The 72089-nt window shown below is 31.2% G+C and overlaps 1 protein-coding gene and 3 long non-coding RNA genes across 14 annotated transcripts; 1 reads left to right on the top strand and 3 right to left on the bottom strand.

Moving 5' to 3' along the window:
* The first annotated feature begins 14639 nt into the window (after positions 1-14639).
* LOC148787801 (uncharacterized) lies at positions 14640-18376 on the top strand. Its single transcript, XR_016065805.1, has 4 exons — positions 14640-15261; positions 16412-16464; positions 17729-17961; positions 18117-18376. It is a non-coding gene; the product is annotated as an uncharacterized LOC148787801 (long non-coding RNA).
* A 707-nt stretch (positions 18377-19083) lies between these two features.
* LOC110011483 (uncharacterized) lies at positions 19084-37228 on the bottom strand. 9 transcript variants are annotated; one of them, XR_016065773.1, is made up of 14 exons: positions 37059-37228; positions 36796-36949; positions 36585-36699; positions 35413-35835; positions 34323-34496; positions 32395-32569; positions 31016-31091; positions 30792-30848; positions 26282-26455; positions 26019-26172; positions 25808-25922; positions 24634-25059; positions 23544-23717; positions 19087-21790 (listed from the first exon to the last, which is right to left on the bottom strand). It is a non-coding gene; the product is annotated as an uncharacterized LOC110011483 (long non-coding RNA). The 9 variants fall into 9 exon arrangements; XR_016065772.1 differs by having other exon boundaries at positions 31021-31091; XR_016065770.1 differs by having other exon boundaries at positions 19088-20070; positions 20243-20313; positions 21616-21790; positions 30792-32569.
* An 812-nt stretch (positions 37229-38040) lies between these two features.
* Positions 38041-53363, bottom strand: LOC148787800 (uncharacterized). Of its 3 annotated transcripts, none has more exons than XR_016066025.1 (10): positions 53044-53343; positions 52023-52115; positions 51101-51182; positions 50584-50944; positions 50285-50458; positions 49958-50172; positions 45824-49409; positions 45517-45708; positions 43496-43539; positions 38041-39447 (listed from the first exon to the last, which is right to left on the bottom strand). XR_016066025.1 is itself a non-coding variant. In XM_088881986.1 (10 exons), exons 1-4 carry the CDS (start codon positions 53050-53052, stop codon positions 50823-50825), a joined length of 306 nt encoding a protein of 101 aa, XP_088738112.1. In that variant the 5' UTR covers positions 53053-53306; the 3' UTR covers positions 38041-39479; positions 43496-43539; positions 45517-45708; positions 45824-49409; positions 49958-50172; positions 50285-50458; positions 50584-50822. The 3 variants fall into 3 exon arrangements, 1 of the variants encoding a protein (XP_088738112.1); XM_088881986.1 differs by having other exon boundaries at positions 38041-39479; positions 53044-53306; XR_016066024.1 differs by having other exon boundaries at positions 43496-45708; positions 53044-53363.
* A 26-nt stretch (positions 53364-53389) lies between these two features.
* LOC148787799 (uncharacterized) lies at positions 53390-58441 on the bottom strand. Its single transcript, XR_016066026.1, has 5 exons — positions 57683-58441; positions 56479-56531; positions 55263-55495; positions 54980-55107; positions 53390-54875 (listed from the first exon to the last, which is right to left on the bottom strand). It is a non-coding gene; the product is annotated as an uncharacterized LOC148787799 (long non-coding RNA).
* Positions 58442-72089: the final 13648 nt, after the last annotated feature.

The raw sequence follows: 72089 nt of genomic DNA, 5'->3' as shown, positions 1-72089 counted from the left end.
ACATTGGTGTAGGTCTTTCTTTCAAACCCACAATAAATGTAATACATTGATGAATAATTTGTGTGAAAGTTTCAATAACTATAAATTGGATGTAAGCGATGAGCAATTATCACAGCTAGCATGTGTGTCACATTCTTATGTGTGTGCATAATTTTTAATAGATATTTAAGATAAAATATTTTATAAATTATATTATTTACTTTTGATAGAGTTAAAAAATACCTAAAATATATATAAGATAATATATTTATATATATAAGATAAAAATGAATAAGGATAAAAAAGGACAAAGCATAAAACCCTCCTATATTTTAAAAAGTATGCAAAAAGTACCTCTCTGTTTTCAGAATAGGCTAAAACCCCCCTCATATTTTGTTTTAGTCAGCAAAAAACCCCCATTCTGTTAGCAACTAACGGGAACTGGAGAAGACACGCGTCTGCTGCGTTTGGTAGTCTTTGTCTGCAATTTAGGTTGATATTTAATGATTTTTTGGACCAAAATACCCCTCTATGGGTCTATATAATACACAAAGGGGTTTTTTGCTTGTTTTGTGTATTCTTTTTGTCATTTCTCACCTTAAAAAATAAATTAAATTTTGGCATATTAAATTTAAATTGAAATATTAAATTAAATTATATTTAAATTCAAATAATTTTGTAATTGTTAATTATTAAATCTAACTATTATTTTTAATTAATTAAAATATATATTTAATTACAATAATTATTATTATAATTATTATTAATTAGCCAAAATATTTAATTATTATAATTATCTAAAATATTCTTAATTTACTAAAATATATTTAACTAATATATTTAAAATTAATTAAAAAATTAAAAAAAAAAAGAAAGAAAATCTGGTATTTCGCCCACTTTCGCCGGAAACTTCGAAACAATTTTCCGACGCCGTCCGGACGAATTTCCGATGCCCAATGGTACCATTAGAATCCTCTCTTCAAGACGAACATCTCCATACCTTCAATTTGAGTTTTCGTCGATCATAGAGAGTGAGCTCAAGCAACAATCGCCGAACATATTTTTCATCGATTCGTCTCCGTCCGATCAAATCTCGGTCTCAAACTAGCACCATCAGACTCGTCTCTTTAAGACGATTCTAATGAGACCAGCCTCACTCAATTTGGTAAAGAATTTATGGAGATATAATGATTTAATCGAAATCTCGCCGCCGGCGACGAGATGTGGTGGGGGGAAGTCGGGGTAAAGGGGGTGGGGGTGGGGGGGGAAGGGGGTGGGTCGGGTAGTTAGTTATTTTTTTAATATATAATAATAATATATTTTTTAAAATTTTAAATTATTTATATATAATATAAATTAAATAATATGTTGAATCTAGACTTTTTATTTTTTTAAAATCTAACGGTGAGATTAATTGATTAGATCTAACGATCAATATTTGATCAAAAAAATCCAACGGTCATTAGAATAAGAAATAATATATGTTAAGTAAGGGTATAACGGTCATTTTCTAAAAAATTAACACCGTTAGTTGGATTTAACGGAGAGGGGGCGATTGAGTTCAGTTTACAAAACACATGGGAGCTTTTAGCCTATTCTGAAAACAGGGAGGTGCTTTTTGCAAACTTTTTAAAACACAGGGGGATTTTATGCATTTTGTCCGAAAAAAAAACTACCAAAAGGTAGTAATGAAAAATCATAATGAGTGGGAAAGTTAAAAATAATTATTTAATTTAAAAAAATAAAAAGTTGAACATATTAATAAATTGGAGACACCAAGAAGGTGCTCTTCAGTGATATATAGTATAGACACGATGCTACAGTGTATAAGGACCAAATTTGTTCGAATAGGTGACCTGAATGCCAATTAGATTGGCATACTTGTAATCTGTTCTGACAGTAACTCAATTTATGTAATATTATTCAGTGAATAAGATTAGTGTTCGCTATTGGCATTTCATTTGTTGTGCTCATTACACATTTATTTGCATTTCTGTCAAACATCATAACAAAGCCCACATACCACTTTAGCAACCATGCAACAGTTGGACTGCGAATTAGATGGCGGTCATAAAACCAACTGTCTAGGGTTGGGTCTGAAATGTTCCAATTTGAGAACCTCAAGAATGGGCATCGAGTGTCCCATGGAGACTTGCATTTATTTGGTCAGTGTCGTATTTCATCAGCGATAGACGTGGGATGTCTATACAATCTTAATAGGTCGATTGGCTAGGTGTTGAATTAACTGAACTAACTCGTAGGGATCTCATATGGAAGCCTTAGAAGCTTGATCGATATGACTCAAATCCCGGTTCCGGTAGCCTGGAAGTAATCCTCGTACTTGAGGAATCGCAGCAGCACATGCATGCGATAACTGTATCTTGAATTTGTGTGAGAGGTGATCGTGTCCCAAACATGATCATCATAAGCCCTATCCAGTGTAGTTAAAGCATATAGCGAGACAGTGAGTTCCAACAAGAGGATCCGTCCCCTGTCAAAACGTGACAGAGGTATCTCCTATGCACTTGGAGATGTGTTTACGCTCTATAAACCTGTGGCCACAGTCATTCATCGAATAGGACAAGAGTTTCCTATGTCGATCAATTTGGGGTAACGCTATCTCAAGTATAATGTATAGACGTCTAGTCTAGAATGGGAACCAACACCCAATTTCGTGCCCTAGACTAAGGCCGGCAGATGATAGACGGAAGGACCGTACCTGTATAGACTCGAGAGCCTAAAAGTTTACATGAATATTCACCTAGTCTTTAGTGCCATAGACCGTTGCTAAACAGCCACCCATGGTGACGGGCTTTCTTGAACAAGGGTTGATCGAGAATTATTAGTTAAATTAAATTTAACTAATAATAGTGTTAGATACTAGCCAAGTCTAGCTAAATAGTGAACCTAAAGAGTCACACACAAACACCAAGAAGGGACGAGGAATTAATTAGGAATTAATTTTATAAGTAATTGGATTACTTATAAATGAGAGCGATCCATTGGATGGTGGAGCCCAAGAATAAATTAATAGGATTAATTTATATTGGGCTTGCCCTTATTATTCAATAAGTTGCACTTATTAATTAATAAAATCTTACTGAGTTCATATATTTAATTGGAATAAATATATTATGGGCTTAATTAGGTGGGCTTTAATTAAATTAGATTTAATTTAATGTATTTGGGCCTTGTATTTTATTTCTAGATAAAATCGGCCAATACACCCCTTAATTAAGTTGTTGAAAATTCTAGAAAAGGAAATTATTGACTAATAATTTTACTTTTGGAAGTTGCCATGTTAGTCATTCTTTATTTGAAATAAAGGATTTTATTACCTTATGGATGATAGAATGAACCTAGACACATTCTAATACATCCATACAAGGTATATATATGTATATTAGTTATTTGGAACGACTAATGACTACATAACACACAACACAAAATAATTTTCTCTTCCTAACACCCATTCGAACGCCCCTCTCATATACACACTTGGTGTATTTTTCCTCCCCAATTCTTTTCTAGCAAATTGAGTTGAGGGATCCCAAATTTCGGTGTGGTGTGGACGCAACTTTAGAAGGCTTTTACGTTGAAGTCTTGCATGAACGGAGGTTCTAAGTAAATCAAAGAATGAGGTAATTCTTGATTTACGATGTCGCACCTCTTATTTTTTTAATTCAACCATTAGCCCGGTTTAATTTTACTAGTGCTATTATTAATTACATCGAGTGCCCGGGGAACTCCAAGGACACACTCCTTCAAATTATGGTTTTATTATGTTTTATTTTAATTTATGTATTTTTACATTATCGCTTTTGCTTGCACATTCCGGGGACGATCAACTAGCATTTTTCGGTGCTTTCAAAATTAACTTCTAGGATATAACTGTAAAAAAGGAATGCATTCTCAAGAAACATATGCTCCAATATTATGAAGAATATCAATAAACAACAGCAATTGTCCAAAATTATTTCACTAGATGGTGTGGGGATCTCAATTTGAGATAGATTAGCTTCTTGATAGATTTGTTGTTGATTTAGGTAAAACAATCCGTCCATGTAGCAAGTTTTGTCCTTGTGCACATGCATGTGTTGCAATCTCTTTTGGGAGACAAAATCTAGATGATATTATGGAGGACTCGTACAAGAAATTAACCCCCCCCCCCCCCCCGCCCAGTTAAAAAAGGCAAGGGATACCTAAAAAGAAGAAGATAAAGGGTCCTGATCCATCCCCCCACCCCCCAATTAAAAAAGGCTAGGAGCATACCTAAAATAAAGAAGATAAAGGCTAGGAGCATACCTAAAATAAGAGATGCACCCACTGAATTGTCTATCATAGGTTTAGGATGCAAGGAATAGGTTTGCATGTTTTTGTTAAAGGAAATTGGATGTGATTTTTGTTGGGGAATAATGTATCAAGTCCCGCTGAAATATTTCCTACTTATAATACAATCTTCTTTTTTTTTTTTTCTTTTGAATTTTTTCTTGTTGCACTTCATATGGGTGAAATTGTAGTTTATAATAGATACATGATGTGTACAAGTTAGTTGTTCCTCAGTTTTTCACTTTTGATTATAATCTTAAATATTTAATGGTTATTTAACTATTTTCTTTTTGTATTATGCTTAATTAATTTATTTTGCTTATTCATTATGTGGTTAGTTTTCTTTACTAATAATTAATCCAACTTATATGGATTGTTTAAAACTCTTGATAGTTTATAATATTATTTTAATTTAAAGTTACCAATTAATCTCTTGATTATGTGTAAAAATTCTACGGACATCACACTAGCCTACTTGTGTATGACTATTCTCATGAAGCATTTTTTTGTACTATCTTTAGACAATAATAAAGCAAGCAATAATGCAAGTGACTCTTTACTATATGTATGCTTATTAATTTATTTTATTCTCTTAGTTCTGCCTTTTTCTTCTATCGTATTACTTTATCGCCATCCCACTCTCTATTTTAGTTGGGGCAGAGGGATTCCTGAGAGTTAGTACATAGACCTAGTAGGTAGCGATGGTAAAACAAAAATGTTATAGCTGAATGCGTGTTGATTTAAAACTTCCACAAGTGGAAGATTATTGCTAAGCTTGTTGGACTCTGCAATCCAACCAAACTAGCAGTTACAAAGTTCTCAATGTAAAGAAGTTTGACAAAAAGGTCACTTATTTTGTCTTTTCCATATGATGAAAACTTTGATATCTTTTTGTATTTTATGAATATAGGTTCCACAAGTAAAGAGGGCATTGCTCTTGTTGATGGATATGATCCAACATTGCTCTCTCTTGCTCGTGCATACTCTCTGCTTGTAGGTTTTCTGTCGCTATGATGACACAGCATTAAACGCAAAAATTTTAGAAATCTTGCTTTTTTAATTGTCTATTTCTAGATTAGTGATTGTTAGCCTAAGTTACCTTTTTCTTCGAAGTGTTGTTTATTCTTTCCCACTTCCACCCATCCCTAGATTTTAGCCAATACCATAAAACTCTCTCTTTTGAGATCCAGAGTGCAGCTAGTGTGAATAGCTCTTTAGAGTTGAAGTTATCTCTGCATAAATTAAACTTGACTACAGCCTCATGTTGACAAGAGAAACTGAGAAGAAAATTTCCAAGTTTCTTAGGAAGGTTGGCAATTAAGAACATATGTAGTTGAGATGTAAGTTTCTTCCAAGAGACAAATCACTTATATCCTTTCAAGAACCAACATTTTTTTTTTCAATTAGCAATAAAATTTAGACGAGGAGATCACCTAAATAGGGTGAAGATACTATATTTTCATCAGCGAATTATGTTTTAACTGTCAAACTAACTCCAATTTAGCAGTTCAATTTTAACCATTTTCTGCAATTCAACGGCAAGCTCCAAATTCTTCATCCACACACAAACCATCATAGTTTTTCATCATATATGTATGATCTTCTTTCCGAAAAGGCTCCAAGCTTATGTCAATAAGAGGCCCTTTGGTCCTATTAGATCCAACAGTTGTACTCATCAAATCTTGTTAAAAATTATATATAGTACAATTGTATGGTCAAATAAAATTACTTATCTGCAGTTAACAGTATTTCACAGGTCGAGAATGTAACTAAGCATGAAACATGATTTGCAACATGTAGATTGATTTTTTTGTATTTCCACATTATTTGGTGATGCATTGTTCAATATTTCAGTCCTTGTTTGTCTACATTATTATACCATTTCTCCTTGTAGTTGCATAAACACTCAATCCAATAATGCTCTCTAATTGAAATCTTGTTACTTTTGGTAAAGTAACGGAGAAAAACAGTTCTTGTACATAAAAAAAAAAAAAAAAAACTCATGTTGGTGATTAATCAATTGAATTTCCTAAATCTAACATGTAAATTGTCTGAGGGATCAAGTATGAGCTTAGTCATATATCTACAGCAACTATTGGTTCGGAAGGAAAAATGAATTAGAATTCACCAGTTTTGCAAAAGCACGAAAGCGCCTTTATTTATTGAATTTGTTATACTTCGTCTATGATGGTGATGTTTGTGCCAAAGAAGAAATGCTTAGGAAGTAGAGTAACAACTTGATCAATGGGTTTGCCAGCAAAAATATTTTCAACCTAGTTTTGGACAGTTGACACCATACAAATGTTTGTATGTTACTGGGTAGAAAAGATGGGACTTCAACTGTGAAGGTTGTCTGGAAAAGAAGAGGGAATGCAAATGTTGCTTTTATAACAATTTAAGTGCTCACTCATTATCGTTCCATTGACCCTATAAATAGTGTAATATAGGTGACCCTGTGTTGTTACTATTGTATATAGCGATATTAGGGAACATGAATCTTAAATCTATTGATTAGAAAGGGAATAATGTTTGCTAGAGCAGAGATGATTGTATGCTACTCAAAATGGTTGTTACACAAATTAAAAATTAAATAAATCATAAATAGTCCAAACTTTAAATATAAAAATGAGGATTTCACGGAGTTCCACCATTTCCATGATGGTTATTAGAATAAATACCTGGTAGTATTCTAAACGCTAGTGTGTATGCCACACTCAAATAAGTATGCATAATTAAATCAAAATTTTAAAAAGTAATTTTATTTTTTAAAATAAATTATAATTGAAGAAACTTAAAATATTTAAATTTAAAAAAAAAAAGTTATAAAGAGTTAGTGGAATTTGAAATGTGTGAGCACTATGGGGGTTCATAAGAATAGTTTGGGGTGCAAATGTGTGGGAGCGTGGGAAGTTAACAAATAAATTAATTAATTAAATTAAATAATAAAAATTATATAAATTAGCAGATCAAAAATGTGAGATACCAAAATGATACTCTCACTTAATAATAAGGTATAGATATTCATATATTAAAAATGTAGTAATTGGCGCAACAATAGTCTATACGTGTGTTGATTGGTAGTGTTTATTTATTATATTTATTTTCAAAATATTTCACTTTTGTACTTTTTAATTGTGAACAAAGATATAGACAAAAAGATATTGATTGTAGATAATACTGTTATAATTTGTTTAATAATACATATAAACTATATTTGACATATTTTGCTATTTTTGATTCTCGATAGTCTTAACTCACCACTTTATGAAATTTGTTTAGTTTTTTTGATATATTACATACGAAATTCTTTCAAAATATTCAAGAAAAAATAATAAATAGTCGACAAATATTATTACGCCTTGCTGAATTAGTGACCCAAAAAATTGCTACTCCAATTAATTATAACTCTAAATATCAAGCGGTGTGCGAAATTGTTGATTATAATATAATTATTTATGAGAGAATTAATTCTAAAACAATTGATTATAATATATGATTTGTTTATGATCATCGTTGTACATTCAAAAATTTGGACACAGAGTTTGGCTCCTCGTTTATATAATTAATTATAATATAATTGATTATGAGAGAATTAATTATAAAATAACTGATTTCAGAAAGATATAATGTTTGGATTCATAATTACTTATACAAAGACAAATTGTAGTTAATTTTCAAAACTAATATTTTGTAATGTCAATGAAGAAATTAAAAAAAATTACTTCATGGGTCAAACTAAAAGCCAAAAATTATTAGAAAATGGCCAAAAATTAAAAAAAAATTTAAAAAGTTAGATACAAAATAATTGCAGTGAAATTAAAAGCCAAAAATTATAAATTTTATTAAAATGTGATTTTGAGGGAATTGAATCTCAAAAGTCATTATTAGAAAATGGCCAAACTGAAAACACTTAAAACATAAAATTTTCAATAATTTATAATAGAAGTTGCAATATTTCTCTACACCTAAATGATAAAGAACGTTAGGCTGAAGGACCAAAAAATAAATTAAGAAAACTATAAGGATAGTTTTGGTAAGTATAAGAATACCCATTCCTTTAGGGTTTGTATTTTATAAAAACCCTTCAAATTATTGTTCAAGAAAAACCCTCAATCTTTGAAACCCCTCTCCACTGCTTCAAAAAATCCAAGAAAGAGAAGTATCACCAGAAAAATTCAAGAAAGAGAAAAACCAAACACCCTCAGATTCATTTCCCCTTTCCTCTGTTCTCTTCTCGCCCAAAAGACGCGGAAAAAAACACAAAGAGAAGCAAGGGTAAAGACGCGCTTCTTTGTTTACCAATCTGCACATGCAACCTCGATGGAGTTAGTGGTGGAGTGAGCCAAGTATGGCCGACTCAGGGCGGCGAAAGTGACGGGGCCTAAGAGGACCTTCGTTGGGGGCTACCCAGCTAGTCTTACGTTTGCTTTGTTCTCAAAATCCACTAACAGGAAGCTCGAAAGAAGGATCTAGCTACCCGACCTCGGGACCAGGATCAGCGATCCGATCTGAATTTCGTACGACCTACATTAGATGGAAATGATAACATGGTTCACATATCCATTGTTGTTGTACCTATTGACAACAAACATACATGGCAATGGTTTCTGGAGAAGTTGTTAGATGATATTGGCCGATTGAGCACTACGAAATTGAGTTCTATTTTAGATACACAAAAAAGGTTAGTAGAAGCATTAATAGAGTTTGTTTGTGAGAGTGAAAATAAGTAATATCTGAGACACAAGTACTGGAACCTTAAGATGAAGTTTAAGTATCAAGAACTTAAGATATACTTTTGGAAAGCTGCATGAACAAGCAACAAAAGGGATTTTGAAACAGAAATGCTAAAAATTGAATAATTGGATCCTAAAACTTTTGTTTCAATTGACACTGCATCTCAATGGTGGGGGAAAATCCCTTGTGAAGATTGGTGTAGGTCTTTCTTTTCAACCCACAATAAATGTGATACATTGATGAATAATTTGTGTGAAAGTTTCAATAACTATAAATTGGATGTACGCAATGAGCAATTATCACAGCTAGCATGTGTGTCACATTCTTATGTGTGTGCATAATTTTTAATAGATATTTAAGATAAAATATTTTATAAATTATATTATTTACTTTTGATAGAGTTAAGGAATACCTAAAATATATATAAGATAATATATTTATATATATAAGATGAACGACGATATCGACGTTGCTGATGAGGAGGGTTTAGATTAGGTTTTATTTTTTTATTTTTTAATTAGATAATATTTTATATTAATATAATATTTTCCTTAATTATTAATGTCTCATAATGTTTATTACATTCTAGTATTTAATATTTATTCAATTAATTAAATTCATAAATATAATTAATTAAAAGTTTCTTAAATTAATATAATTATAAATTAAAATGACCGAAGGTCATGGGGGATCGAAGAAATAAATAAAAATTTAAATCCGGCCATGAGGCGGTAGGAAGAACCGACCATGTAGGCGGAATGCACAACAGTAAAAAGATAAATCCGACCATGTAGGCGGAGTGTACAAAAATAAAAAGGTAAATCCGACCGTGTAGGCGGTAGGGAAAAACCGGCCATTCAGGCGGAATGCAAAAAAGAATATTTTTTATTACGATAAATATAAAGAGAAACGAATACCATAAGGAAAGACTAAGTTGGGAACCTTTTACGTTGGTTTAAACTAATAGGTATAAATTTTGGTCAGAAAATACCACACTAAAGCCCAAAATCAACGCCAAAAATTGGCAAAACCGGGCAGCAATGGCAAGGCCGACCTCATTCATACCCATAATTTAAACCGATGACCCAGAGAGCCTTATCATTAAGTTCCTTCAATTTCTCCTTATGTTTATCAGTAATGAAAAATACTCTTTTATATATATATATATATATATATATATATACATCTATATAGCCATGCTATCTCTGTTTTAGTTGGATAATTCAGCAGCAACAACTTAGCCTTGCATTAGGCTAACAAAAACAGAAACAAGAATGGAAATAACGAATGCAGAAATTTAAATAAGAGAACTCACAGGTGGTTTCTTCTTATGCCAAATGAAAGTTTTTATAACTAAGGGAAAAGAAAGAAATTACAAGTGGAAATGGTTCAGCTTCAACACATGAAGGCTTCCGAGGGCTTACAGAAAAGGGGGGAGCAGGTTATATTTATAACCAGTGGGTTCGGACTTGAAATCAATTCTTCACGTCCACATGGCCTCCATCTGCCAAGTGTCCTCTCATTCTTGACACGTGTCATTTGGTTAATTTTTGTTGACTTGCCCAGCTGTCACTTCATTTCTTCATGAGTCTGGAGAAGCTACTTCCTTCTGACTCTGATCCTGATTGTTTGTGATCCTCTTTGTCTTCAGATGATTTTGAAATGTCCATTTTTGATTTTCCTTTTAGTGTCTCCCGGATTCCTTTAAAAAGATTGTCAAGGAATTCTTCTTGAGAAGATTCTTCAAATGGATTTTGAGCTTCCCCAGCGAGACAAGAAAATTTATTTTCTCCATTTTTGCTTGAGGTCTCCATGGGAGAAGCAATTCCCGAAAGATTCTTTTTCAAATCATTTTTTATTTGCTTGAGGTATTCCTCGATCATCTGATTTTTAGTGATTACCCCCTTCTTATTCAGAATTCTCTGGGAGATATACTCAAAAGGATTGGGTGCCTGATTTTCTTCCTTTTCTGCAAGAACTTTATATTCTTGTAATTTTTCCTCCATCTCATTGATGATCTTGACCATAGTATTTTTTGGTCTCGGGATCAATTTGCATTAGCTTGTTCCAGAATTTCGAACAGAACCTCCTTTTTATGCAAGGGATTTTCTGTAGGGTAATTCCTACCTCTGGCAGCCATTTCCAGATCCATGGGATAGAGAATTCAGTGAAAAAATAGAGTGAAGCCATTCCTTCTATCCATTTCCTTGATTTTTCTGCTTGTATTATTTTTGGCGAATAATTTAGCCATTCTGTATAATATTCCTGGAAGATTTCAGGAAGAATAGTAATTGATGGGCCGAAGCTTATCCACCATTGGTATACCTAATTTGGTATCTCTTGTTGAAAAACTAGTGGACAAATTTTGCAAAACCATGTATGTTTTCTTTTATAATTTTCATAAAGAAAAGCCTTATTGAACGCCTCAACATAATCCCAGTAGTTAAATTTTATTGTATTTTTTTAACTTCTGAAAATTCACTTTCATATGGAAGGTTAACAATATATTTTTTTCTATGCCAAAATGCATTGGGATGTTCATCGCATATTTCTAGTTCAAATTTATTTTGAATCATTTTAATCTTCCCTTGTAATTTAGGATTTTTAAGTAGTTCATTTATTTGTATTGAATTTATTTCCTCCTTAATGAAGCATATTTGGTTGGTCTTAGATATTATTAAATCTTTTATTTCATTTATAACCTTGTCTATTGGTTGGGTGATGAATTCAAATTTTATTATTTCATTATCATAGGTTCCTATTATACCCTTTTCATTAATATTTTTTATTGGAAAAATCTTTTAAGGAAAGGTGTTCCAAGGATAATTTCGTTTGTTAAATCTTTTATTAGCAGGAAACTTGTTGGAATACATTTTTTATTATTACATATGTAAGCTTTTGGAATTTTAAAGCTTATATTTAGTTTTTGGCCATTGGCAGATGATAAAGAGTGGGTCGTTTTTTCAAAATACCTAGTAGGTATAAGGCCTTCTTTAATGCAGTTAATATCTGCTCCACTGTCAATAAGAGCCGTAAATGTTTTCCTAAAATTGTTATTTATTAGGAGATCAATTTTGACATTCCATTTTTGACTAGTGACTATTTCTAAAGTGGATAAAAATTCTTCCTCGTATTTTTCTTCTTCTATTTCCTTATTCTTACTAATTTCAATCCTTTCAAGTCTGTTTGTAAGAGACTGGTTGTATTTTTTAATATTCTTTATTTCTTCTTTTAACTTTTCGACTTCAATTTTGAGATCCTCCATAGGTAGAGGGGTTATCTCTAATGGTATGCTTTTCATTAAGTAATTTCTTGACTTCAGTTATAGTATATGGTTCAAAGGGTTTATTAATGGTCCTATCATGAAATGGGATAGGCTCAGATGTGGTGGAGGCATTATTACTATCAATCTTGCTTAGGATAATGTCCCTAACTTCAGGATCCTTTATTTCCCTAAGTAATTCAATAATATGTTTATCTCTGAGAACATTTATTTTTCCCATTTCTTTAAATTTTGCCATTAATTCATAAAATTCTTGATGTGAATTTTCTTCCTGCCTACATGAGCAAGATGGCTCTTCTTTTTCATATTCAGAAGTGGTTGATGAATATTCAAAATTCTCTTCGACATTTTTAAGTTCATTTTGCTCTTCCGATTCTTCTGATTCAGAGGATTCTTCTTTTTCCGAATATATTACATTGAGTATTTCTTGTTTTTCTTCTTCTTGTAAATTAAGATTATTTATTTTCTTTTTCAGCCTTCTAGCTTTTTTGTTTCTGCATCTATTAGCAAGATGATCTGTTTCTCCACAATATAGCATCTTCTTATTTTCTTTGTGGTATTATTCTTAGCCTTCCATTCATTTTTTCTAGCTAAGTCTTTTTCTTTATTTATTTCTTTTCTAAATTTTCTCTTTTTGTACCTCTTTTCCTTAAACCTCGAAGTTCTATTCCTAGAGATTTTTTATTTATCGGATGGTTTCATTTCCATTCCAAATTGGGCACAAAACTGTCCTAATTGGCTTTTCTCTGTCAAATTTTATCTTTTAATTTGCTTCTTTAATCTAATTTCGTTGCATAAATTTAATCCTTCCTGAATGTAGGTTCCAATTAACTTCCCATAAGTATATTGATTATAGTTGATGTTCATTTATTTATTTATTTAAATTTATTAAATATATGAATTAAATTATTTATTAAAATATATTACATAAAAATAATAAATTATAAGATCAAAAATTAGGAACATTTTGGTAATTATAAAGAAAATATTACAAATCTAAATTTAATTTATTAAATATATGAATTAATTTATTTATTTATTTAAATTTATTAAATATATGGATTATATTATTTATTAAAATATATTACATAAAAATAATAAATTATAAAATCAAAAATTAGGAACATTTTGGTAATTATAAAGAAAATATTACAAATCTAAATTTAATTTATTAAATATATGAATTAAATCATTTATTTATTTATTTAAATTTATTAAATATATGGATTATATTATTTATTAAAATATATTACATAAAAATAATAAATTATAAAATAAAAAATTAGGAACATTTTGGTAATTATAAAGAAAATATTACAAATCTAAATAAATCAGTGTTCCTAATACCATTACTAAAATAGTTCTAATCACGTGTTTTTAAATTACATTGACCGTTATGCTAAAATCATCTCAAATACGTGTTCATAAAAGTGGTTGACCGTTCCTAATACAATTGCTAAGTTTTAAGTACGTGCTCCAAAATAAGAATAACCATTCCTAATACCATTAATAAAACAATTTTACATGACTGACCGTTCATAAAAAAGCTACAGAAGACTGTTCCAAACAAAAATATAACCGTGCCTAATAGTATTGCAAACATTGACAAACAAACAATTACAAAGACTATTTCTATATTTATCACAAATACAAATAAATACAGTTCCAAAACTCAAGCATGAGTATTACAAAAACCTTTTCAAAAGTAAACCGATGTAAATAATATGGCCGTTCTAAATTTAGCCCAGTCCATTCCAATTAAAAAAATAATTTTTTTAGAAAAGTTTAATATTAAGAGCAGTTTCTAACAATGTGTTACGGTGCCCGTCCTAAATTGGAACGGTCAGGCATGACCTGTTTCTAAATATTTGTAATGCATTTATAAGAACATATAGCCAACTGTTCCAAAAATCGGTCCAGATTAATTTGGTCACTTTCAAACATTTCAAACGAAAAAAAAAAAAAAAAACCGTTCATAGATTTATTTCTATCCTCTCTCTCTCTTGTCAACTTCTACATTAATTTTTATTCTCTCTCTCTCTCTCTTCTTCTCATTATATTTGTTTTATATTTTTTATTTATCTAATTAATATATTTTTAAATAATAATTAGTTTTTTAAATTTAAATTAATAGTGCACACACATTTAAGTGTGCCATATATATATTAGTCGTTCTTTATTTTTGATCTTGAAGTTCTATTTATCATTAAATTAAAATATTATTCAAACTAGCAGATTGATTATGAACACAAACTATTTATAAAATAATAATAAATTTTGGGTAAATCCTAAATTTATAAATTGGTATCTTTTCAAAACATTTGATGGCATATGTGATTGAGATATATTTACATTAGAAATTAATATAAAAACTTTGTGTATTTTACAAAAAGAAATTAATAAAAGAAAGGGTGGGGGGGCTAATGGCAACTTTGGGAATTACAAGTGATACATGTCGTCATCATCATCTTCATACCCAAGAAACACAAAACATTTCTCTCTCTCATATTTCTCAAAGTCTGTCTCTCTTCACTTCGGTATGAAGATGACGAATGCGAATTCCTTTTCTTCTTCTTCTTCCTTTTATGGATGATTTCTTAGAATCTTGATGTCATAGTTTTGGGAAGAAATTGTACTAAAGATATCCCATAAAAGAAAAAATCCACGGGTAAAAACCCTAAAAATCACCATCCTCTTTCCGGCCATTTTACCCAAAACCACCGTCCATCCACAATCCCACATTTTAAGCCACACCCCTTCATTTTCCATTTCCTCTATTCATGTTACGATTCTCGCCCAAAAAAACAGAGGAAAGAATAAGGGGGGAAAGATCAGCAGAAAGGGAGGGAAGGGTTAGGGTTGAGTACCAGCGGCGGCGGAGGATCTGGGTTTATGACTCCGGAGGGTTATGGGGACCTCTTGTCTTCTGTTCCAATGTAATTCATTTTGACGCTCTCAGCCTTCCAGTTTTCTTGAAATATTGGGTGATGAAAACTTGTTAGTTTTTCACTTTTGAATGTATGGAAACTGCGCTTTTGGTTTTATCATTGGGTTGAGAGTAGTTCAATTCTAGTCTTCTTGGTTGGTTTTTCCTGGAATCATGTTTTAGAAGTGTTCTCTTGTTTTTCTTGGGTAAAAGATGTCTAGAGAACAGCACGTTTTTCCCCCCTCCAGTTTTTAATTTCTTTAGGGTTTTCCTTAAAGATGGTGGGTTGTTCGTTTCTTGGTTGATTTCTTTCAAGAATTTGGTTGGCCTGGCAGGGAGGGTTTAGTTGTTTATTAACTGCTGCACCACACAGGGATGTTCTTGATTGAATTCAAGTTTTTCAATTATCTTCTTTAAGGTTTTTATTGAACTTTAGGATGTAAGAATTGGAGTGAGAATGCAGATTTTTGTTTTAACAAAAAAAATGCACCCCAAGAAGATCATGCTGTTCTTAGATAAAATTTGGCTATTCTTCTTTCTCTTTGGGTTTTCATCCATTTTAAACTGGGACCTGCAGAGGAGGTTTACCTTTCTGGTTTTTTAAGTTACAGCCATCCGCATATATCTACGAATAAAGCCTGATTATGCATTAGTTATGGAATTTCTATGGCAAATAAAAGAAACAGAAAGGGCTTGTATGAAAAATAATAGGCATGCATTTCTAACTAGGTATTGTATCATTATCACAGATCTGTTTCTTTTGATCCCTTTATTTGTTGTTAGGTATGACTAACTCCATCTTGTTGTCAGCATAGTTCAAAGCTTTAATATTGGAACATATGTGGATATTGTTTTGTATGTTCTTTTGGTAGTGGTCATGACTCACAAGGAAAATATGTTATGGTCACCTGTACAATTAAATTAACAGTCGCGTATTGAATTGACAGTTGTTAATGTTTTCATTAAGTCCTAACCGAGGACATAACTTGTCTTAGCCTTACCATTGCTTTATCTGCCACTTTTATTGTATTCCCTCTCACTTCTTGTTTCTTTGCTATGGAACTGAGCTCTTATGACAATTTGCACATTCTTAATTTATAAAATATAGAGTTTTCTAAAACTAATTTACTAATATTTTGTGTTTTTCATGGTTGTTTCAGAGATTGGTCATTTTCCTGAAATGGCCAATAACTCCCAGTCCACAGGCATGCAGGTATCGAATTTAAAATGCTTTCTTAAATAATATAGTTTGATAGTGGTTTCTACTTAAGCACATATTCTTGATGTATTTGGTGCACATTAGTTGATTATGTATTATATTACATGTGAAGTAGTTTGCCACTACTATTACGTTAACGTGATTAAATGCTATTCCCATTCCTGTAAAAGATAGTGTAGTTATCTAACATGATTAAAGGTGAAGGCGATAAGCATTCTTTTTTACATTCAAGTCTCCATTACTGCTGTCGTTCTTGGTTCATACTTGAATTAGTTTCTTCATGTAATGCTTAATCTTGGTTGTCTTATACGATGATTCATTTAAAATAAATAAATAATCATAAGCTATGCCATGTTATCTCCATTGTTGAAGTGTGAAGAGCATTCTTTATAGTCAGTGCTTTTTGTCCTGCGGGGGGGCCCTTCTTCGCCTTCCACCTAAGCTGCGCAGGAAAGGCCCAAACCCAATCCCAGGGAACAGTCAAGCTTCATAGGGTCTTTCTGTCCAAGTGCAGGTAGTCCGCATCTTCACAGACATGTCTATTTCACCGAGCCTCTCTCCGAGACAGTGCCCAGATCGTTACGCCTTTCGTGCGGGTCGGAACTTACCCGACAAGGAATTTCGCTACCTTAGGACCGTTATAGTTACGGCCGCCGTTAACCTGTGAACTACTATAGGAGATTCATCAAAGGCTATTAACAAGATATTTCCTCCACTCCTTTCAAGTTCTAATAGTTAGCATCGATATATCGGGTTTTACGTAATGCTGGGATTGGTTTGACATTGCCATGGTTAACCTGTGAATAGCGCTCACCTTTGTCAATTATGTTGAAGCTTTTTTCCGGAACTCGGGGAAAGTTTGATGCTCTGGCAACTAATATGACTTAGGATAAATATTTCAACGTGGTTAACCACAGCTAAAAAGTTGATATTATATTAATCTTATGTTACGGGGACGAGGATTATACTTTGCTTTCGTAGAAGCTGCTAAACTTATGTTCTTCCGTATTTACTAAATATGCTTTTACACTATATTTGTCATGTACTTGTCTCTTCTCTTGTCCAGTGTATCGTGAGCATGCTGTAATTGGAAGTCCTGGATGTAATAACTCATCTATATGTTTTCATATGTATAATTTAATGGAAAAATTGGGCGCTTTCTTGAAAGAGGATGAGGAAAGTTTGACTTAGACTTGTAAGCCTACTCGTAATCCATCTAGAATCATGATGAATCATCTGATTTCTTTATGTTTTGCAGGGTGATGCTGAATTTGTACCCCCAGCATTGGTGATAAGTTGACAACTGCTGGGCTTTGCTGCAGTTTTCTTAATTTAAATAAAATAGAATACAGTAAAAAATGGGGGGAGCTTGTTCCAGGAAGCAAGACCAGCCGGTAAACGAGGATAACCTGAACCGAGGGGTTTCTGGTGGATATACTAAAAGTGGGAGCTCAAAATGGCTTGGAACCTCATTTTCTAGATCATCTATTGGTAAGGGAAACGAAGTTGCCCATCTCTTATGGATCTGTGTATATATAAAATTTGGCAAGTATGTGTGGCGTGGTTACTCTATTTATAGTTCACTGTATAAGAGGGAGAGCCAAACTGTTTTAAGTGAATTGACAAGCAATTTTCTTTTGTTGTAGGACATAAACAAATATAGCACCTTCTCCATGCTGCCAAAGGATATAAGTCACAGATTTTTGACGATTTAGTGTGCTCTTCAGGTTTGCAAGCTTTGCTAAGTGAGGAAATGGGTCACAAATTGCTTTGGCTGTCTAAAGGATAGACAGCAGCTGGTCTCATGAGCTCACTTTTCTGTTTGTTCCAGGATCTTAATTTGGTTGAATACCCAGGATTTAATGACAATTGGATGGACATCGTCTCTTCACAGGGTTCATCTCTACTCTCTGTGGATCTTTCGGGTTCGGATGTTACAAAGTATAGTTACATTTTAAATAAAGCCACCAAAAATTTATCCGCCTTCATAAGAGAAAATAATAGTAGAAAAATAAAATTATCTATTTTAATAAATTAATTTTAAATTACAAATATAGTATTTGTATTTAATAAATTTATACCTATTTATTATTTTCTCAATTTACATAATAACTTAGTATATTAATAAACTTTGACCATACATCATAATAAATCCAAATTTATTTTTTAAAACAAAAATTTGGAAAAATTACATAAAGAATAAATTAATTTTAAACTATACTTACTAATAAATAAAATAGAGAAACTAAATGATCCAACTTATCTTTAATGTTTAAAATTATCTATTTGATTTATTATATGCACATAAGAATGATGCGTCAATTAATAAATAAACTTTGACAACAAATTATAATAATAAATAAAGTTTATTTTTTTAATAGTGCAATTTAAATAATAAAATTAAAATTTTAAATTATAATGAATTTTAATAAACAGATTACTAGAAATTTGTTTTACAAAAATAAAAAATTAATTTTAGACTTATTATTTGATTGGAAAATATTTTGATAGATTTCACAAAATAGAGAGAACACATTTATCCATCTCAGATAAATTATACAATTTTCACCTATATTAATAATTAATAAATAATATAACAGGGTAAAATGAGGAAAAAAAATATAAATGGCAATAAAGAGAAATTTATTAACAAAATTGAGAAAACTATTATCTTTATTTCTGTTTAATAAATTTATTTAAAATATACTAATAAATATTTACCACATATTTTACACTTACATTTGATTTCTTCGTAGCAATATAAGATGGTGAATCCTTTCAAATAATTTGTTTGCAAATTAAAAAATAATAATAAAATAAAAATACTAATTTATCCTTCAAAAATTAACCACATAATATTATAAATTAACAATACCTTAGTAAATGAAATAGGGATAATGAAGCCACATTCACAGACCTAAGAATTGAGCAGAATAACAAGTATACTATAGAGTTACTGGACCCAATTTGCTACCACAACTCTATTTTACATACATAATAAATTAATTTTAAATTAGTTAAGCTCTCCTCACATTTGGTTTACAGTGAAAGAAAAAATATATAAGTATGAAATTCCCCTCCACTTTTCTTGCACCCTAAAGTTTGTTTTATTAAATAAAATTTCTACAAGGTCAATATTTTACAAAATATATGTAAATACTTGACCAAAATTATACCGTGTGAATGCAAACAATAAAACAATATGTAATTTATCCATTTCCATGATCTCCCTAATAGGTATAGAATTGGACTGTCCTTTCAATTTTCGATATTGTAATATGTAAAAAATAATTACTAGTTAATAAAATTGAAATAAGTACTTTTTCAAATCGAGAAATTTCTAGAAAACACTTTATTAGATTAATAGATATTTATTTACATAAATAATAAACTATTAGTTGAGCACTTCACATTATATTTTTTTTTAAATTTCCTTATGCAGTTCTTAAAAAAGGTATAAATGATAAGGGATAATTATTATTAAATAAAATTAACTAGTCACTAACCACACAATAATTATGAATAAACAGAATAAATCAATACCTTATAAGGCATTTGAAAAACCTTCATTTGATCACATCCCTGAACTATCCCAAATCACTAGTAGAAAACAAAAATCAGTTACTCATTTTGTCAAGAAATAATATAAATAAAATATAATACATTTTAATTAAAGCCGACAAAAATTTACCAACCTCCCCAAGAGAAAATGATAGCATGAATATGTAAATATATTTTAACTAAAGCCACTAAAAACATTTATTGACCTTACCAAGATAAAATGATCGCAGAACTTGTGTCTGGTGCTTTTGGAAGATTGCAAGTCCACGAACAGAAGATGTACTCCCAATCAAATACAAGTTTGCAACAATTAGTCATACAACAAAGTAAACAAAAGAACCTCTATCTGGGATAGTTTCCAAGTAGAGTTACTCGTTTGTCTGGAAGGAAAATGTAAACATTTTAAGTAAAGCCATAAAAAATTTACCAACCTTCCCAAGATAAAATGATAACATGAAAATGCAATATATTTTAAGTAAAGCCACAAAATGATCGCAGAACTTACTGCTTTTGAACAAATCGCAGAACTTACTGCTTTTGGACAAAGATTTCGAGTCCATCGAATGAAGAGTTACTCCCACTTAAATATGATAAATTAAAAATAGACAGATTATACATACAACAAAATACAAGAGAAGAACCTCTATTGATTCCTTGCAGCACCACAAATAGATTTAGAGCAATAAGATTCAATATCTCCTCTTTCTATAAGTTATTTCTCTTTATCAATAGCTTTTACGCGATGGAACCCTAAAACTAAAAAGTTGCAATATTCACATATGTAAACTCAGAGAACTCTACCTACAATAAGTGGGAAATATGAGATGTGAGTAGCAAGATCGATGCATCAGGTTTAACACGTAATCTACGTTAATTCTTACTTAAGCTAGAGGAGCACAATTACATTAATTTGTTATCTAAGTAACACTGAAAATGCATTCCCTCATCCTCTTTCTCCTGCCCAATTTTTCGGGAACCAAAAGAGCCTTAATGGATCCCCTATTCCTTTATCATTCGACATCAAAAGATAATAATAGACAGAATTCAGAATGTAACAACTAGAGATAAGAGCAAAAAAAAATCATTTTTAAGGGAAATCGAAAAACAGAGATAAGAGGAACATTCTAGTTAATTCACATATTTATACACCATATGTCTGAAAAGTGGTATTAAAATAGCATTCAGTGTAATTAAATGAATGAGAACAATGAATCAATCTACATTAATTCTTCTCTTGCTATTTTAGAAGAACCAAGTAGATTAAATAATGTGTGAGATAACCTTTCATAAATCATCCAATTTACAAGCTCAATATATGAAAATATATTTTACAAAGTAAATTACTTATATTACCAAATACTTTACATAAAGAATAAATTTAATTTTAGATCATACTTAAACTAAGTTGTTGAGCTCCTAACATAAAATTTGACTTATTATTTGATTTGAAAATATTTTAATAAATTTGGCGGGATATAAATAGTAAGGAATCAAGTAGATTAAATAATGTGTCAAATAAATGAAAAACATGCAAGCACATCCCATATAAACATATTCAAATGCAGTTTTTGAGTAATGACTTACTTCTTTCAGTTGTTTCTTTTCCTCCATTAGACGAACTATCTCCTCCTTTGATATTCTCTTTGGTTTCATTGTTTCATATGCCTTTCTTTTTCTCTTTTGTATAGCATCCATCTTTCTCTTGTTGACTCACGATTTAACCCACAGAATCCATTGTACAGGCTTTGTCTTCATATACCTAAGGAATCATCAATTCAGCAATTTAAATAGGATTATAAAATAAACAATGGATCAATTTACATTAATTCACATATTTTAGTATGGTAGGTGATAAGATGGCATCAAGCCCTATCAATGAAAATTCTCTCTTGGATAGCACTAAAAGAAACGTGTCACAGGCATGTCAAACGAATACAACAGGATCCAAAAATATCCTAGCTGCCATCAATATGTCACCACCACTCACATATTTCAGTATGGTCACCGAAAAGATGGCAACAATGTTTCCGTGACATAGCCAATCTCCTAGAAGGGTAGCTTCTCGGGCAAGCTCCAAAACAAAATACAACTACGAGGTAATGAATTCTCTCAATTATTGGAATAATGAGCATACGGAGAACACATATTCTCATAACTTTCATATACTATAAAATCCTTATCAAACAGAATTTCGAGAAGTCAGACATAGGCCTTAAGCACTGTAACAAGTATAAAGGGGACTGACAGGACATGAAAAACTGCTACAGTTAAGAACATTGGTTTCTGAAGTAGCCTAATTGACTCCAATATTAGTTACATTTACTTCATCTATAGACACAAATACTTCAGAACTTTGATGCATCCAGAGGACACATTATCCAAGCATTAGCAATTTAAGTAACAGCCACAAAGATGTGGTAGAGTTGAAACATATAGTAACTACACGTAGGGAACTTGTCCAATGAGGCTTCAACCATAATTTGCTGTTATAATTTGCGACTTCAAGTCTCTTTAAGCTATACAAATCTTATAGTGAAGTAAGTTAAAACACACCTAGGCCAGTTCATCGAGTAAATTGGACTTGTATTAGGTCATTATCCCCTTCACTTTACCACTTCAACCCACCATACTGATGGAATCAGAGTGAAAACTCCCACAACATTTCAACTTGACATCACTATAATGTAGGTTTCATCTATAATGTATGTCCTCACTTCCTCCTGTAAATATCTGAATTTTTAGAAAAATAAAGAATTACATAAACAATCTCGATTATCGACACAACTTTTCAGCTATCTCTCACATTTTTTAATCAGCTTTCTCTTTTGCTCATTATAAAAGTCTAATCCTTCTTTGCATTAGAGATCATTAATTAAGTTTCGCATATTACTTCTTGTATGTGTGATGCCCAAAGAATATTATGAGTAATTCCTTTTCCTTCTAATTCTCTGCAAGAAACTGTGCAGGAACTCTGTTGAGTATCAAGCTGTGTCTTCAATCAAGCGTTCAGATTCCATCCTGCTTAGAATAGCTCCCTATTCATCATTGACAACCACCTTCATATCAAGAAAAAGCCTCAACCATCAGTACATCACTTATACCTAAAAATGATGCTGCATCACTTGCCTCGGCACATATAATTGCGGCCTATTAAATAATAGCAACAAACCTTGTTGTCTAGATAGAGAATACATAATCATAGAGAACGAACCTAAACATTCACGGCCAAAGTCAAAGCCTAAGCCCGTTCAAACATGAAAGATTCTATTGTATGGAACTTTTTCTTAATAAATTGAAAGATGCCAGCGAGCACTACAGATATGTTTTTTCTTGAGTTGCCACTTGCCACAATAATGAAATTAACATTAAAATATTAATTTTTCATGACAAAGATCATAACACACAATTAGCAATCTTTTTTTACTAATCATGAAAACTTGCATTTGAGCTAAAACATGACAAGCCAAACAACTCATATAGCTAAAGTATGCAGTTTTTGAGTAATGACTTACTTCTTTTAGTTCTTTCTTTTCTTCCATTAGACGAAGTATCTCCTCCTTTGATGTTCTCTTTGGTTTCATTGTTTCATATGCTTTCTTTTTCTCTTTTGTATAGCATCCATCTTTATCTTGTCGACTCAGGATTTTACCCACACAATCCATCGTAGAGGCTTTGTCTTCACAAGCCTAAGGAATCATCAATACAGCAATTTAAATAGGATTATAAAATAAACAATGGATCAATCCACATTAATTCACATATTTAAGTAGGTAGGTGATAAGATGGAATCGAGCCCTATCAATGAAAATTCTCTCTCTTGAATAGCATTGAAAGAAACGGATCAGAGGCATGTCAAATAAATACAAAAGGATCCAAAAATATCCTAGCTGCCATCAATATGTCACCACCACTCACATATTTCAGTATGGTCACTGAAAAGATGGCAGCAATGTTTACGTGACGTAGCCAATCTGCTAGAAGGGAAGCTTCTCGGGCAAGCTCCAAAACAACAATACAGCTACGAGAGAATGAATCCACTCAATTATTGGAATAATGAGGATACGGAGAACACATATTCTCATAACTTTCATATACTATAAAATCCTTATCAAACAGAATTTCAAGAAATACTAGCACGAGACTCTTTAGATTTATATAATTTCCACGTGAGATAAAGTAAATAATAATGCTTCTACACCAGGCATTACACAAACTCGAAGCCTAGGAAGCAATACATATCTGTGGAGAACTACAGAACAATAAGTCAAGCTTTTCCATTCCATTTTGGCCTAAATGGCCTACTATACGCAATTCCAGCTGTGATGTGCTCAATTGCAACGCTGTTATTATAAGACTAGTTTCCATGAACAAGTGTTCGGGGTGTTCCAACCGCACAAACACACAAAGTGATTCTATTTTTGTTTGAAAAGCTAGTTTGATTCAAGCATTATGAGTTACAATGGGTAACTTTGTGGAGGTAATAAACGACTACCAACAACTATGCAAGCCACATCCTATATTATTAATGAAAACTACTTCTTACAACCAAAATAAATTAACTAAGAGCCATCTCACTTAAACAGCAAACTACAAACCAAGTACCTTGCATGCAGTAGCGGTTGTGTCTTCATCTTGCGAGCAGCAAAATTGTTTTCCAAGCACTCAATTGTATGTGCATCAAGAGCAACAACTCCAAGTTGGCGAGTGGATGTTGCTTTTTTTCCTTTTTCTTCTTTTTTGGATATTGCTTTTTTCATTTGTTTCTTCTACTTCTTTTTTTTTTTTTTTTGAATATATTGCTTTTTTTCGGTTTCTTTTTCTTTTTGTTTTTTGCGGATATTCCCTTTTTTTTGTTTCTTTTTCTTCTTCTTTCTTTTCTATATATTGTTTTTTTCTGTTTCTTTTTTTTGCTTTATCGCGGATATTCTTTTTTTTTTCTTCGTTTCTTTTTTCTTCTTTCGTCGATATTGCTTTTCCTCATTTGCTTCCTAGTTCTCTTGTGCTTGTCTCCAAGGCATCTTCAGAAATCTGTTGAAAAAATACGAGAAAAGTAGAGAGGTCAATGTAAGACAACCTATCACTTATAAAAAATCGTTGCTGTAGCAGAAATTGTATGGGGCAAACGAAACAGGAAAACTGCAGCATTTCACTTGATTCTGCTGCACATTTTTTGTGCACTAGTTCTGTAGAATGAATTTCAGCAGCAACAGAAATCAATTATGCAGAATAATCCATTTATACATATTGAAGTCTGCAATTCATTTATGCAAAAAAGTTGGAAATATGGAATCTGAGTTGCACAATCGATGCATGAGGTTCAACACGTAATCTACGTTAATTCTTACTTAAGCTAGAGCTGCACAATTACATTAATTTGTTATCTAATCCTAGTGACTTGCCTATTTCCTTGAAAACAGAACTATTTTCAAGTAACACTAAAAATGCACCCCCACATCCTCTTTCTCCTGCCCAATTTTTCGGGAACCAAAAGAGCCTTAAATGAGTTCTTCCCCTTTATCCTTTGTCATTCGACATCAAAAGATAATAGTAGACACAACAAGGATTCAGAATGTAAAAACTAGAAACAAGAGCCAAAAAACTATTATTTTTAAGAGAAATCGGAAAACAGAGATAAGAGGAACAATTCTAGTTAATTCACATATTTATACACCATATGTGTGCAAAGTGGTATTAAAATAGCATACATGATAATTGAATGAATGAGAACATAGAAAATCTTCATAAAAACGTTCACCAATAGGGGAAGATCAATTACCACATAAGTTTCTTTAGGAACTACCGTAGTCCATACAATAGTTCTTTCCATGGGGTTTGACGTCATGCAATATGTAACCCCTTTTTCTGCAAACCTTGTGACCATATGTCCTAAGCTACAAAAGCGAAAAAATAGCTTAGGCGCCTTGAACGCGGTGAGTGGATTCCAAAGGAGGAAGAAACAAAGAAACACAAATAACGAAAGATCCTACCTCCAATTGATCCTAATTCAACCACGTTTTTGTCAATTTCACCTACAATGGATTTTAGAGTATATTTCCCCGTTTCTCACTTCTGCATCTCCATCTTATATTTTTTCATCTCAGCACCTTCAGCTTTTGAAGCAGCTGTAAACAGCTTCTCTTGCTATTTTAGAAGAATCAAGTAGATTAAATAATGTGTTAGATAAATGAAAAACATGCAAGCACATCCACATATAAACATATTCATATGTAGTTTTTGAGTAATGACTTACTTTTTTCAGTTGTTTCTTTTCTTCCATTAGATGAAGTATCTCCTCGTCTCGTATTGTCTTTGGTTTCATTGTTTCATATGCCTTCTTTTTCTATTGTGTATACCATCCATCTTTATCTTGTCGACTCAGGATTTGACTCACAGAATCTATTGTACAGGCTTTGTCTTCACATGCCTAAGGAATCATCAATATAGCAATTTAAATAGGATTATATAATAAATTGACACATTGTCTTCACATGCCCCGATATATTTTTTTTTATTTATACTAATTTAAATTTAAGCTATTTATTAACTTTTTTCATTAAATCAATATATAAAATTACATCTCTTAATAATTAAATATTAAATTATTTAATTAATATATTAATAATTAGTTACTAGGCTATAAATTTAAATTAAAAATGTATAAACTAATTCAAATTTTTATTTTTATTTATAACTTAATATTAATTATCAAAAGATAGGAGAAGTTAAAGCAATACTTGAATGGATTATATGATACCGTATATTTTTTATTATTTATTAACTTATATTTAAATTGTTTGATTAATTTTTTATAGAATCTTTATATTAAATTACATATTTAATAGATATATTAATACGTAAATTTCTAAATTACCAGAAGCTAGAGGGGGTGTCAAAATATGTTTATGAGAATGAAAATATGACCTCATTAAATTTATTATTATTATTGAAATTGTATGTAATTTACTCAATTTAAAATTAAAACAATTAAATTATTTGATATTAATAATTTAAATTTAAATTAGTCTAAATAAAAAATTAATCTGTTATAATTATTTAACTTAAATTTATTGTTTAATATATTAATTAAATAATTTAGTACTTTCATTATAAAAAGAAGCGATTTTATACATAAAAAATAAGAATTTAAATTATTATCGGAATCAGACCGGTTAAATTATTGTGTCACTGGTCCAACAGTGGTTTGACTAGTTGAACCGGAAATATAATATCCACCCACCTCCTTTGCTTCTCCAATCCTAATTGGCAGACGAGTCGAGTCAGCTCGTGACGCTCAATTTTTCCTACCTCCTCTTTCCCTCTTCTTCCCCCCACCCCCTTTTCCTTCTTTTCATCCACCACTAACCTTTTTTCCTTCTTCTCCACCCGATTTGTTATTCAGCTTGTCATCTTTTCTTATAATTTGATTGGGTTGGTCAAGGTTTCACTGGTTATATTGTATGGTTTTAATATTAATTTTTTATTTTTGTTTATAATTAAAAATTTTATTAACAAAAGGTAGAGGGGTCGAAGCAATATTCATGAAGTATAATTTTATTATTTACGTTAGACCCGATGAAAGGTTCGCTAAGACTGGTATTCATTTTTCCTCCTGGTTGGCTCGATCGGGCAAGAGAACGGCCCGTAACCCCCGCTCCTTGGATGTTACAGGCGCGGGGACAGGACAGAAAAAAAAAGTCGGGTATTCTTCTTAAAATTCAAATGTTAAATTATTAGATTAAAAAAATAGTTATTAAAGTTAAAAATTTAAATTAAAAAATTATTTTAAAGTTATAAATTTATATTGGGCTTTGGGCCGCAACATTTCATTGAGCTGCTCCAGAAACTTGGGCCGCACCTACTGATAACGGGATCTGGATAATTTTCCTATTTAAAAAAAAATAAAATAATGTAACCCCAAATTTTTTTTATTATAATAATTTAAAAATTATTTGAAAATGGATGAAAATTATTGTTTTATTAATAATTTATGCAAATTATTATTTTTGTTACTAAAAGGTCCCACATAACACAATATGACCTCATTAATTTTATTATTATTATTGAATATATAATTTACTACCTAAAGATAGTTTTTTAGTTTTGTTAGAACACTATTGAAATCACAGACTTGGGCCCAAAGCTTAGCTGGGCCGCAACATTTCACTGGGTTGCACCAGAAACATGGGCCAATCATCCCTCTGCTGGGCCATTTGTGGCCGAACAATAATTAGGTGTACATATTTTTATTATAACGATTTAAATATTTTTATTATTTTATTAACTTTTTCTCTGTATAATTTGAAAATTATTGTTTTATTAATAATTTATGTAAATACAAAATAATTAATTTTGAATTTATTTATTCTGTGTCTTATAATGACTAAAATAGGCTTATACTAATAACAAAATAATTTATAATGTTAAGAACCAAAATTTACTCATCACAATAATATAAAAATAAAATTTAATAAATTATAAACACAAATGTAATACGATTCAGCTTCTATCATTTTATTTAATCATCAAAATTAAAATTCAATTTATGTCTACTAAATATTTATAAATTTATTCTATAACATAAACACTCAGCATAATAATATAAAATAATAAAATCTTAAATAGAATTTCCTTTTCTTAAATTAAGAATTGTATTACAGAGAAATTATTAGAAATTTATTTTACAAAGATAATAAATTAATTTTAAAATAAGTAGCTTAGCTCTTTTTATTTGGAGATTAAAACTGATGAGGTCCAAATATGTCAAATTAATTCAATAACTAAACTTTGCATTTCTTATCCACTAATTAAATAAAGTTTTGCAACTAAATTATTGTTTTATTAATAATTTATGCCAATACAAAATAATTAAATAATTTATTTTTACTTATGCTAATCAGATGTTTTCTGTGTCTTATAAAATAAGCTTATTAAAAATCTACTAAATAATTTAAGAACCAAATTTACTCTATAACATAAATACTCATATAATTTAGTATTAAAATTAAAATTCAATTTTCAACTTTTATTTTTAATTATTGGTAACTAACGTATATTATTCTTGTATTTGAGAGAAAAATGATGAAGCATTAAAAAACCCTCATATCATAACATCCCCTAGATACACTCAACTATTAAAAAGTAATAAATTCTTACTCATTTGTCAAGAAAAAATGCAAAAAAGTATAGTTACATTTTAAATAAAGCCACCAAAAATTTATCCGCCTTCATAAGAGAAAATAATAGTAGAAAAATAAAATTATCTATTTTAATAAATTAATTTTAAATTATAAATATAGTATTTGTATTTAATAAATTTATACCTATTTATTATTTTCTCAATTTAGATAATAACTTAGTATATTAATAAACTTTGACCATACATCATAATAAATCCAAATTTATTTTTTAAAACAAAAATTTGGAAAAATTACATAAAGAATAAATTAATTTTAAACTATACTTACTAATAAATAAAATAGAGAAACTAAATGATCCAACTTATCTTTAATGTTTAAAATTATCTATTTGATTTATTATATGCACATAAGAATAATGCGTCAATTAATAAATAAACTTTGACAACAAATTATAATAATAAATAAAGTTTATTTTTTTAATAGTGCAATTTAAATAATAAAATTAAAATTTTAAATTATAATGAATTTTAATAAACAGATTACTAGAAATTTGTTTTACAAAAATAATAAATTAATTTTAGACTTATTATTTGATTGGAAAATATTTTGATAGATTTCACAAAATAGAGAGAACACATTTATCCATCTCAGATAAATTATACAATTTTCACCTATAACAGGGTATAATGAGGAAAAAAAATATAAATGGCAATAAAGAGAAATTTATTAACAAAATTGAGAAAACTATTATCTTTATTTCTGTTTAATAAATTTATTTAAAATATACTAATAAACATTTACCACATATTTTACACTTACATTTGATTTCTTCGTAGCAATATAAGATGGTGAATCCTTTCAAATAATTTGTTTGCAAATTAAAAAATAATAATAAAATAAAAAAACTAATTTATCCTTAAAAAATTAACCACATAATATTATAAATTAACAATACCTTAGTAAATAAAATAGGGATAATGAAGCCACATTCACAGACCTAAGAATTGAGCAGAATAAAAGGTATACTATAGAGTTACTGGACCCAATTTGCTACCACAACTCTATTTTACATAAATAATAAATTAATTTTAAATTAGTTAAGCTCTCCTCACATTTGGTTTACAGTGAAAGAAAAAATATATAAGTATGAAATTTCCCTCCACTTTTCTTGCACCCTAAAGTTTGTTTTATTAAATAAAATTTCTACAAGGTCAATATTTTACAAAATATATGTAAATACTTGACCAAAATTATACCGTGTGAATGCAAACAATAAAACAATATGTAATTTATCCATTTCCATGATCTCCCTAATAGGTATAGAATTGGACTGTCCTTTCAATTTTCGATATTGTAATATGTAAAAAATAATTACTAGTTAATAAAATTGAAATAAGTACTTTTTCAAATCGAGAAATTTCTAGAAAACACTTTATTAGATTAATAGATATTTATTTACATAAATAATAAACTATTAGTTGAGCACTTCACATTATATTTTTTTTTAAATTTCCTTATGCAATTCTTAAAAAAGGTATAAATAATAAGGGATAATTATTATTAAATAAAATTAACTAGTCACTAACCACACAATAATTATGAATAAACAGAATAAATCAATACCTTATAAGGCATTTGAAAAACCTTCATTTGATCACATCCCTGAACTATCCCAAATCACTAGTAGAAAACAAAAATCAGTTACTCATTTTGTCAAGAAAAAATATAAATAAAATATAATACATTTTAATTAAAGCCGACAAAAATTTACCAACCTCCCCAAGAGAAAATGATAGCATGAATATGTAAATATATTTTAACTAAAGCCACTAAAAACATTTACTGACCTTACCAAGATAAAATGATCGCAGAACTTGTGTCTGGTGCTTTTGGAAGATTGCAAGTCCACGAACAGAAGATGTACTCCCAATCAAATACAAGTTTGCAACAATTAGTCATACAACAAAGTAAACAAAAGAACCTCTATCGGGGATAGTTTCCAAGTAGAGTTACTCGTTTGTCTGGAAGGAAAATGTAAACATTTTAAGTAAAGCCATAAAAAATTTACCAACCTTCCCAAGATAAAATGATAACATGAAAATGCAATATATTTTAAGTAAAGCCACAAAATGATCGCAGAACTTACTGCTTTTGAACAAATCGCAGAACTTACTGCTTTTGGACAAAGATTTCGAGTCCATCGAATGAAGAGTTACTCCCACTTAAATATGATAAATTAAAAATAGACAGATTATACATACAACAAAATACAAGAGAAGAACCTCTATTGATTCCTTGCAGCACCACAAATAGATTTAGAGCAATAAGATTCAATATCTCCTCTTTCTATAAGTTATTTCTCTTCATCAATAGCTTTTACGCGATGGAACCCTAAAACTAAAAAGTCGCAATATTCACATATGTAAACTCAGAGAACTCTACCTACAATAAGTGGGAAATATGAGATGTGAGTAGCAAGATCGATGCATCAGGTTTAACACGTAATCTACGTTAATTCTTACTTAAGCTAGAGGAGCACAATTACATTAATTTATTATCTAAGTAACACTGAAAATGGATTCCCTCATCCTCTTTCTCCTGCCCAATTTTTAGGGAACCAAAAGAGCCTTAATGGATCCCCTATTGCTTTGTCATTCGACATCAAAAGATAATAATAGACAGAATTCAGAATGTAACAACTAGAGATAAGAGCAAAAAAAAATCATTTTTAAGGGAAATCGAAAAACAGAGATAAGAGGAACATTCTAGTTAATTCACATATTTATACACCATATGTCTGAAAAGTGGTATTAAAATAGCATTCATGGTAATTAAATGAATGAGAACAATGAATCAATCTACATTAATTCTTCTCTTGCTATTTTAGAAGAACCAAGTAGATTAAATAATGTGTGAGATAACCTTTCATAAATCATCCAATTTACAAGCTCAATATATGAAAATATATTTTACAAAGTAAATTACTTATATTACCAAATACTTTACATAAAGAATAAATTTAATTTTAGATCATACTTAAACTAAGTTGTTGAGCTCCTAACATAAAATTTGACTTATTATTTGATTTGAAAATATTTTAATAAATTTGGCGGGATATAAATAGTAAGGAATCAAGTAGATTAAATAATGTGTCAAATAAATGAAAAACATGCAAGCACATCCACATATAAACATATTCAAATGCAGTTTTTGAGTAATGACTTACTTCTTTCAGTTGTTTCTTTTCCTCCATTAGACGAAGTATCTCCTCCTTTGATATTCTCTTTGGTTTCATTGTTTCATATGCCTTTCTTTTTCTCTTTTGTATAGCATCCATCTTTCTCTTGTTGACTCACGATTTAACCCACAGAATCCATTGTACAGGTTTTGTCTTCATATACCTAAGGAATCATCAATTCAGCAATTTAAATAGGATTATAAAATAAACAATGGATCAATTTACATTAATTCACATATTTTAGTATGGTAGGTGATAAGATGGCATCAAGCCCTATCAATGAAAATTCTCTCTTGGATAGCACTAAAAGAAACGTGTCACAGGCATGTCAAACGAATACAACAGGATCCAAAAATATCCTAGCTGCCATCAATATGTCACCACCACTCACATATTTCAGTATGGTCACCGAAAAGATGGCAACAATATTTCCGTGACGTAGCCAATCTCCTAGAAGGGTAGCTTCTCGGGCAAGCTCCAAAACAAAATACAACTACGAGGTAATGAATTCTCTCAATTATTGGAATAATGAGCATACGGAGAACACATATTCTCATAACTTTCATATACTATAAAATCCTTATCAAACAGAATTTCGAGAAGTCAGACATAGGCCTTAAGCACTGTAACAAGTATAAAGGGGACTGACAGGACATGAAAAACTGCTACAGTTAAGAACATTGGTTTCTGAAGTAGCCTAATTGACTCCAATATTAGTTACATTTACTTCATCTATAGACACAAATACTTCAGAACTTTGATGCATCCAGAGGACACATTATCCAAGCATTAGCAATTTAAGTAACAGCCACAAAGATGTGGTAGAGTTGAAACATATAGTAACTACACGTAGGGAACTTGTCCAATGAGGCTTCAACCATAATTTGCTGTTATAATTTGCGACATCAAGTCTCTTTAAGCTATACAAATCTTATAGTGAAGTAAGTTAAAACACACCTAGGCCAGTTCATCGAGTAAATTGGACTTGTATTAGGTCATTATCCCCTTCACTTTGCCACTTCAACCCACCATACTGATGGAATCAGAGTGAAAACTCCCACAACATTTCAACTTGACATCACTATAATGTAGGTTTCATCTATAATGTATGTCCTCACTTCCTCCTGTAAATATCTGAATTTTTAGAAAAATAAAGAATTACATAAACAATCTCGATTATCGACACAACTTTTCAACTATCTCTCACATTTTTTAATCAGCTTTCTCTTTTGCTCATTATAAAAGTCTAATCCTTCTTTGCATTAGAGATCATTAATTAAGTTTCGCATATTACTTCTTGTTAATGTGTGATGCCCAAAGAATATTATGTAATTCCTTTTCCTTCTAATTCTCTGCAAGAAACTGTGTAGGAACTATGTTGAGTATCAAGCTGTGTCTTCAATCAAGCGTTCAGATTCCATCCTGCTTAGAATAGCTCCCTATTCATCATTGACAACCACCTTCATATCAAGAAAAAGCCTCAACCATCAGTACATCACTTATACCTGAAAATGATGCTGCATCACTTGCCTAGGCACATATAATTGCGGCCTATTAAATAATAGCAACAAACCTTGTTGTCTAGATAGAGAATACATAATCATAGAGAACGAACCTAAACATTCACGGCCAAAGTCAAAGCCTAAGCCCGTTCAAACATGAAAGATTCTATTGTATGGAACTTTTTCTTAATAAATTGAAAGATGCCAGCGAGCACTACAGATATGTTTTTTCTTGAGTTGCCACTTGCCACAATAATGAAATTAACATTAAAATATTAATTTTTCATGACAAAGATCATAACACACAATTAGCAATCTTTTTTTACTAATCATGAAAACTTGCATTTGAGCTAAAACATGACAAGCCAAACAACTCATATAGCTAAAGTATGCAGTTTTTGAGTAATGACTTACTTCTTTTAGTTCTTTCTTTTCTTCCATTAGACGAAGTATCTCCTCCTTTGATGTTCTCTTTGGTTTCATTGTTTCATATGCTTTCTTTTTCTCTTTTGTATAGCATCCATCTTTATCTTGTCGACTCAGGATTTGACCCACACAATCCATCGTAGAGGCTTTGTCTTCACAAGCCTAAGGAATCATCAATACAGCAATTTAAATAGGATTATAAAACAAACAATGGATCAATCCACATTAATTCACATATTTAAGTAGGTAGGTGATAAGATGGAATCGAGTCCTATCAATGAAAATTCTCTCTCTTGAATAGCATTGAAAGAAACGGGTCAGAGGCATGTCAAATAAATACAAAAGGATCCAATAATATCCTAGCTGCCATCAATATGTCACCACCACTCACATATTTCAGTATGGTCACTGAAAAGATGGCAGCAATGTTTACGTGACGTAGCCAATCTGCTAGAAGGGAAGCTTCTCGGGCAAGCTCCAAAACAACAATACAGCTACGAGGGAATGAATCCACTCAATTATTGGAATAATGAGGATACGGAGAACACATATTCTCATAACTTTCATATACTATAAAATCCTTATCAAACAGAATTTCAAGAAATACTAGCACGAGACTCTTTAGATTTATATAATTTCCACGTGAGATAAAGTAAATAATAATGCTTCTACACCAGGCATTACACAAACTCGAAGCCTAGGAAGCAATACATATCTGTGGAGAACTACAGAACAATAAGTCAAGCTTTTCCATTCCATTTTGGCCTAAATGGCCTACTATACGCAATTCCAGCTGTGGTGTGCTCAATTGCAACGCTGTTATTATAAGACTAGTTTACATGAACAAGTGTTCGGGGTGTTCCAACCGCACAAACACACAGAGTGATTCTATTTTTGTTTGAAAAGCTAGTTTGATTCAAGCATTATGAGTTACAATGGGTAACTTTGTGGAGGTAATAAACGACTACCAACAACTATGCAAGCCACATCCTATATTATTAATGAAAACTACTTCTTACAACCAAAATAAATTAACTAAGAGCCATCTCACTTAAACAGTAAACTACAAACCAAGTACCTTGCATGCAGTAGCGGTTGTGTCTTCTTCTTGCGAGCAGCAAAATTGTTTTCCAAGCACTCAATTGTATGTGCATCAAGAGCAACAACTCCAAGTTAGCAAGTGGATGTTGCTTTTTTTCCTTTTTCTTCTCTTTTGGATATTGCTTTTTTCATTTGTTTCTTCTGCTTCTTTTTTTTTTTTTTTGAATATATTGCTTTTTTTCGGTTTCTTTTTCTTTTTGTTTTTTGCGGATATTCCCTTTTTTTTGTTTCTTTTTCTTCTTCTTTCTTTTCTATATATTGCTTTTTTCTGTTTCTTTTTTCTTCTTTTTCGCAGATATTCTTTTTTTTCTTCATTTCTTTTTTCTTCTTTCGTCGATATTGCTTTTCCTCATTTGCTTCCTAGTTCTCTTTTGCTTGTCTCCAAGGCATCTTCAGAAATCTGTTGAAAAAATACGAGAAAAGTAGAGAGGTCAGTCTAAGACAACCTATCACTTATAAAAAATCGTTGCTGTAGCAGAAATTGTATGGGGCAAACGAAACAGGAAAACTGCAACATTTCACTTGATTCTGCTGCACATTTTTTGTGCACTAATTCTGTAGAATGAATTTCAGCAGCAACAGAAATCAATTATGCAGAATAATCCTTTTAAACATATTGAAGTCTGCAATTCATTTACGCAAAAAAGTTGGAAATAATGGAATCTGAGTTACACAATCGATGCATGAGGTTCAACACGTAATCTACGTTAATTCTTACTTAAGCCAGAGCTGCACAATTACATTAATTTGTTATCTAATCCTAGTGACTTGCGTATTTCCTTGAAAACAGAACTATTTTCAAGTAACACTAAAAATGCACCCCCACATCCTCTTTCTCCTGCCCAATTTTTCGGGAACCAAAAGAGCCTTAAATGAGTTCTTCCCCTTTATCCTTTGTCATTCGACATCAAAAGATAATAGTAGACACAACTAGGATTCAGAATGTAAAAACTAGAAACAAGAGCCAAAAAACTATTATTTTTAAGAGAAATAAGAAAACAGAGATAAGGGGAACAATTCTAGTTAATTCACATATTTATACACCATATGTGTGCAAAGTGGTATTAAAATAGCATACATGGTAATTGAATGAATGAGAACATAGAAAATCTTCATAAAAACGTTCACCAATAGGGGAAGATCAATTACCACATAAGTTTCTTTAAGAACTACCGTAGTCCATACAATAGTTCTTTCCATGGGGTTTGACGTCGTGCAATATGTAACCCCTTTTTCTGCAAACCTTGTGACCAGATGTCCTAAGCTACAAAAGCGAAAAAATAGCTTAGGCGCCTTGAACGCGGTGAGTGGATTCCAAAGGAAGAAGAAACAAAGAAACACAAATAACGAAAGATCCTACCTCCAATTGATCCCAATTCAACCACGTTTTTGTCAATTTCACCTACAATGGATTTTAGAGTATATTTCCCCGTTTCCCACTTCTGCATCTCCATCTTATATTTTTTCATCTCAGCACCTTCAGCTTTTGAAGCAGCTGTAAACAGCTTCTCTTGCTATTTTAGAAGAATCAAGTAGATTAAATAATGTGTTAGATAAATGAAAAACATGCAAGCACATCCACATATAAACATATTCATATGCAGTTTTTGAGTAATGACTTACTTCTTTCAGTTGTATCTTTTCTTCCATTAGACGAAGTATCTCCTCCTCTCGTATTCTCTTTGGTTTCATTGTTTCATATGCCTTCTTTTTCTATTGTGTATACCATCCATCTTTATCTTGTCGACTCAGGATTTGACCCACAGAATCCATTGTACAGGCTTTGTCTTCACATGCCTAAGGAATCATCAATATAGCAATTTAAATTTTTTTATTTATAGCAATTCTTCACATTGTACAGGCTATGTCGAAATAATATTATGGGATTGCATACTATAACAACATATATATTTTTTTGTGTTATTTTATTAATTTTTTATTGAATTTGTATATAATTTGCACATCTTATAAAATTAATTACTAGGTTATAAATTTAAATTAAATAATTATCACACTTTTATAAATTGTTTTAAATTTTTATAATTAGAAGATTAATTTTTAATTTTTATTAGCAAAAGGTAGAGTTGTTATATTTATGGGATTGAATAATAGTTATATTTATTTAATATTTTTTTATTACACCTCTAAAATTATTGTTGAATAATTATTGTTAATGTATTCACACTTGTATATTTTTAGAGCAGATTTTTTTTTTCTATATAGACTTTTATTACCAAAAGGTAGAGGGTCAAAGCAATATTTATGGGAATTTATAATATCATCCCGTACCATTTTTATAATTTATATAATTGATTTAAATTATATATTTTTTTTTGAAATTGCACTTCTTAATAATTAAAAAATACATTAGTAATATGTAAATATAAATTACTTACTAGGTTATAATATGAATTACATTTATATTCCGTGCATTATTTATATTTTAAATAATTTATTGAATATGTAAAAACAATTTAAATTAATTCATTGTATGGATTAATTTTTATTTAGATAAAGGGGGAAAGAGGAATGTCAACGCATCCGGGAAAAAACGAAGTTGGATCCTCTTATCTTGATTTCTCGAATCGAGAGATCCATGAATTGGGATATTATTTTTTATGTAGCGAAATGGTCGATTCCATCGGTTCCAATCGAAAAGAAGAGTCCCAAAAATTCAAAGGAATGATTGGATAATTGGTTCTTTCTTTAGTTGGTTTACCTACTTGAGCGGTTAACCAACGTATTCTAAACCACAGATTCCTTGGGAGGTATCAGGAAGGAATTGGAATACAAGGAGATTTCAAATCAATCCTATAAGGAATTAGCAGCATAAATTTATGATCGATCGACCCTGTGGGGATCGTGGAAAAGGTTTGAAAGTATAGAATTCGATCTTAAAAAGCTATGTATTAAACTTGCAAGATTAAAGAAATATAGCAGCTGACAAGTTAATTGTTCGATCAAAAGGGGATACGATCCCATTACAAATGTATGTGCAGGATCGCAGATCTGGCTCAGTCATCCTTAGCCTCCACCTCGTCAAGCAGGCTAGCGAACTCGCTCCCTTCGATCTCCAAGGGCGACTCAGGGGCATAAGGCTGGAAGTTCTCATCCAGATAAGGGTTGAGGCGACTTTGATCGAACCCCTCTACAAACGCACCTATGTTGCTGGCTTTAGCTTTACACTTATTGAATCCGGTGCCCACCCGACCTGGAATATGGGGGTTTTAAGGAAGTCATTGGCGTACTCTTGGGAGTTCAAGAACTCCTCACATCCTACTTCAATCTTCTGGCCATCCTCTCGCGCCCGTGCGACCTCAACAGCCCTCGACTCTTCCATTGCCTTGAGTTTAGCTTCAAAGACTGCACGCTCCTCTTCCTAGTTAATGCGCTCTTTGTCCCAGCTCCTTTCCTTAGCTCGCAGCTCGTTCAATTGGGTGCTCGTTTAATGCGAAAGTCACTTTCTTGCTGCTATCCTTCTGATGTTTGCGAAGGGCTGTGCATTTGATGGACATAGCCCTTAAAAAGGTTGCAGTCTGTTCGAGAAGGTTACATGGGAGAAATGTATAAGAAACTATTAATGGCATAAGGGAGTGAGCTCCAAATTGTTCCAACCTTGGGTAGGGGGGTCTTGAGAAGTGCTGCCTGGTCGCGAGGGAGGCAGTTGGCTTGGTAGAGTTCAAAAGAATCTTGACCTGCCTCAGTATTGAGCACAGTGCTCAGGTAGGAGATCCTCCAGTTTGGGACGAGTTTCTCCCCAGTCAACTCGGCAAAAATCTGACTTTCAGTGCGAAGTTCGCCTTGGGTTGTTCGCTCCCACTCTTCGATCTCCTTAAGATAACTCAGGTTTTGATCTTCTAAGGCACGATCAGCTGCTTCCTCTTCTTCAGATCGCCGGGGAAAACGCGATCTTCCATGCTTCCTCTTCTTGCGCTTTTTGGTCCGACTGGGACCAGCAGCATATCCTTCCCCAACTTGCGAACCGACCACATCTATGTTGGGGGAGGCACCTCTGATAAGTCGGGGAGTTAGGTTGTGGGACTTCTATAAAAAATTCAAAAATATGTTATAAGAAAAAAGATGGTGACCCAAGCTGGTTTCATAATATAAATTTATAACTTTAACATAATTATAACTTTAAAATAATTTTTTAATTTAAATTTTTAACTTTAATAAATAATCTTTTAATTTAATAATCTATACAAATAAAAGATTTACACTTAACAAATTTATATAAATAAGAAATTATTTAATTATTTATAAATTCAATAGATATTAATAAATAACTATTTAAATTAGTATAAATAATAAAATTATACTTCATGAATATTGCTTCGACCCCTCTACCTTTTGTTAATAAAATTTTTAATTATAAACAAAAATAAAAAATTAATGTTATAAAAATAAAAAATTAATATTAAAACCATACAAAACCAGTGAAACACCCAATCAAATTATAAGAAAAGATGACAAGTTGAATAACAAATCGGGTGGAGAAGAAGGAAAAAAAGTTAGTGGTGGATGAAAAGAAGGAGAAGGGGGTGGAGGGGAAGAAGAGGGAAAGAGGAGGTAGGAAAAATCGAGCGTCACGAGCTGATTCGACTCGTCTGCCAATTAGGATTGGAGAAGCAAAGGAGGTGGGTGGATATTATATATCCCGTTGAACCGGTCAAACCACTGTTGGACCAGTGACCCAGTAATTTAACCGGTCCGATTCTGATAATAATTTAAATTCTTATTTTTTATGTATAAAATCACTTCTCTTTATAATGAAAGTAGTAAATGATTTAATTAATATATTAAACAATAAACTTTGGTTAAGAAACTATCAAAGATTAATTTTTTATTTAGACTAATTTAAATTTAAATTATTAATATCAAATAATTTAATTGTTTTAATTTTAAATTGAGTAAATTACATACAATTTCAATAATGCTAATAAATTTAATGAGGTCATATTTTCATTCCCATAAACATATTTTAACACCCCCTCTAGCTTCTGGTAATTTAGAAATTTACGTATTAATATATCTATTAAATACGTAATTTAATATAAAGATTCTATAAAAAAAATTAATCAAACAATTTAAATATAAGTTAATAAATAATAAAAAATATACGGTATCATATAAATCCATTCAAGTATTGCTTTGACTTCTCCTATCTTTTGATAATTAATATTAAGTTATAAATAAAAATAAAAATTTGAATTAGCTTATACATTTTTAATTTAAATTTATAGCCTAGTAACTAATTATTAATATATTAATTAAATAATTTAATATTTAATTATTAAGAGATGTAATTTTATATATTGATTTAATGAAAAAAGTTAATAAATAATTATACTTGATGATTTTTAAATTGAAATTTATAACATAATAATTATATTATTAATATATAATTTAATATTTTAATATTAAGAAGAGTAAATTACAGATTCAATAATAATAATAAAGTTAATATTTCCATAAATATATTTTAACACCCGTTTAATCTTTTGGTTATAAAATTTACTTATAAATAAAAATAAAAAAATTAAAAGATTAATTTTATAAATTTAAAATACAAGTGTGATAATTTAGTTTTTATAATATGTTAATTAAAATATTTTACTGATGCAATTAGATGTTTTTATATATAGAAATAAAGAAAAGTCAAAAAGATATATGAAATCTTTCATTCTTATAAATATTGCTTTCATACTCCCTCTGTCTTTTTAAATATTTTTACAATCTGCATATCGTAGATTGAATTCTATAAAGAAAGTAAAAAATTAATGAGATTAAAGTTATAAATAATTTTAAATAAAAATAAAGATAAGTTGGATGGTTTAATTTTCTCTATTTTATTTTACTAATAAATTATAAATATTTTTACAATCTGCATATCATAGATTGAATTCTATATCTATTTCGTTACTATTTATACCTTGTCAAATTTATTAAAATATTTTTAAATCAAACAATAAGTCAAATTTAAAAATATTATGTACAACTTAGTTTAAGTATGATCTAAAATTAAATTTATTCTTTATGTAATTTACTTTGTAACATATATTTTCATATAATTAATTAATATAATTTATGAAAGGTTAGAAAAATAAGGTTTAAAAATATAATGCCTAGTTTAAGTATAATTTAAATTAATAAATTTCTAATAATCTTAATTTTAGTTTTGATGATTAAATTAAATGACAGAAGCTGAATCGTATTACATTTGTGTTTATAATTTATTAAATCATAAATTATTTAGTAGATTTTTAATAAGCTTATTTTATAAGACACATAACATCTGATTAGCATATGTAAAAAAAAAAAAAAAATTCATCTTAATGGATCAATTCAATAATATAATCAAATTAATTATATTTGTATCTGCATAAATTATTAATAAAACAATAATTTTCATCCATTTTCAAATTATACAGAAAAAAAGTTAATTTTCAAATTATTATGATAAAAGAAATTTGGAATTACATTATTTTATTTTTTTAAATAGGGGAATTAAATTACAATGAGGTCATATTGTGTTCACATCTCCTCTACCTTTTGGTAACAAAAAATTTTGTTATGAATAAAAATAAAAATTTACATCTTTTACTTCTAAAAATAGATTATTTTTTAATTTATTACCTTGTAACTATTAATATCAATTAAATATGTAATGTAATATAAAGATTCTATAAAAAGTTTAATAAAATAATTTAAATAAATTTAGTTATAAATAAATTAACAAATTTTTATTACAAAAAGTTTTAATTTGAAAAATAATCTAATATTCAATTATTAATAGATGCAATTTTAATGTATAGTTTTATATATAGATTAAGTCATTTTCAATTTAATTTATTATCTCGTAACTATTAATATCAATTAAATATTATATTTAATATATACATTCTATAAAAAGTAATAAAATAATATAACATATAAATTAGTACAGATAATAAAAAAATATACGGAATCATTCATTCATAAGTATTGCTTTGACACCACCCCTATGCTTTTGGTAATTAAAAAAAAATTAATTTATACAGGTGTTAATTTTCTAATTTAAATTTAAAACCTTTTATGTAATTTTATTAGTATATTCATTAAACAATTTAATATAAAACTGCTAAAAGATGTAACTTTATATTCCAATTTAATTAAATTTAAATTAGTATAAATAAAAAATATATATGGGTGTATTTTCATCCTCAAATATTGCTTTGGCCCATTCGGATAATAAAAATAAAATTAATCATGATAACTTTTTAATCTAAATTTATAGTATTTTCATTATAAAAGGTGTACTTATTATACATAAAAAAAGTTAATAAAATAATAACAATTTATATTATTATAATAAAAAAATTGGAGATCATATTATAGTTCTCATAAATATTGATTTGACACACTCTCTATCTAATCTAATAAATATTGATCCTACACACTCTATCGACTCTATTAAATATTGTTCCTATCTTTTGCTAATAAAAATTTAGCTATAAATAAAAATAAAATATTAACCTTTTAATTTAAAATTTTAATATGGTAATTTTTAATTTAAATTATAACCTAATAACTATTTTATTAATATAAAATCAAATAATATAATATTTTATTTTTAAGAAGAGTAAATTACACACTGATTAAAAAATTTAGAATATTAATTATAAATAATTTATAATATCTTAATTGATCTATTTTATTAATTTATGACTTAAACAATTTAATATATTAATTTTAAAAAGAGTAAATTACACGCAGATTCAATAAGAAGATTAATAAAATAATTTTGGATTTAGTAAAAATAATATAGATATATAAGAGAGAGAGAGAGAGAGAGAGAGAGAGAGAGAGAAGAGATTGTGATGAATAACCAATCAAGCTGGTGGCCAATGGCAAAATCGCAGCATCGAGTGGAGAAAAAGGTAAGAAAGTTGGTGGGGGAAGAAGAAAGAAAAGAGGAATGGAAATGAAGAAGGAATTTAAATATTTTATTAAAAAAATAAAAGAATAACAACAGAGAGAATGCAATGATATATAATCAAAACTCCATGCAAATTGCAAACCTGACAGTTGTTGCTCTTGCCAATTTTCCACAACAATCACATTCCTGCACAAAAAAGAAGAGTTATTTGATACATTAAGGATTAAATAAAAGGATTATCTCTATTTTGATACTGGAACCATCTCTAAGTACCAACTCTGAGTAGATCAATCAACGCAATAAAAGCATTTAACTTCTATTCAATGCTTAAATTTGAATATTCACTCTCCAGTACTCCTAGCAACCACACTTCTTCTCGATTGCTCTCATCAATTTCATTGTTTCCAAAAAAATTTATTAGCATAGATAATTTAAATTTATAACCTAATAACTAATTAAATATATACAGATATTTATACCCCTCTACATTTAAAATTTAATCTCTTATTTATATTTTAAATTAATATAAATGATTAAAAAGTATGAGGTCTTATTATTCATAAAAATTATCAATCAGAAGCTCATCTCATAAATTTAAAACAACTGAGTGCTGTAACCAATGGAATGAACTTCATTCGCTTCTTGGCAATAGGCTGTAAGCAAAATGAAATGAATGGTTAGTAAAGAACACAAATAAATGAAAAAACAAATTTGTTTATTAATCCTGAAGGTTGAAGTAGGAATGGAAAAGAGCTACATTAGAATGTAGATGTTCTCGCCATGCAAAGTGAATTCGTGTTTGACCGTCACTGGAAGGTTACCATCCTCAGTTCAGCAATTGTTTTCATTCCCTGCGAAGTGTTATTACGTGGCTACAAGGCTGTCTTTACAAGGTGGTAAAATTGAGAAGCTTGAAGCTCAGTCCAAGCTCGCAAGAGCGTAGTGAATACCACAAGAACAGATTAATTCCCAGATTACATGAATTTTAATTAACAAGGCATCTATCAGAATGAGTTACAAAAGAAAAGGCAAGGCAAGGCAAGTCACTTTTCCCCGGATGTCATTCCAATTATGAGAAACAAGGAGAGTCACTTTTTTCAAGATGTGAATCCAATTATGAGATATAGAAATATGTTTTGCAAGGTGCCTGCTAAGAGTCTGCCCAAATGGCAGAGCCCTTGGGATATCTCCAGGTTGGAGGACTCTTAACGAACACCCCTAAGAAACAACACAATCAATGGTAGATAAGTTTTTAACATCTATACAATCAGCCAAGCACATTAATCCCAACTCTGCTGATAAAGCGGAACATTAACATTTTCATCATTTTGCTTTAATCTCATACAGTATCTCTTTCAATCGAGAAGCGAATTTAAGCAATTAAGCTTAACTCCACCCCAGTGTTTGGGATGAAAATAATGCTTGTAAGCCGACTCCCAGATTGACAAAAAAGAAAGTAATATTTGATACCCAAAAGCTTTTCTTGATCCATTTGTGAAATAATTATTAGCAACACAAATAAAGAGGCAAACAACAGACATGTTATCTCCGTACTATACATAAAGCCACAAACAACAAACCTGGCACCACACAGCAAGATGAATGAGATTATGTTTAACTACAATAAACTAGAAGATACATCATAATTCAAGTTCAACCAATTTATTTATATTGTCAACCTATATAGCAGGTCATGCATGTTTTACTACTTGGGTGATCACAGGCCACAACACATGGAAAAGAAGAGAAAAAACATGTGAAGGCATAGAATTGAAGCATCTGAGAAATATGTGGCGGTGAAAGACCATAATGAGAGCAAAATAAGGTTTTGACATGCAATACGTAGAGGAGCTAGAGGGGCCACTAGTAGGGAAAAGGAAGAAAGACCTTTTAAATGTTCTGTTACTGAAACAATTGTTTCAGAACAAAGCAAATATCTGACCTATAAAACAAAGCAAAATCAATCAATAACCAAACTTTCTTAAACCTTGAAAGTTGGAGAAAACAACTCATCCAGAGACCAAATCAAGTAGATACTCTGTAAAGTACTCCATAGTTATGAGCTGCTTCAAGACACATGGACACACATTCAAATGCAGTCATGAACATAGCATGCATCAAACATCATATTATAAAACTAATTGGACAAGAAAGTGAGCAAACCTTATAGACAAACTATGGATCATTCGACTTCTCCACAATTGAGCAAATTTTGGCCGTGAGGTCTCCCTTAAATTCCGGTACACTTACTTCTAGATAATCAACAAGCTCCTTTGTCGAAGGCTTCACATTGCTTTCATTTACTAGATGATAAACAAGCTGGAGGGCCCTTTTACGGATCGAAGCATCTGGATCCTGCCATCAAATAAGAATCCATAAGCAGCTAATTCAATAGCATAACAAAAGAATAAATGAAAAGGGTAAACAATTGGTGCCCTCTGGTTCAACATGTTTTAACTAACGGTACTACCTTATCTTGTCCTCCACCATAGGAATGTCTTGCCACTGCTGCCATGATCACATGGATCACAGGGATGCTACCGTCTCAGCACTCCCAGAAAGTGGAACATGGGCTGGCCAGCAACAACTGCATGATACTCTCACTTTCTTTCATTCAGTGCTCGAATCAAATGAAGAATCATATTCGAGGTTTGACCCAACACACATGCTTTGGCACATAGAGCGAATCTGATCTGCAGATATTGGCTATCAGAAGGACTATGTTTTTTTCTTACCAAACCTGCAAATGATCACACCAAAGTACAAATCATAAGTCACTGTCATACTTTCAACATAAATAGATTAAAAAAGAAAAGAACACTGCAAGTTCTCTATGCACTACGTCCAAATAGTCCCTGCTTATGTTTAGAACCTCTCTTTGTTTCAGAATATACCAGCCATGCATAAGGAGCCATAGAAGGAACCTCACTGCACATCAATGAAAGATCATCATGAACATTATAGCATGCAGTTTCTGAACTCAAGATCAGGAGTGCAAAATCGATTTCTATCCTCATACTGTCATACATTTATACTTTATTTTCATCTCATTAATAAAATAAGTACATATTATAAGCATGTAAACGTATATGGAATTAATATATTTACTAATTATATTAAAAATATTAATTAGCATATTCTAAACTAAAACCATAGACTATAATTAAACAAATTTGTAAGTAGAAAGTAACTGTAAAGAAAATATGTGAACAATAAAAGAACAGAAAGTAGTATATAAAGGGGCAGAAGACGACACACAACATTAATTATAAACCATGCTAGCTCTAAACAAAAATCCCCTCACCACAATAACACAAGAGTTAAACCACACTCCTACAACTTCCACTGTGAAGTGAAAAAAACTATCACCTACCTTACACACCCACTCCCATCCTCTAGGAAATTGGGGTAACTTAACATCACTAAAGTATGTAATAAAATCTTTCCCAATCACTCGAATAAGCATGCATATGAGCTTTAAAATATATCTTATTCCCCCACACTGAAACCATGACTGCCCTCAAGCATGTCTCAATCCAAATACACAAATTATCCAAGTAGCAATTCTCAAATATCCTTTCATGTCACTCAAGTACATCCCCTATATTAATAAGACTTAATAGTATAAGAAGAGCCAGCAATATTGAGACAAGCACTTGCAGTATAACATACAATATTCAACACACAAGTATCCCATTGACTTCATCAAAATAAAATGAAACAAGTCTCAACACTCTCACAAAGGTATCAGTGTAATCACTCCACTCATAAAGTGTTTAAGAATTTGGGTTCCACTCAAATCAATACATAGAATGCCATTACCATAGGCTTGCTTGTGAATCAAATCTTCTCCACCAACGAAATGAAAATTAATACATAAATCAAAGGATCTTTTCAAGGGTTGTAATGGGGCTTAGGACAAGGTGTGGCAAAAGATAGGCCGAATTGGGGCTTATGAATTCAAAGGAGCGATGCCGACCTAGTTGCTTATCTTTCCAACCTCATTGCCATTCAACTCGATTCAAGTAATTTGAACAATCAAACACCTCCAATTTTTTCGTTTTCTATTTCTTTTTCTTCTCAATCTTTTCTTCTTTCCTTTCGTTTTTTCTTCTTCTTTTTTTTTCCTCATTTTCTTCTTTCCTTTCTTTTTTTTTTCCTCAATATTTTCTTCTTTCCTTTCTTTTTTTCTTCTTCTTTCTCTTCTCCTTTTTCTTCATCTCTTTGTTCTTTTTCTTTCATCATTTGTTTTTCATTTCCTCGTTCCATTTCTCTTTTTCGTTTCCTTGGGGATACCACTGCATCCATTGTTATTCACTCATTTTCATGTCAATTTACAAGCAACCAAGCCAACACCATCCCCTTAAATGGGTTCAAAAATCAGTTCAGGAGATAATCAAGAAGGGGATGATTTAGCTTATGATGTGGTTTAACCAACAAAAGAAAAGCCAAGGCTCAAATGAGTTATTCTATGGGTGAATTCAAGGTAGGCTCTTTTCAGGTAATGGGGTATTCCTAAGTGCCCTTATCACTTTCATGCACCAATCTTACAAGAATGCGGACACAAAATGTATTACACAAGCAAGTTCTAGAATGGACACACTAAGTTTGATGCCCTCGATCAAAAGAAATGTAGCACTGTTTAAATGAAAGTGCTTTGGTCCAAAAGCTCACACAAAGGCCTTTGTGTTGATTCTTGAACATTTTTCATTTGATGCAGTCAATGGGACACACTTCACACTACTTTTTTTTTATATGCCACTAGTGCTAGTATCTCCTGCTTATCTCGACTTATACCAAAAATTCCTATTAATCTAAGGGATAACACAAGACAAATATCAGAAAATTCAAGTGCTACCACAGGATAATTCGCATATTTTTCTCAAGACACTAACTTCCTTCACAAGTTTCGGTGTTTACTAAAAATTGTCAACCCCCAAATAAAAACTTTTAGTCCTCACACATTCACATTCCAACACATTAATTCCCCAACTAATCTAATCCAATTGTCACATTGAATATTGGTCTCCAATCTCTTGTTACTTTATTATAAGAAAGATTGTTTGGCAAGTCACTCTAATCCAATAGGAGTAATATGTCATAATACATAGAGTGCACAAGCAACAATAAATCAAAGTTTTGGAAGTTCCAAGTCATATTTTTCTTATTTTTCTAAAACAAGTCTTTCTGATCTAATTCAATTGTCAAAATATATTAATTAGAAGCAATGAGCTACAGAAACTAAAGAAAAGATCGATTCAAGCATAGCAAATCTTTTCTACATATGAGAATTGCGAAACTTACCTATTAATCACAAAGCAAAGATAAAAATGCAGCAAATTGCATGCACCTCTCAAACAATAATCAGAAAATGACAGCCATGTAGAGCTGTGGCTGCCGCTATCAAGGGGTGCACATGCGAGGCAAGAGCCATGAGCTCCACCAGCCTACCTTATCTGCATTGCCATTGCTAAAAAACTTAATTAAGCAAGTAGATACTGCTTCAAGGGAGGCAAATACATTTTCCAAGACTAGTATGAGCCTCGAGCATCTTGCACCGTTTAAGGTAGACTAGATAATTATTTCTGGTGAAGATATGTTCAATACAAAATTTAAAACAAAAAGGGAGCTTTTAAATGGTTTAGTGAAAAGATGATATAATAAAATTTTGGTGAAGTTGGGATAACGTGCAAAAAGGCTGATAGCAGACTAACAAGTGTCCACGAAATCCTCACAGGTATAAAACAGAAGAAGTTTGATTAAAATTGACGATATACTTGGTGAAAATTCAGTTCTAGTTCCCTTACAGTTTAAAGCCAAATCAGGACAAGTAATCAGAGCTCGTTCCTGATCACCGAAAACAACAAGAGAGACAGAACCGCAGCCAGTTTTTACTATATGTTCTTGTCTTCATAAGTAAGGTGAAACCCGGCCCTAGATAGAAGATTTCTGAAGATGTCTTTTTCATCTCCACTTAGATCTTCACTGTCATCAGAATAAATGAGTTCGTCAGGGTCAGTTGTCAGGCCGTCTTGATCATCTTCAGAAGCTAAAACCTGAAAAACAATGTACTGAATTAACACCAGGGCATGACATCAAATGTGCATTATAATGGCTAACAATGAGAAAGATAGTGCCAACTGGTGAAGACATATTTCTAGCTCAATATGAAATCTCTTGGCTGCCTTTATTCGCCAATCATTGTTTTCTGCAGACAATTTAAGAGAGTGGTAAAATTGAGTGTTCAAGTTTTGAATCCTTTTAGATGGCAGCTTTTTAACTTGCATGCTTGCCAACAGATAAGAGAGATGGTCCTTAAGAGAATAAGGGGAGACGAAATACAGCATGAAAAATGGTCCATTCACCACAAAAATCAACAAAAAAATTTCACCCAAGAAAGAGTGCCCAAAGCAACAAAATATGGCTCCACACATGCTAGAATAACCAAGGCCAAGATTTCTATTTTTGCAGAAGGGAGAACCAATGAGGATTTATGTTCATCAGTAGAGTTGCTTATAGTCAACAGAATCCATGATTACCCATATATGGCTTTGATCAATAGGACCGAGTGACCAGATACTGAGAATAAAAAGGACCTACTAACCTCCAGGTCTGAAAACTCGAACCATGGACAGTAGTCCAAGATCTCACAAACAAATACAACTGTGTCTCGCAGCAGAAATCCTGCATCAGCTTCCAACATGTCAGATACCTTCATAAACTGAATAACAGAATTGTTCCAGGTCTTCTCGGGATCACTGCCAACTGACTGATCACTCTCCAAATATATACATATGGTGTCAAAAGACTCATATACTCCTGCACAATCAAAGGCGGTAGCAAAGAATTAGAATAGATCATCCACCATAATTCCACTAGCTGCTGTAGCAATTTGCATTGAAATAATTCAAGCTTTTAAAGAGCTACCCACCAATCCGAAGCTCACATCCAACCAGCTTGAAAGAATTTGCGAAAAAATTTTCTAGTTTCCATTATTTCCTAAAAGGACAAGAAATTCCACTTTCCAGGTGAATGAGCTCCTCTTCCCAATTCCATCCGACTGAGAACAGGCAGTTCCTGAGTCAGTTTCTTGATCAGTGAAGTCCTGCATTATGGAAGTTTCTTTCAATATAAGAACCTCAGCAGAGAAGATAACAGTATCCTGGACTAGAAATCCAGAATCCTGATCAAAGAGATTAGTGAGTGTCACAAACTCGAAGACAATATCACCTCACATCAGGGACGTCGTTCTAACGATTGAACCAGGGGCTGGCACCAGCATTAACATGCCCATTTCTATGGATCCCAACACCATTTGGGATAAGCGGAGGAGGCAATCCAATAGCCATTGGAGGCGGAGTAGGTGGATACAACCCATGTGTGTCAGGTAGGTTGTGGAACTTACAAGTGGACTCCCAGCTAGACTTCCTTTACGCTGTTGTATGGCATGTATCTGCCTCAGCCCTTCTTCATGGATACGTGATATCGTCTCGAGCTCCTTCATTGACAAAGCTTCCAGCCCAGCACCATATAGAGGAGCATGCCGTGACATCTCTTCCTGAAGTTGAGCCTCTAGATGGTGGATGTATTGCTACAAGAAATAGCACTCTATCAGCAACAACATCAAATAATCAGATTCCTTCACATAAAGGAGCTGACATTAAGGAAAATCGTTCAGGGGCTAAAAAGTCATTTTTTAACGAGAGAAAAGTCAATAATCCAATCAAGTACAAGCTAATTGAGATACTCCAATTAAGCATCTTCAGCAAACACAGCCTCGCAGGCCTGCAATTTGGATTCCATCCCATCAAACTTTTTATGTGAAGTATCTGGAAAACACAAAATAGACATGAGAAACCATTTGAAAGTAACAAATAAGCTCTCTCATGACAATAACATAGTATGAAAACGGTTCCCACAACCTATCTAGTAGCTTCAACATGAAAGCGGCCTACTGTCACATTCACAATTACCAAGAAACTGAATACATAGACCATTAATCGATGTAGACCAAATAAACGTAAATAAAATGATAATGGACTTTTATAGAGTTGCAAACCAACTCAACTTGCTACCCCAAAATTTATTTCATTGCGTAATGCGAATTTTATGTTGACATGGAAATTCTTTTTTCCATCATGAATCATCTCAGTCAACCCTTCCCTCAAAGACTCTCACTAGTACCCATGAAATTGCATGTCCTAATCAGTGTGCTAGTACCATTCTTAAATTGCAAAATAACATCTTAATTAAGTCCTCGCGCTATATCATCGTCAAGCTACACTTTCACAAGTCTTTGTTTCTTACTTGATCTTCTTGTTGTAATCCAAGTCCACCTTAATATTTACATGTTAAGGGTAACATGGATGTTTTTTATCCAAGAGGATCATTACAATACCAGCATTATTGCAACTTCCTACAGAACCTGGCGGGAATTTGTTCACCAGTGACCACATAAACCGCCAACTCTATTATTCTCCACTTGACAATCAGCCCTAACTTCAGTAACTTGCACCCTTTTGGTTATCAATCCCATGAATCAGAAACACAAATAAAACATACGATAAAACAACAAACTTGTACCACATTTGAAGAAGCTAAAACATTCTTAGTTCTCAATATTCAATGAAGATTGATGCATGACAGCAAACAAATCATAATCAACTAACCTTGTCTCTGGCAAGTGGATGAGAAAGAAAGCATGTAATTTTCTTGTGAAGATAAGCATTGTACATGTAGTAGACCATATCCTCATCATCATTCTGCATGAAAAGACACAACTGCAATTGATGGCCAGCCCAAGGACATAGATATAGAAAACAATCTAAGAGCTACTTAAGGTCAACCAAATATCAATTTAGATAAAGGTGGTGCCACTTGTCTTATTAAGGAAAGGGATGATATAGTATAGCCATAAGATTCAAGCATGAAATGCAAATGTACGTGTATAGCAAGGGAGATACCAACTTAAGAAAGAAAAGAAATAAGGGGAGAAAACTCAGCACCTGTTATAGCAATATTTACTTAAGTTCTGGAGAGCATTTACCAAATCAAGCACTAGTGGTCAACTTAATATGTTCTAAAAATTCAAAGGTCGGTATCTAATAATTTAATTAAGGTGCAGAACAGATCAGACAAGTCATTGGTTTTGGTTAAACAGTCCGCAGCGAACTAGTACACGCGAGACTTGAGAATACACGAATAGAGCTCCTTAGGTGTGAATAAAATGGAATGAAGCAAAGAGCATAAGAGAAGTTTTACTACATGCATAACATGTTTCAAAGCCTTCAGTTACGAAACGCAAATTCCGAGCAAGAACCATCCTTCAGTTTTTATTGGAGGGGGTGAAACAAAAGGAAGAAAATAAAGGAAAGAGAAATAAATTTTCTGTCAAAGAAAAAAAAATACTGATATCTCTTCACTTTTGCTGAAGTTCACTCTCTGAATTTCGGGGACATGAACTTGACAAAAAGAATTCACATAGTAGAGTACAAAGCTAAAATTTCCTACATAACGTTATAGACCATATTTGTAAACCAAGTTCAAGTTTTTTCACTTATATATGCAAATAAATTCTCCAATAGCTCACCCTACCAATGAACTAATGAATGGGTTTAACTTAAGTACCCAGCAACACACAATTGTGGGAGACGAATGATAAACATGATATAATAGAATATGAATAGTCACCTGCACCATGGAACACCAACACTAAGAAGCACTTCCCGCGACATCACCATGGTCTTCTCACTAAGTGTACAAATGTAACTGAAATAAAATTATCTCATGAACTTCATTAGAAGAGTTAAAAGAAAAATGAAAGACAAAAAAGAAATCTGATTTTATTTTCAATTGTTAGTTGACAATGATTCCCCACCTCATATACGTGGATAAACTGTATTCATGGGTCAGTAAAGTTAAAAAGTTATGATACTTCTCTATATCCAGCATGAAAGATTTCTTTAACTCTTTATATTCAAGCACAACCTGTACATTTTCCTTCTAAGTTTTACAGTTGGGGGGTGGGGGTGGGGGTGGGTGGGAGAGCCCATGTAAGAAGCATCACCGCTGCATACTGATCTTGAACCTGCTGAGATGGCAATCTAAAAGAAATAATTCATAAAATTAAAGAGAACTATAATAATATAAAATTTAAATGTCGTTACAATAATTATTTTCAGTTATTTTGGTAAAATAATATCAAGGCAAAAATCTATCTCCTACTAACCAAAAATAATAGTCACATAAGAAAAGGCATTCTCTAAATAAATGATTTTTATACAGAAAAAAATTCATATAGCACCAAGAAATAAATGTGACAATTTTTTCAATATATCAAAAAAGAAAGAAAGGATTGTTGTAACGTCTTTAAAGTTATAGCCCCCCAAACAAAACGAAATATTATGTGCACATAATCTCAAAACACAAATGCAGCAATACGTTATACAAATGCTAACTTATCATAACGAGGGTAAGAGGCCAATCACATCACCGCACTTTGTTTTCCCAGGTAGAGAGCAGGACAATCAAGCTTCCACAAAATCTACAGGTTTCTAAATGTTATCATCCTCGATGCTAGCACAATACCCTTTATCTCCTTATATCTACCTAAGTAGGGACGGATTTCGCTTTTCTTTCTTTTCTTTGGGCCAATAATGATTTTTTTTCTTTTTTCTTCCCCTTGTATTTTGTCACGGCTCTTTTCTCTTTTTTTTTTTCCTTCATTTTTGCCCGTGACTTGTGTTCTTTAGGCCGTCTTTCAGTCTTTTGACGCGAATGACAACACTTGTGGTGAAGGCACCCGGTTACTCAACCAAAAAACGTCGTATTCTGGCCTTTTGACGCGAATGACAACACTTGTGGTGAAGGCACCCGGTTACTCAACCAAAACACATTTTACCTAAAGTGCTTTGCATACTCATAGCTTCGGTCACCGTTTTACGTGAATAACAACATTTGTGATGAAGTTACCCAGTTACTAAGTGACCTAAACCAGCGGAGTAGATGTAATTTCCTTTTTTTTGCTATTCTTTCTTTTTTTTTTTTCCAAGGGGAAGGGCCTTTGAATTTTTTTTCAAAATGATGCATGTCCCATGTTAGGGATATAAGGATCAATCGGGTAGGGTTTTAGCAAACAAATATGATGTCACAAGAATCCTAAGACTTAGTAGAAGCGAAGACGTTCCAACTCTCTTTCAAAGCAATTCAAAATGCATGAAATTATGCCTCAACTACTCCACATTTAATCAAAGCAACAATCACATAACGCTAGCGACATTCATGTCTCAATCTTATGACTTCCTAAAATCACATTTATTTGTCAAATTACTAAGGGTAAACTAGAAAAATAATATAAATGAAAGTAGTTTGATAATAACTAGCAAAAGAAAAAAAAAAAGAGTACTTTGATAATAACTAACATCCGAACCCGAAAGATCCACAGAGAGTAGAGATGAACCCTGTGAAGAGACGATGTCCATCCAATTGTCATTAAATCCTGGGTATTCTCCCAAATTAAGATCCTGCAACAAACAGAAAAGTGAGCTCATGAGACCAGCTGCTGTCTATCCTTTAGACAGCCAAAGCAATTTGTGACCCATTTCCTCACTTAGCAAAGCTTGCAAACCTGAAGAGCACAATCCCGAAAAGCTTCAAGTACATAATCAGTTGGACATTGGGAACACACTAAATCGTCAAAAATCTGTGACTTATATCCTTTGGCAGCATGGAGAAGGTGCTATATTTGTTTATGTCCTACAACAAAAGAAAATTGCTTGTCAATTCACTTAAAACAGTTTGGCTCTCCCTCTTATACAGTGAACTATAAATAGAGTAACCACGCCACACATACTTGCCAAATTTTATATATACACAGATCCATAAGAGATGGGCAACTTCGTTTCCCTTACCAATAGATGATCTAGAAAATGAGGTTCCAAGCCATTTTGAGCTCCCACTTTTAGTATATCTACCAGAAACCCCTTGGTTCAGGTTATCCTCGTTTACCGGCTGGTCTTGCTTCCTGGAACAAGCTCCCCCAATTTTTTACTGTATTCTATTCTATTTAAATTAAGAAAACTGCAGCAAAGCCCAGCAGTTGTCAACTTGTCACCAATGCTGGGGGTACAAATTCAGCATCACCCTGCAAAACATAAAGAAATCAGATGATTCATCATGATTCTAGATGGATTACGAGTAGGCTTACAAGTCTAAGTCAAACTTTCCTCATCCTCTTTCAAGAAAGCGCCCAATTTTTCCATTAAATTATACATATGAAAACATATAGATGAGTTATTACATCCAGGACTTCCAATTACAGCATGCTCACGATACACTGGACAAGAGAATAGACAAGTACATGACAAATATAGTGTAAAAGCATATTTAGTAAATACGGAAGAACATAAATTTAGCAGCTTCTACGAAAGCAAAGTATAATCCTCGTCCCCGTAACACAAGATTAATATAATATCAACTTTTTAGCTGTGGTTAACCACGTTGAAATATTTATCCTAAGTCATATTAGTTGCCAGAGCATCAAACTTTCCCCGTGCTCCGGAAAAAAGCTTCAACATAATTGACAAAGAGGAGCGCTATTCACAGGTTAACCATGGCAATGTCAAACCAATCCCAGCATTACGTAAAACCCGATATATCGATGCTAACTATTAGAACTTGAAAGGAGTGGAGGAAATATCTTGTTAATTAATGAGGACAAAAAGCACTGACTATAAAGAATGCTCTTCACACTTCAACAATGGAGATAACATGGCATAGCTTATGATTATTTATTTATTTTAAATGAATCATCGTATAAGACAACCAAGATTAAGCATTACATGCAGAAACTAATTCAAGTATGAACCAAGAACGACAGCAGTAATGGAGACTTGAATGTAAAAAAGAATGCTTATCGCCTTCACCTTTAATCATGTTAGATAACTACACTATCTTTTACAGGAATGGGAATAGCATTTAATCACGTTAACGTAATAGTAGTGGCAAACTACTTCACATGTAATAATACATAATCAACTAATGTGCACCAAATACATCAAGAATATGTGCTTAAGTAGAAACCACTATCAAACTATATAATTTAAGAAAGCATTTTAAATTCGATACCTGCATGCCTGTGGACTGGGAGTTATTGGCCATTTCAGGAAAATGACCAATCTCTGAAACAACCATGAAAAACACAAAATATTAGTAAATTAGTTTTAGAAAACTCTATATTTTATAAATTAAGAATGTGCAAATTGTCATAAGAGCTCAGTTCCATAGCAAAGAAACAAGAAGTGAGAGGGAATACAATAAAAGTGGCAGATAAAGCAATGGTAAGGCTAAGACAAGTTATGTCCTCGGTTAGGACTTAATGAAAACATTAACAACTGTCAATTCAATACGCGACTGTTAATTTAATTGTACAGGTGACCATAACATATTTTCCTTGTGAGTCATGACCACTACCAAAAGAACATACAAAACAATATCCACATATGTTCCAATATTAAAGTTTTGAACTATGCTGACAACAAGATGGAGTTAGTCATACCTAACAACCAATAAAGGGATCAAAAGAAACAGATCCGTGATAATGATACAATACCTAGTTAGAAATGCATGCCTATTATTTTTCATACAAGCCCTTTCTGTTTCTTTTATTTGCCATAGAAATTCCATAACTAATGCATAATCAGGCTTTATTCGTAGATATATGCGGATGGCTGTAACTTAAAAAACCAGAAAGGTAAACCTCCTCTGCAGGTCCCAGTTTAAAATGGATGAAAACCCAAAGAGAAAGAAGAATAGCCAAATTTTATCTAAGAACAGCATGATCTTCTTGGGGTGCATTTTTTTCGTTAAAACAAAAATCTGCATTCTCACTCCAATTCTTACATCCTAAAGTTCAATAAAAACCTTAAAGAAGATAATTGAAAAACTTGAATTCAATCAAGAACATCCCTGTGTGGCGCAGCAGTTAATAAACAACTAAACCCTCCCTGCCAGGCCAACCAAATTCTTGAAAGAAATCAACCAAGAAACGAACAACCCACCATCTTTAAGGAAAACCCTAAAGAAATTAAAAACTGGAGGGGGGAAAAACGTGCTGTTCTCTAGACATCTTTTACCCAAGAAAAACAAGAGAACACTTCTAAAACTTGATTCCAGGAAAAACCAACCAAGAAGACAAGAATTGAACTATTCTTCAACCCAATGATAAAACCAAAAGCGCAGTTTCCATACATTCAAAAGTGAAAAACTAACAAGTTTTCATCACCCAATATTTCAAGAAAACTGGAAGGCTGAGAGCGTCAAAATGAATTACATTGGAACAGAAGACAAGAGGTCCCCATAACCCTCCGGAGTCATAAACCCAGATCCTCTGCCGCCGCTGGTACTCAACCCTAACCCTTCCCTCCCTTTCTGCTGATCTTTCCCCCTTATTCTTTCCTCTGTTTTTTTGGGCGAGAATCGTAACATGAATAGAGGAAATGGAAAATGAAGGGGTGTGGCTTAAAATGTGGGATTGTGGATGGACGGTGGTTTTGGGTAAAATGGCCGGAAAGAAGATGGTGATTTTTAGGGTTTTTACCCGTGGATTTTTTCTTTTATGGGATATCTTTAGTACAATTTCTTCCCAAAACTATGACATCAAGATTCTAAGAAATCATCCATAAAAGGAAGAAGAAGAAGAAAAGGAATTCGCATTCGTCATCTTCATACCGAAGTGAAGAGAGACAGACTTTGAGAAATATGAGAGAGAGAAATGTTTTGTGTTTCTTGGGTATGAAGATGATGATGACGACATGTATCACTTGTAATTCCCAAAGTTGCCATTAGCCCCCCCACCCTTTCTTTTATTAATTTCTTTTTGTAAAATACACAAAGTTTTTATATTAATTTCTAATGTAAATATATCTCAATCACATATGCCATCAAATGTTTTGAAAAGATACCAATTTATAAATTTAGGATTTACCCAAAATTTATTATTATTTTATAAATAGTTTGTGTTCATAATCAATCTGCTAGTTTGAATAATATTTTAATTTAATGATAAATAGAACTTCAAGATCAAAAATAAAGAACGACTAATATATATATGGCACACTTAAATGTGTGTGCACTATTAATTTAAATTTAAAAAACTAATTATTATTTAAAAATATATTAATTAGATAAATAAAAAATATAAAACAAATATAATGAGAAGAAGAGAGAGAGAGAGAGAATAAAAATTGATGTAGAAGTTGACAAGAGAGAGAGAGGATAGAAATAAATCTATGAACGGTTTTTTTTTTTTTTTTTCGTTCGAAATGTTTGAAAGTGACCAAATTAATCTGGACCGATTTTTGGAACAGTTGGCTATATGTTCTTATAAATGCATTACAAATATTTAGAAACAGGTCATGCCTGACCGTTCCAATTTAGGACGGGCACCGTAACACATTGTTAGAAACTGCTCTTAATATTAAACTTTTCTAAAAAATTTATTTTTTTAATTGGAATGGACTGGGCTAAATTTAGAACGGCCATATTATTTACATCGGTTTACTTTTGAAAAGGTTTTTGTAATACTCATGCTTGAGTTTTGGAACTGTATTTATTTATATTTGTGATAAATATAGAAATAGTCTTTGTAATTGTTTGTTTGTCAATGTTTGCAATACTATTAGGCACGGTTATATTTTTGTTTGGAACAGTCTTCTGTAGCTTTTTTATGAATGGTCAGTCATGTAAAATTGTTTTATTAATGGTATTAGGAATGGTTATTCTTATTTTGCACGTACTTAAAATTTAGCAATTGTATTAGGAACGGTCAACCACTTTTATGAACACGTATTTGAGATGATTTTAGCATAACGGTCAATGTAATTTAGAAACACGTGATTAGAACTATTTTAGTAATGGTATTAGGAACACTGATTTATTTAGATTTGTAATATTTTCTTTATAATTACCAAAATGTTCCTATTTTTTGATTTTATAATTTATTATTTTTATGTAATATATTTTAATAAATAATATAATCCATATATTTAATAAATTTAAATAAATAAATAAATGATTTAATTCATATATTTAATAAATTAAATTTAGATTTGTAATATTTTCTTTATAATTGCCAAAATGTTCCTAATTTTTGATTTTATAATTTATTATTTTTATGTAATATATTTTAATAAATAATTTAATTCATATATTTAATAAATTTAAATAAATAAATAAATGAACATAAACTATAATCAATATACTTATGGGAAGTTAATTGGAACCTGCATTCAGGAAGGATTAAATTTATGCAACGAAATTAGATTAAATAAGCAAATTAAAAGACAAAATTTGACAGAGAAAAGCCAATTAGGACAGTTTTGTGCCCAATTTGGAATGGAAATGAAACCATCCGATAAATAAAAAATCTCTAGGAATAGAACTTCGAGGTTTAAGGAAAAGAGGTACAAAAAGAGAAAATTTAGAAAAGAAATAAATAAAGAAAAAGACTTAGCTAGAAAAAATGAATGGAAGGCTAAGAATAATACCACAAAGAAAATAAGAAGATGCTATATTTGTGGAGAAACAGATCATCTTGCTAATAGATGCAGAAACAAAAAAGCTAGAAGGCTGAAAAAGAAAATAAATAATCTTAATTTACAAGAAGAAGAAAAACAAGAAATACTCAATGTAATATATTCAGAAAAAGAAGAATCCTCTGAATCAGAAGAATCGGAAGAGCAAAATGAACTTAAAAATGTCGAAGAGAATTTTGAATATTCATCAACCACTTCTGAATATGAAAAAGAAGAGCCATCTTGCTCATGTAGGCAGGAAGAAAATTCACATCAAGAATTTTATGAATTAATGGCAAAATTTAAAGAAATGGGAAAAATAAATGTTCTCAGAGATAATCATATTATTGAATTACTTAGGGAAATAAAGGATCCTGAAGTTAGGGACATTATCCTAAGCAAGATTGATAGTAATAATGCCTCCACCACATCTGAGCCTATCCCATTTCATGATAGGACCATTAATAAACCCTTTGAACCATATACTATAACTGAAGTCAAGAAATTACTTAATGAAAAGCATACCATTAGAGATAACCCCTCTACTATGGAGGATCTCAAAATTGAAGTCGAAAAGTTAAAAGAAGAAATAAAGAATATTAAAAAATACAACCAGTCTCTTACAAACAGACTTGAAAGGATTGAAATTAGTAAGAATAAGGAAATAGAAGAAGAAAAATACGAGGAAGAATTTTTATCCACTTTAGAAATAGTCACTAGTCAAAAATGGAATGTCAAAATTGATCTTCTAATAAATAACAATTTTAGGAAAACATTTACGGCTCTTATTGACAGTGGAGCAGATATTAACTGCATTAAAGAAGGCCTTATACCTACTAGGTATTTTGAAAAAACGACCCACTCTTTATCATCTGCTAATGGCCAAAAACTAAATATAAGCTTTAAAATTCCAAAAGCTTACATATGAAATAATAAAAAATGTATTCCAACAAGCTTCCTGCTAATAAAAGATTTAACAAACGAAATTATCCTTGGAACACCTTTCCTTAAAAGATTTTTCCAATAAAAAATATTAATGAAAAGGGTATAATAGGAACCTATGATAATGAAATAATAAAATTTGAATTCATCACCCAACCAATAGACAAGGTTATAAATGAAATAAAAGATTTAATAATATCTAAGACCAACCAAATATGCTTCATTAAGGAGGAAATAAATTCAATACAAATAAATGAACTACTTAAAAATCCTAAATTACAAGGGAAGATTAAAATGATTCAAAATAAATTTGAACTAGAAATATGCGATGAACATCCCAATGCATTTTGGCATAGAAAAAAATATATTGTTAACCTTCCATATGAAAGTGAATTTTCAGAAGCAAACATCCCCACTAAGGCAAGACCATGCCAAATGAATAGTGAATACTTAGAATTATGTAAAAATGAAATTAATTCTTTAATTGAGAAAAAACTAATTAGATCTTCAAAGTCACCATGGTCATGTACTGCATTTTATGTTAACAAACATGTAGAAAAAGAAAGAGGAAAACCTAGACTCGTAATAAATTATAAACCTCTTAATAAAGTCTTAAAATGGATAAGGTATCCGATTCCTAATAAAAAGGACTTGTTAGACAGATTACATAGGGCAATAATTTTCTCAAAATTTGACTTGAAATCAGGATATTGACAAATTCAAATAAATGAATCAGATAGATACAAAACAACATTCACAGTCCCATTTGGACATTATGAATGGAATGTTATGCCATTTGGACTAAAAAATGCACCTTCAGAATTCCAGAATATTATGAATGATATTTTTAATCAATTCTCTAATTTTATCATTGTTTATATTGATGATATCTTAGTGTTCTCAAATAGTATTGAGGACCATTTTAAGCATTTAGAAATGTTTAAAACCTTAGTTATCTAAAATGGTTTGGTTTTATCGAAATCAAAAATGAGTATTTTTCAAACAAGAGTTAGATTTCTTGGCCATCATATTGAAAAGGGAGAGATTATACCCATCAATAGAAGTATTGAATTCGCTGATAAATTCCCTGATAAAATTACTGATAAAACTCAATTATAAAGATTTCTAGGCAGTCTAAATTATATAGCCCCCTACTATAAGAACCTTGCCCAAGATACAACAATATTGTATGATAGGCTTAAGAAGAATCCATCAGAATGGACTAATGAACATACAAGAGCAGTTAGGTTAATTAAACAAAAGGTAAAATCATTACCATGTTTAACTCTTGCTAATCCAAATTGGAAGAAAATTATTGAAACAGATGCCTCTGATATTGGATTTGGAGGAATACTAAAACAAATTGATGAAAATAAACAAGAATTCTTAGTTAGATTTCATTCAGGGAAATGGAAAGCAGCCCAAAGAAATTATGCTACGATTGCTAAAGAAGTTCTTGCAATTGTTAAATGTGTTTTAAAATTTCAAGATGATTTACTTAATCAAGAATTCACCATTAGGACAGATTGTTCTGCTGCTAAATTTATGTTTAATAAAGATTTTAAACATGATGTTTCTAAACAAATGTTTGCTAGGTGGCAAGCACATCTTGCCCCATTTAATTTCTCCATTGAATATATTAAAGGAGAGACAAATAGTCTCCCTGACTTCCTTTCAAGAGAATATATTGATGGAAATAAATCTGGATGAATCTAATGATGATATGTTTAGAGGAATAAATATTTCCTCAACAATTCCAAATGGTTGGATTGAAGAAATGGTCATAGGAGAAAGATATTTTATGAATGGAGTTCATTGGCCTATTTACCAATGGAAATTTTTGGATGAACCAATTGAATATAAGACAAGATTAAAAAGAATTAAAAAAATAATCAGAAAACGAATTGATAAAGTCAAGGAAGTAATTTCTGACATTCTCATACAATTTCCAGATGCAAATGTAACTGCAAAAAATCATATGAAACAACTTTGGATAGCAAATTTGCTATACCATCAGCAAATTGCTGGTCTTTATGCTGGCTAATGAATCATCTTTGTTTTTTCAGGAATGCTCCCCCAACGGGGAAGAGGAAGAAATTCCTCCTCTAATCAGAGAGGAGGTAGGTTCCGAGCCGGTGATATTGTCAGGCATGGGAATAGAGCCTTAGTAAGAGAAAATATTTCAGGAATAGAAAAATTTAATAACATCCATGAAAAAGAGAATGAACTCTTCAAACAATTCCTTGAATTTAGAAAGGAACATAAGAAATTAACGACTAATAAATCATCAGCCTCTTATGCAAAAATGGTGCAGGAAGATGAAGATGAATTGGTTAATTACAAATTTAGTGAACACCACGAGATAATTATACTCCTTGAGAATGAAGACTTGAGGTGGGAAAATGACCCATGGTATCTAATGAAAATGTATCTTAACGTTGCATCTTTTCCAGCAGGGTCATATAAGCCTAGGGCGCATTACGAATATATCCTTAAGGCTACTCAAAGTGTTGAAATTAATCACACATTTTCTAGCAATGGGAAGGAGTTTAATTATTCCAAAGCAGTAATTAAAAAATTTATCACTACTGTTGAATGGGGAATTAACCCATTAGGGGAAAAAGAATACTTTCACTCAGAGTTAAAAAATACAATAAAGTTTAACTATTGGGATTATGTTGAGGCGTTCAATAAGGCTTTTCTTTATGAAAATTATAAAAGAAAACATACATGATTTTTCAAAATTTGTCCACTAGTTTTTCAGCAAGAGATACCAAATTGGGTATACCAATGGTGGATAAGCTTCGGCCCATCAATTACTATTCTTCCTGAAATCTTCCAGGAATATTATACAGAATGGCTAAATTATTCGCCAAAAATAATACAAGCAGAAAAATCAAGGAAATGGATAGAAGGAATGGCTTCACTCTATTTTTTCACTGAATTCTCTATCCCATGGATCTGGAAATGGCTGCCAGAGGTAGGAATTACCCTACAGAAAATCCCTTGCATAAAAAGGAGGTTCTGTTCAAAATTCTGGAACAAGCTAATGCAAATTGATCCCGAGACCAAGAAATACTATGGTCAAGATCATCAATGAGATGGAGGAAAAATTACAAGAATATAAAGTTCTTGCAGAAAAGGAAGAAAATCAGGCACCCAATCCTTTTGAGCATATCTCCCAGAGAATTCTGAATAAGAAGGGGGTAATCACTAAAAATCAGATGATCGAGGAATACCTCAAGCAAATGGAAAATGATTTGAAAAAGAATCTTTCGGGAATTGCTTCTCCCATGGAGACCTCAAGCAAAAATGGGGAAAATAAATTTTCTTGTCTCGCTGGGGAAGCTCAAAATCCATTTGAAGAATCTTCTCAAGAAGAATTCCTTGACAATCTTTTTAAAGGAATCCGGGAGACACTAAAAGGAAAATAAAAAATGGACATTTCAAAATCATCTGAATACAAAGAGGATCACAAACAATCAGGATCAGAGTCAGAAGGAAGTAGCTTCTCCAGACTCATGAAGAAATGAAGTGACAGCTGGGCAAGTCAACAAAAATTAACCAAATGACACGTGTCAAGAATGAGAGGACACTTGGCAGATGGAGGCCATGCGGACGTGAAGAATTGATTTCAAGTCCGAACCCACTGGTTATAAATATAACCTGCTCCCCCCTTTTCTGTAAGCCCTCGGAAGCCTTCATGTGTTGAAGCTGAGGCATTTCCACTTGTAATTTCTTTCTTTTCCCTTAGTTATAAAAACTTTCATTTGGCATAAGAAAAAACCACCTGTGAGTTCTCTTATTTAAATTTCTGCATTCGTTATTTCCATTCTTGTTTCTGTTTTTGTTAGCCTAATGCAAGGCTAAGTTGTTGCTGCTGAATTATCCAACTATAATAGAGATAGCATGGTTATATAGATGTATGTATATATATATATATATAAGAGTATTTTTCATTACTGATAAACATAAGAGAAATTGAAGGAACTTAATGATAAGGCTCTCTTGGTCGTCGGTTTAAATTATGGGTATGAATGAGGTCGGCCTTGCCATTGCTGCCCGGTTTTGCCAATTTTTGGCGTTGATTTTGGGCTTTAGTGTGGTATTTTCTGACCAAAATTCATACCTATTATTTTAAACCAACGTAAAAGGTTCCCAACTTAGTCTTTCCTTATGGTATTCGTTTCTTTTTATATTTATCGTAATAAAAAATATTCTTTTTTGCATTCCGCCTGAATGGCTGGTTTTTCCCTACCGCCTACACGGTCGGATTTACCTTTTTATTTTTGTACACTCTGCCTACATGGTCGGATTTATCATTTTACTGTTGTGCATTCCGCCTACATGGTCGGTTCTTCCTACCGCCTCATGGCCGGATTTAAATTTTTATTATTTTCTTTGATCCCCCATGACCTTCGGTCATTTTAATTTATAATTATATTAATTTAAGAAACTTTTAATTAATTATATTTATGTATTTAATTAATTGAATAAATATTAAATACTAGAATGTAATAAACATTATGAGACATTAATAATTAAGGAAAATATTATATTAATATAAAATATTATCTAATTAAAAAATAAAAAAATAAAACCTAATCTAAACCCTCCTCATCAGCAACGTCCATATCGTCGTTCATCTTATATATATAAATATATTATCTTATATATATTTTAGGTATTCCTTAACTCTATCAAAAGTAAATAATATAATTTATAAAATATTTTATCTTAAATATCTATTAAAAATTATGCACACACATAAGAATGTAACACACATGCTAGCTGTGATAATTGCTCATCGCGTACATCCAATTTATAGTTATTGAAACTTTCACACAAATTATTCATCAATGTATCACATTTATTGTGGGTTGGAAAGAAAGACGTACACCAATGTTCACAAGGGATTTTACCCAACCATTGAGATGCAGTGTCAATTGAAACAAAAGTTTTAGGATCCAATTATTCAATTTTTAGCATTTCTGTTTCAAAATCCCTTTTGTTGCTTGTTCATGCAGCTTTCCAAAAGTATATCTTAAGTTCTTGATACTTAAACTTCATCTTAAGGTTCCAGTACTTGTGTCTCAGATATTACTTATTTTCACTCTCACAAACAAACTCTATTAATGCTTCTACTAACCTTTTTTGTGTATCTAAAATAGAACTCAATTTCGTAGTGCTCAATCGGCCAATATCATCTAACAACTTCTCCAGAAACCATTGCCATGTATGTTTGTTGTCAATAGGTACAACAACAATGGATATGTGAACCATGTTATCATTTCCATCTAATGTAGGTCGTACGAAATTCAGATCGGATCGCTGATCCTGGTCCCGAGGTCGGGTAGCTAGATCCTTCTTTCGAGCTTCCTGTTAGTGGATTTTGAGAACAAAGCAAACGTAAGACTAGCTGGGTAGCCCCCAACGAAGGTCCTCTTAGGCCCCGTCACTTTCGCCGCCCTGAGTCGGCCATACTTGGCTCACTCCACCACTAACTCCATCGAGGTTGCATGTGCAGATTGGTAAACAAAGAAGCGCGTCTTTACCCTTGCTTCTCTTTGTGTTTTTTTCCGCGTCTTTTGGGCGAGAAGAGAACAGAGGAAAGGGGAAATGAATCTGAGGGTGTTTGGTTTTTTTCTTTCTTGAATTTTTCTGGTGATACTTCTCTTTCTTAGATTTTTTGAAGCAGTGGAGAGGGGTTTCAAAGATTGAGGGTTTTTCTTGAACAATAATTTGAAGGGTTTTTATAAAATACAAACCCTAAAGGAATGGGTATTCTTATACTTACCAAAACTATCCTTATAGTTTTCTTAATTTATTTTTTGGTCCTTCAGCCTGACGTTCTTTATCATTTAGGTGTAGAGAAATATTGCAACTTCTATTATAAATTATTGAAAATTTTATGTTTTAAGTGTTTTCAGTTTGGCCATTTTCTAATAATGACTTTTTGAGATTCAATTCCCTCAAAATCACATTTTAATAAAATTTATAATTTTTGGCTTTTAATTTCACTGCAATTATTTTGTATCTAACTTTTTAAATTTTTTTTTAATTTTTGGCCATTTTCTAATAATTTTTGGCTTTTAGTTTGACCCATGAAGTAATTTTTTTTAATTTCTTCATTGACATTACAAAATATTAGTTTTGAAAATTAACTACAATTTGTCTTTGTATAAGTAATTATGAATCCAAACATTATATCTTTCTGAAATCAGTTATTTTATAATTAATTCTCTCATAATCAATTATATTATAATTAATTATATAAACGAGGAGCCAAACTCTGTGTCCAAATTTTTGAATGTACAACGATGATCATAAACAAATCATATATTATAATCAATTGTTTTAGAATTAATTCTCTCATAAATAATTATATTACAATAAACAATTTCGCACACCGCTTGATATTTAGAGTTATAATTAATTGGAGTAGCAATTTTTTGGGTCACTAATTCAGCAAGGCGTAATAATATTTGACGACTATTTATTATTTTTTCTTGAATATTTTGAAAGAAGTTCGTATGTAATATATCAAAAAAACTAAACAAATTTCATAAAGTGGTGAGTTAAGACTATCGAGAATCAAAAATAGCAAAATATGTCAAATATAGTTTATATGTATTATTAAACAAATTATAACAGTATTATCTACAATCAATATCTTTTTGTCTATATCTTTGTTCACAATTAAAAAGTACAAAAGTGAAATATTTTGAAAATAAATATAATAAATAAACACTACCAATCAACACACGTATAGACTATTGTTGCGCCAATTACTACATTTTTAATATATGAATATCTATACCTTATTATTAAGTGAGAGTATCATTTTGGTATCTCACATTTTTGATCTGCTAATTTATATAATTTTTATTATTTAATTTAATTAATTAATTTATTTGTTAACTTCCCACGCTCCCACACATTTGCACCCCAAACTATTCTTATAAACCCCCATAGTGCTCACACATTTCAAATTCCACTAACTCTTTATAACTTTTTTTTTTAAATTTAAATATTTTAAGTTTCTTCAATTATAATTTATTTAAAAAATAAAATTACTTTTTAAAATTTTGATTTAATTATGCATACTCATTTGAATGTGCCATACACACTAGCGTTTAGAATACTACCAGGTATTTATTCTAATAACCATCATGGAAATGATGGAACTCCGTGAAATCCTCATTTTTATATTTAAAGTTTGAACTATTTATGATTTTTTTAATTTTTAATTTGTGTAACAATATAATCTACTCGTGCCTTAGTACGGAGTACTAATTAGTGATATATAGAAAATAGAAAAATTGGTAACTTATCGAATCGGATTTTTTTTTTAAATTATTGTATTTTCTATTCTATTGAATATATACGTATAAAATATTTTTCTAAATAAAATAAAAATCCTAATCCATTAACTTACTCATTTGAGGTTTAAGTATGCTATAAAGCAATATTATAAAATTATGTTCAAATTTAAGAGATTTTTATGTAGTTATCCTGAAAACAACTATCATATAAAGAAAAAAATGAAAAATTTGGTCAATATATGATAACCACAAAAAATGCCATCCTCGTCAACTGATCTTTAAACAAACTATTATGTATTTTTTAATACAATACCCCTCCCTATAAAAATAATAATAGGCAAAAAAAACATATTTTTTTGATAAAATAAAAAAAACAACGCACCCTCTTAACTTTAAAAGAAAGCACAATGTAATATCTTGACATTGGAGACTATGATAACTTTAAGAATGTCAATAAGTTAGATTTGCCAAAACTCGGGACCCCATCTACCAAAAAATCCTTAAACCTAGGGGGTTAATTAGACCCGCTAAAACCAATTTAAATATTTTAAAAACTTAAAAGTATATTTTAAAAAATAATACTATCATAACTCTATAATACGAGATATTATTGAAAGATTACAATTCTTTTTATAAAATTTGATCTCATATTTTAAAATATTTAAACTTTCAAAACATATGCTACTTGTATATACATTAAAACCACGAACCATTATTTGTATCCATTATAGGTAAGTATAAACAAAACATACATATATATATATATATATATATATATAATATGAAAAAATACTAAAAGAATCAGTTTTGCTCGAGTCTGTGTCCAAAACTTCAAATTCTGAGACTCGTCCCGGAACTCAGTTATGGTTCCAACATGGGACTAGTTGAGATCTAATTTAAATCCATTGTCATCATGAAAATGCAATCAACCCATTTACACACACTTACCAAACAAGTTTGCATTTATATTTTTTCTTGATATTATTAGATATAAATAATACCTAAGCAAGTGAGCGCGACGAGCAAACGTGCTAGAACTCTCTAAATCTCTTTTATTTGAGAAAAGTCTAACGAACTTCTCAAATGAGTTAAAGATGATATATTTATAGTGCTTGGTAAATAAGAATAGTAGTTTTCACTACCCTTCATGTTCAAATTTCTATTGATCGGGACTGTCTAGTAGTTTCTTGGATGGCGGTTGCGTCATTATACCTTTTAGTCATCCCATCAATATTCTCCTTGATCGATGCTTTTCATTAATGTTGATGTCGAGAATCACAATTAATGATTGTTACATGTGACTTAATTCTCACTCTTGAACTAATATTGATGACATAATTTGTACCGAATCAAATATTTTTTTTAAAACTTATTTTTAATAGAAGCTAACAAACACTTAAATTAAACTATTATACATATTAGTTCGAAGAGTGATAAAATTCAAATCCCAAAAATTACCCAAAGTTGATTAGAAGAATATGGAGATCTTGTTTTCAAGAAATTTGGCATTTTTATCATGGAAGATAACTTTTATTGTGTGAAGAGGTTGGTTTGTTGCCAAAACAATTTTGCCTGTGTTGATTAAGTTTAGCATATTGGATGCATCCAACGGGATTTAATTGCCCAAGACAAATAAAGATAAATTAAATTTATGTGCTCTAACATAAATTAAAACAATATAAACATTTTAAACCAAAATTAAATATATATCTTGCAGTCAAAGGACATATTTTAATCTTTCAACTTTCTTAACAATCTTATAAAATATTTTTAAAGCTAGTTAGGTGCTAAATCTTATTCTAAATTAATTTAAAGTATTTGAATAAAATAATTTGATGGAGCTTACTAGTAGTAAGAAATCCTTTTTTTTTTAGTGTGTGTGTGGATGTTAGTTTAAAGATTATTTTAAAATTTTAAAATAAATTAAAAGTTTCTTACTCTTTATAAATATGGTTATAAACTCACCCAAATGCCCTCTTAATTGTTATAGCATAGTCGTAAATGGAAATTTTGATCTAGTTAATGACACTGTCCCTCGACTCTATCAACAATCATGTGGAACAACCATTTTGAGTAGCATACAATCATCTCTGCTCTAGCAAACATTATTCCCTTTCTAATCAATAGATTTAAGATTCATGTTCCCTAATATCGCTATATACAATAGTAACAACACAGGGTCACCTATATTACACTATTTATAGGGTTAATGGAACGATAATGAGTGAGCACTTAAATTGTTATAAAAGCAACATTTGCATTCCCTCTTCTTTTCCAGACAACCTTCACAGTTGAAGTCCCATCTTTTCTACCCAGTAACATACAAACATTTGTATGGTGTCAACTGTCCAAAACTAGGTTGAAAATATTTTTGCTGGCAGACCCATTGATCAAGTTGTTACTCTACTTCCTAAGCATTTCTTCTTTGGCACAAACATCACCATCGTAGACGAAGTATAACAAATTCAATAAATAAAGGCGCTTTCGTGCTTTTGCAAAACTAGTGAATTCTAATTCATCTTTCCTTCCGAACCAATAGTTGCTGTAGATACATGATTAAGCTCATACTTGATCCCTCAGACAATTTACATGTTAGATTTAGCAAATTCAATTGATTAATCACCAACATGAGGTTTTTTTTTTTTTTTTTTATGTACAAGAACTGTTTTTCTCCGTTACTTTACCAAAAGTAACAAGATTTCAATTAGAGAGCATTATTGGATTGAGTGTTTATGCAACTACAAGGAGAAATGGTACAATAATGTAGACAAACAAGGACAGAAATATTGAACAATGCATCACCAAATAATGTGGAAATACAAAAAAATCAATCTACATGTTGCAAATCATGTTTCATACTTAGTTACGTTCTCGACCTGTGAAATACTGTTAACTGCAGATAAGTAATTTTATTTGACCATGCAATTGTACTGTATATAATTTTTAACAAGATTTGATGAGTACAACTGTTGGATCTAATAGGACCAAAGGGCCTCTTATTGACATAAGCCTGGAGCCTTTTCAGAAAGAAGATCATACATATATGATGAAAAACTATGATGGTTTGTGTGTGGATCAAGAATTTGGAGCTTGCCGTTGAATTGCAGAAAATGGTTAAAATTGAACTGCTAAATTTGGAGTTAATTTGACAGTTAAAACATAATTCGCTAATGAAAATATTGTATCTTCACCCTATTTAGGTGATCTTCACGTTTAAATTTTATTGCTAATTGAAAAAAAAATGTTGGTTATTGAAAGGATATAAGTGATTTGTCTCTTGGAAGAAACTTACATCTCAACTACATATGTTCTTAATTGCCAACCTTCCTAAGAAACTTGGAAATTTTCTTCTCAGTTTCTCTTGTCAACATGAGGCTGTAGTCAAGTTTAATTTATGCAGAGATAACTTCAACTCTAAAGAGCTATTCACACTAGCTGCACTCTGGATCTCAAAAGAGAGAGTTTTATGGTATTGGCTAAAATCTAGGGATGGGTGGAAGTGGGAAAGAATAAACAACACTTCGAAAAAAAAGGTAACTTAGGCTAACAATCACTAATCTAGAAATAGACAATTAAAAAAGCAAGATTTCTAAAATTTTTGCGTTTAATGCTGTGTCATCATAGCGACAGAAAACCTACAAGCAGAGAGTATGCACAAGCAAGAGAGAGCAATGTTGGATCATATCCAACAACAAGAGCAATGCCCTCTTTACTTGTGGAACCTGTATTCATAAAATACGAAAAGATATCAAAGTTTTCATCTTATGGAAAAGACAAAATAAGTGACCTTTTTGTCAAACTTCTTTACATTGAGAACTTTGTAACTGCTAGTTTGGTTGGATTGCAGAGTCCAACAAGCTTAGCAATAATCTTCCACTTGTGGAAGTTTTAAATCAAC

This window comes from Sesamum indicum, linkage group LG6 (assembly GCF_026168435.1).
Source record: "Sesamum indicum cultivar Baizhima isolate 11 linkage group LG6, ASM2616843v1, whole genome shotgun sequence".
Lineage (NCBI taxonomy): Eukaryota > Viridiplantae > Streptophyta > Magnoliopsida > Lamiales > Pedaliaceae > Sesamum > Sesamum indicum.
Note: the sequence above shows the minus strand (reverse complement) of the source record. Positions and strands in the feature narration are given on the sequence as shown.

Coding starts and splice junctions, on each gene's coding strand:
- LOC148787800 (XM_088881986.1), bottom strand. Junction 51,183..52,022: donor ATCCACTTGCCAGAGACAAG/GTTAGTTGATTA, acceptor TGTGTTTTCCAG/ATACTTCACATAAAAAGTTT. Junction 50,945..51,100: donor GCTGAAGATGCTTAATTGGA/GTATCTCAATTA, acceptor TATTTCTTGTAG/CAATACATCCACCATCTAGA.